Raw genomic sequence first — 72089 nt, 5'->3', positions numbered from 1 at the left:
CAAATGGAAAACACAAGGTAGGGAGAGGACACCCAGTCAGGACAAAGCTGGGATGACTGTCTAACCCAGACAGTCTGGCTCCAAAGTCCACACTCAAAACCACTTTGTTAGAGTTTATGAAATAAAATCTATTTAAATTATCAAATAATGGGAAAAAAGGAGTAAGCTTTAAGCACCAAGGGCATGGCCACCAGTGTTCGATGATGAACTTAAGAGCTAAAACATAAAGTCAGTTAGTGTACGCAATATATCTCTTGGTCATCTATTGAGTTCAGGGAATATCTGTGTATATACTTGATGAAAATTTATAGAGAAGCACATTTTTAAAAAGGCAAAATGGCCATAGGCACACCAGTCAAAGCCTGTCACTTGAAATAGGCAGGATGTTATTTGCATGCTAGTTTTGGAAGGGTCTCTTCTGGGCACACTACTGCAGAAAGCAAAAGTACCATTGCTGACTTCTGCCTTTTCCAGCCTTCACTCATAGATATAATTTCTTCAACTCTTAAAGGAACATCACTTTTGTGTTAACTTTCTAAAGAAAAACAAACCTGAAATTGCTAATAGTTGAGGAAATTACTAAACAAAAATATAAGAATACACCTCTAAAGAATAATAAAAATACATTTTGATAAATGTGTTCAAAACCAACATCACTGGAACAAATACCCAATATTCAATTATATTACTTTTTCTCTTATTAAAATGATGTCAAATCTCATTATCTTGCTGATCCAGGAGAAGTAGTCCAGGAGCAATAATGGTACAAATAAACAAATTACCATTGTGCCTAAGATCAAATTTCAAGGGAAAAATGGGAGCCAATTAAGAAGATGCACTATCACATTAAAAAGTCACATGGCTTATTTGACCATATGGAGTCTGCAAAAGTCTACTCTGGAAATACAGCAGATCCCAGAACTCTAAAGCCAGCAAAGTGTCTCTGTGACATGAAATTCACAACCCACAGAATTAGAGCAAAGAGCGATACCAGGCTCTCAATAAATATTTATTGAATGAATGTAAATAAAGACAAATTTCAGCCCGCCCTGGTGGTGCATGCCTGTAATCCCAGCGGTTCTGGGGGCTGAAGCAAGAGGATCATAGGTTCAAAGCCAGCCTCTGTAACTTAGCAAGGCCCTAAAGCAACTTAGCAAGACCCTGTCTCAAAAAATTTTTTAAAAAAAGGGGGGGGAGTTGTGGCTCAATGGTTAAGCACACTGGTCCCCCCAAAATTTTTTTTCACAGAGAGGCGCACGATAGACTGTCAAAATGGCAAAACAACAGTTAACACTGCCTTGAAGTTTTGAGAACTTATTTTCAGTAGAATAATAACCCAAATGTTGTGGAGACTGGACAAAATGACAGCGTACCATCCACTTAGGGCAAGACGCTCTGTCAGATATGTCCTGATCTATGCTTTGTAAGCAAGAAAAATATTTCTAAGCCCAGCTTTGCCTAAGCAAGAGATCTGGACTCAAGCCTTAAAGGTTGGCATAATATTTACAGTACAACTCTCCACATGGCAAAATTCCCCCAATTTGGTACATTTCAAATGTACTACTGTTTTTAATTCAGTAGGAGTTGCCCAGCATGACCCATCTCTTCATAACAAATCCTGTTTAAGGACACTCGGTGGGGGTGGGGAGAGGCATAGCTACTTTGCTCCACTAAAAGCAACATAAATACAAATGCAATAAAACAAAACCTACATAAATCAGATCTGTCATATCTAATCAGTAAATTAAAGCATAATAAAATTATAATCAGCTTGAGAGTTTGAGAGTAATTTAGGTTCTTTTCAGTACCATGCTAGCCATGGCTCAGTAGAAAAGGGTTTTCCAACATCTATATCATAAATCTTTCTTCTTGGAAGTCAGTACTTGGTCATAAACCCTGGCAGGTCTTGAAGTTGGAACTTATGTACCAATTTAGTGGTGACCAATTTTGTACTGAATTCTTAATAAAAAGTAATATAGTATATCCCCCTATTTGTTTTAATACTGCTTTAAACACATTTCCTTTTCTCATGTGGCATACTAAAAGAGGTCATGTATCAGAGCTCACCTGAAATTCCTGCCCAATGTCTTATCCACAAGAGTAGTTTCTCATAAAAACACAATAAGAATTTATTCCTAACACTTCTACAGTACTCATATGTTTAAAAAGAGAGAAAAAAAAAGTGTGAAATCCAAGCAGAGGCCCTGATGAAATTTCATAGACTCTTACCAACTACTTCTTTTTTTCTTTTTCTTTACCTTTAAGTGTTTCTTAACTGCTTAGAGGACAGACGGTACTTCAAAGAGAAGTCTAATGATACATCTGTTACATAACCTGTGCTTGATTGGCCTGATTATGTGGTTTTGATAAGAAAAACAGTCAAAAGCAGAACAAACACTCTCTGTTCTCCATTCTCCTATTAGCCAGAACACATCTGAATCACACACCCAATTACTAGCTCTGTGACTCTGTTTCCCTGTCCACTAACTATCAGGTCTGCTGCTATTCAAATTCCTATTTAATCAAAGTTAATGAGTATAATAATCAAATACCATGTCCACATCAGAATATTACATTGAAATGCTATATTGCATTAAAAATTCCAAAGGCTTTTGCAGTATTTATTCCTTTTCCTCCAAATACTCCCAAGGGGTTAGCTTGGCCATTGGTGAAGATTAGGCAACACCTATTTATTTTGACAACCTTTATATATAATTCCAGGACAAAGATATAGAAACCTTCCAGGTAAAGTTATCAATCTGGACTGTTCTGTGCAAAGTGGATCCCACAGAACAGAAGGGCAAGTTTTTTTATTTTCTGGCTGTGAAAACAAGATTTTGTTCACCCAGACAAGCTTCAGGAGGAGGAACACAAGAGGACAAAGCCTCAGGACACATGGAACCTCAAATGGTCAGTTCCTTATAACCAGCTTACTTGTTTTTTTGTTTTGTTTTGTTTTTTCATTACTTGCCCAATGGGCGGACTGGTGGTAAACCTCATCTCAGTCTGTGGAGACTGAGACCCAAGCAGGGGTCAAGGAGGGGGAAGCAGTGCACACACAGATGTTGCCTCCTTTCTCCACCCACTCAACTGTAACATAGGAAGGACCTCGTCGTCTCCTAAAGTGGATTCTCTCTTGAAAATCTAACTGGTGTCTGGGAAACCAGAATTGTCATTTCCTAAGCGGCCTGAGCACCCAGTTTCCACATGGTTTTCCACAGACAAGAATGGTTTCTCCCTCTGCTTCTCAGTCGACTACAGGTCTGTCATTATGACCCTTCGCCAACGCTAAGCACGAGAAGGTTAGGGTGCAACAACCCATATCCCAATATTCCAGGAGAAAACCTTTCCATAAAATAAGTGCGAGAAATCCCACAGAATCCTGAAAGCTCCTCCCAACCAAGAGGACCACAGATGCTTTTTATAACAGCAAATGTTTCCACACAAAATAAATGTTAGTGTTTGTGCCCGGAGCTTGAGCTTGGTTTGCACTTTTGGAGTCCCTCCAAGTACCTCAACCCAAGATCAGAGGCACAGATGGGAAATGCAGACCCCAGCTTTCGAAGCTCTCCCTTCTCCCCGACTCCCGAAGGACTCGCGTTGGGTATTCCCTCCGCCCATCCCCCGTCCCCAAGGTTGGCCGACCAGGGCAAGAAGGGTCGCTGCAGGCTCACGGTGCTCTTGTGCTGCCGGAGCAACCTCGCGCTCCACAGCTGCCGCCGCCGTGCAAAACTGAGCAGCTCTCTGCACTTGTTGCGGTCCCCGACAGACCGGGAGGCGGCGCCCAGCCCTTCCTCCGCCCTGCATACAGTAGCACCCCAGTTTCACGTCTGCTGACCCCTGCGTCCCCGAGGAGCAAGTGGCCTCTGGAGAGAGTTTGTCCCCTGCAAAGTCAGGTGGGCAAACTTTTCAGCCCAGGGCTACCGGGAGACGTGGAGGATGGAGCCCCAAGGAACATTTACCTGGAGCTGCGGCCCCGTAGCCTCCGGAGCCCAGGCGAGGCGCAGCCCCTCGTGGCCTGCCCCAGGGCGCCCAGGTATGCGCCCCCGGCCCGCCGCTGCCCGAAGCCGGGAAGCCTCTAACCGGAGCTGCCAACACCCGGCGGCGGCCCTGCTGGGGCCCGAGCGGAGGGGGCGGAGCCGAGGCTCCCCCGCCGCCTGGCTTGCCAGCCACTGGTGCCGCCCCCACTCCCCCCGCACCTCCCCGCGGCCACTGGATCCTGCGACTGCCCACCTCCGGGCCTCCACGGCTCGCAGCCGCCGCATCACATGGCGAGGCCCGCCAGCCGCGCTTGACACCGGCTCCAGGAGGAAACCTGAAGCTGCTCGGACTCCTAAGGCTCCACCAGCCCCTCCTGCCGCGGGGCGGTGGCAGGTCGCCTTGGCTTCCCTTCCCCCAGCATGGAGCTCCGGGACGCGCGGAGACTGGCGCGGACCTGCAGCGCCAAGGGAGGGCCCGGTTGCACCCGAGGGGCGGCGCCCGTGCGCCTTGGGGGCCCCCACGCCTAGGCGCCGCAGGAGGAAGGGGCTGGCGGTCCACTCCTGAGAGGAGTTGTGCCAAGCCCGGGGGAGGCCGGGCTGTCCTCAGCCAAAAGCCACCACACCCGTGACATAATGCGACCCAGGTCTATTACAATAGGAAGTATTATTTAAAAAACAGTAAACGCCCTCTTATTTCATGAGGCTGGTGTTCCTCTGGCCGGGAGCTTTTTGCAAGCTGTGATTCCCTTTGCGTTCTTGCATGCAAGTGGCCAAAAGTCGGCAACCTTGCGACTTCAAAAACGAATGAAAACCATATCCTTTTTTTTTAAACAATGAACAATATGGAGGATTGTTTTTATCCTTCAACCCGCTTTTCCACTCACTTAGAACTGATTGTAACCCCAAGCTTACAAGTCTGTCAGCCAGACCTCTATAAAACAGATGATTGTTGCAGCCTTAAAGGTAAAATTGCCGATTTGACTTTTCTGTAATCACCTTGATCTCTGTTCTTCTCTAAAAGACCTGATAGGGAAGCAAGGCACCAAGTCAGAAAGGAGCACCCTTTCCCACCTGTCACCATCACCTCTTAGTCTTGACCACCTTCCAGAGCCCACTTTGATATGGAGCTTGAGGAAGGACAAGTTAGCAAGAAAAGACCATCCCCTGTCTGAAGACCATATCCCTGTTCCAGCCATTCCTTCTGGGTAAAGGAACCTGGACTCTGGCATTGCACTCTTGACCAGGGTGCTCATCCCAGCCAATTCTGTCCCACAGAGCTGTGAACCCAAAAGAAGTTCCTGCCCATTGCCAGGACTTCAAGGTACTAAAGATAAAAATAAAAGCAATAATATTTTTTTCAAACATAAAAAAGTTTTTAACATTAAAATGTCTACTGGAGATTAAATGTCTGCTTGAATTTGGTCTGCACTTTTGAAGTACCTTCAAAAGTGTGGACAAAAATGATTACCAAATAAAAAAAAATGATTACCAAATTGGTGAGCAAGAATGTTAATGTGTTAGAGGCCTTTGTTACTCTTTTTCACATCATTAGTTTTGAAATTTTTTCCCTTTTTTCCTTAATTCTGTAATATATAGAGATGGCGTGGAAAAAGAAATGAGGGGAAATGAGCCAATATTTTAAGAAATCCCTTTCCCAAATAAAAAGAAACCAGAAAAGCTTGTAATTGTGAAACTCTTCCTCATGATTATATATATGTGAGGACATATAATGGTACCAGTTGCAATTTTCTTACTTTCTCTTGAGCACTCAACTTGATCAATATTTAAATAAGTACTTGGCTTTCAACTTCTAGGTTCAAACATTAAGCGAATCGTGCTCCAACAACCTTAAAAGAAGCCGCTGAAGCTCTCCATTGTGTAAATAACCCTTTGCATCTGATTGATTTCGCTGCTGTAGATATAGGTCACACGGGACATGGATAGCACAGAGCTTGGCTGGGACAATGTATGTGTAGAATTCAGACAAAGACCATGTGGTCTCAGACGAGGAATATTCAGCCAGCAAGAAACCACGTGGGCGATTCTGCTGGGAAAATTCCAGCCCAGCTCCCCAGTATTACACCAGTGTCCTGCTAAGCTCCCTCTTGTCTGTCAATCCAATCTCCATTCCCTCTTAGACTTCATTCTAGACACACCTCCACCACACATCCTTTCTTCATTGTTCTGGTTTCTGCCAAACTCTGAACTTGCACAAAGCATCATGGTCTTATTACATAGTAATAGCACCTGACTATACTTACTATCATATGTTGGGCTATTACAGGTTCTTATCCTCTTTTCAACTTGTCATTTCAAGGACAAAGACTGTTTCTTACCTTGAAATCTCTACAGCCCAACACAGGGCATTTCTGGAGTATTTAATGTTAGTTTGTTAATTGAATGATCTCATCAGTTCTGCAGGAAGGAAAATGTATGTCAAATTTGTCTAATTTTTCTTTAACTTTGATTATCTGTTTAGTTCTTTTCTACCCTTTAGTTTATTTTCTTTGCCAACGATTCTTCAAAAGTAAAAAATCTGGCCATAAGCGTTAAGAAATTACCAGTGTTCCTTAAATGAAAGCAAGATTAGAAAATGGGAGATTTAGTGGGGAATAGGGAAAACCTTTAATTAAAAATAGGATGACCTAGGGAAGATCCAACCTTTCTAAATCTTTATTTCCTTATCTATAAAGTGGGTACAAGAATGGTATCTGCTATCATTGTGAAGATTAAATGACTAACAGGGACTGCAGGATAAATATAGGGATTCAGGAAATGGTAGCAATTAATAATTCAGAACATGGAGTATTTGAAGAACATTTCAGATCTCTGAGATAATTAATAGAGTACATCCCACTCCAGGGTAAGAGACCAGTTCTTGATTGTACATGTGGTTGTGCAGCCTAAAGTCAGAGAACACAGAGGAAACAGGCCCATGTGATCAAAACCAGGGGACAGTTCTCATGAAGAAAGGCTCACAATTCTCATTCTGCCTACACATTAGCACCATCTGGGAGCTTTAAAAAAAAAATTAAGCCGGGTGCAGTGGTGCACCTAATATCCTGTAATCCCAGTGGCTCTGGAGACTGAGACAGGAGGAGGTATGATTTCTAAGCCAGCCTCTGCAAAAGCAAGATGCTAAGCAACTCAGCGAGACCCTATCTCTAAGTAAAATACAAAATAGAGCTGGGGATGTGGCTCAGTGGTTGAGTGCCCCTGAATTCAATCTCTGGTACCAAAATTTTTTTAAAAAATTAAAAATTAAATTTAAAAAATCTCAATTCCCAGAACCCCACACCATACCAATTATTTTAGAAACTCTAGGGAACGGGTCCCAGACTTTGGTGTGTTCTTAAAGCACACCATGTCCACTGTTCAGCCAAATCTGGGAAAATCTGGAATAAAGAAATTGAATTTGTTGCCACTGGAGATGAGTGAGGTCCAGCTTTCAATTATATGTGGGTAAGGAGATTAGCCCTTTCATTTTTACTAATGTTGAACAAGAAATTACAGGTAAGTGGTGCTTCAGAGTAATGTGTGCATGAGGCATCTAGGGGTTTGTTAAAAATGCAGATTCAGATTCAGTATCAGATGGAGACTAAAATATTATGTTTCTGACAAGCTTCGGGTGGTGCCTGTGCCTCAAACCAAACTCTAAGCATCAAAATAATAGATTCATAATGGATATTAGGAGGGGGGGAAAGCAGAGAAATATTTACATTTCCTAAAAGAGAAGTCCTAATATCCCTGAATATTTTTAACCAATTTATTGAGTACCAACCATACATAAAATACTTATTTTTCAATAGTTGAATTAAAGAATAGATGATTTTAGCCAGTTAGAAGTACAGAATCTTCCCTAAAAGGTCAGCTTATTCATTAAGCAAAGTAGGGGCAGTACCCAAGGCCCATAATACTTTAGGAACCCATGAAAATGTTCTAATTTCTTTTAAAATCAGAAGAGACAAATGAATTTTTAGGTCAAGAAAATTATTTTAACATAATACTAGTACATTTGTCTTTATGTGCAGTAGTAAAATATAATTTTCATTTTTTTAACTTACTTTGGTTTTCCTAGAGAAAGGAGCTTATGAATGCAAAATTCCCAGAACTCACTTTAGTCATAATGTGGGCATATTCTTAGGGTCCAAACCAGTCCCAGGAAATTTTAGGAAAGCAAGTGAAATCTGTTGTTGCTTGATATTTGCACATCGATATTTACATGAATGGCTAGAGTATTTGGGAGAAATAATTAATATACCTCATGAGAGAGGCAGGCCATATAAGTACATAGAGTTCAACACTTCCCACAGGTGTGATTTGAAGAATGCTGGGAATGTTCCATTGGCGCGCGCACACACACACACACACACACACACACACACAAAACCTATGCTCCTTCAAATGATAGCTAAGGGTCTAAAATTCTACCATTAAAGATTTATTTAAAATTTAAAAAATAATAATTATTCTACCTCCAGAGTCAGTCTTCAGAGAGTCACATGATCAAGAGCTCTTTCTTTGTAACACTGACCTTCTTTTAGGCCCAATTATTTTATCCTCCAGATCCAGAACCACATACTGGAAACATCTAGGAAGAATCTCCCTTAAAAAAGAAAATACAATAATGAAAAAAATTTTTAATAGGAATGAATCTTTTCTTTCTGAGTTTTGATACCAGGGTTTGAATCCAGGGACACTTAATCACTGAGCCACCTCCCCGGCGCATTTAATTTTTTTAGTTTGAGACAGGGTCTCACTAAGTTGCTTAGGCCTTACTAAATTGCTGAGGCTGACCCCAAACTTGCAATCCTCCTGCCTTAACCCGCCATACCACTGGGATTACAGGTGAATGCCACCATGTCCAACAGGAATGAAATCTTATGTCCAATTCTGATCAGTTCCTAAAAAAGGCAATATGGCCATTCATGGATAAAGAATATTGCCTTCATTACTGTTATTCAATGCAATAACCCTAACAAAAATTACTGATTGTTTCACTATCTACCACATAGCGTTGCTATTTAAGTTTAAATTCTTAAAACTAAATAAAATTTAAGATTTTGTTCTTCATTGTACTAGCCCCATAGTGAGTGCTCAACAGGTTCCTATTGGACAGTGAGGATATAGAGGTTTTGTGTGGAGAAGAAAAAGGCGCTCACCCTTCCTCAATATCCTGAAGTACAAAAGTAATTGTGGAAATATTTGGACTATAGATCAGGCATAATTTTTTCTCTCTTGTCAACTGATCTGTAACCACACAATCAGTTGTTCCAGTCTTTTCTAAACATCCCAAAGCAACTTTTCACTGATACTCTTCACTCTTCAAGAGAGCCAGACCTCTCTGACTTGTGAAAAGTCAGCAAATACTATGCCAAATCCACCTAAGGAGCTGCAGAAGTTTTCCCCTAGATTGTTTCTAGAACAGTCTTCACTGAAAGTTATTCTTTATATCTTTTATTTTTTCCTTTGCCAAAACGGTTTTAGGTGACTTCCAGTTGTAGCCAACTTCATAAATTTTAAACCAACTCAAGGCCCTCTTTTCATTTCCAGGGCATAACTATATAAGGCAGTGCAACTGGATAGTCCCCAGATGCATGGAGTGTCTCTAAATCTTCCATTGGTCAGCAGTTTTGTTCCCAAGAGCACATCAGGTTGCTCAGGTGTGGAGCATAGGACAGAACAACACAACATCTAACATTTCTCCAGTCCTCTAACATCTGCTGGACGCTAGTTAAATCCCACCCTCAAGCAGGTTTTCATAGTTACATAAGAAAAAGATCTTTAAAAATAGAGTTGATAATTGAGATACTAATACCATTTTAATTAGAGTGGCATGGCTAGTCAGTCACTGATTATACATGTGGGAAATAATGTGTATGCAACTGTCACATGAGCTGTGATTATATTTAAGACTTCTGGTGGCATGACAGATGGTGAGAATGAAGCTCTAGGGTTCTGACCACGATGTCACCTGGAAGCTGTAAACTGCACTTATAGCTCTGGGCAGCTATTACTCATTACAGAATATCAAGATCCTGATTTTCATTGACAAAGGGCAGGCAGGGGAAGGAAAAAGGCAGAAAAATCTATAAATAAAATGAGTGTGAATCAGTTTTTTCTCCCCCCCTAAAAAATTATATTAAAATATTTTAACTAAGTTTTTAAAAGTTAATTCAGATACATTTACTGGCTCATATCATCCAAGAACTAAATTTGGAATCTTGCCACAAAAGGATCCGACAATTTTGGAATAGCCTAAGTTAAATATCCTGTGATCTCTGAATCCAACTCCAAAGACCTAGATTGTCAATTTCCTTACTGCAATGTAAGGAAACTTGTTTTCAATTCTAAAAAACCAGCCCCGCTCCTTTGAAAAACCTATCTTCAGCACTTTATAGAGGAGGTAGGGCAGGGAAGTTTACAGAGACCCTCATACTTCAATACTTCAACTCAGCTAAAAAAGTCTTAAGAATGTACAGAAGAAAAACATTCCATAATGTACAGAAGAAAACAGAAAGGCTTAGAAGACATAGTTTTTAAGTAAAATATCTTTAACCTTTCTTGTTTTTTAAAAATTAAGTGTCCTACCCAGAATCCTGCCATAAAATGTAGATGATTCTCTTTAATCAAAGAAAATGTCTTTACATTTTTATACTCTGATATCATTCAAAATGCAAATAATTAGTTATTTTTCATTTTTGAAAAATAATCTCAATCATGTGGAACAAATGAACATGGGAAGCATCCAGGACAGACGTGAAGAGCAAACTCAGGGAGTTTCTACAACTTCACCATCTCCCTCTGGACAAAGGCTCAGCAGACTTTTTCTGTAAAGACCCACATTGTAAATACAGTTGACCTTCCTATCTACCGTTCCTCATCCACAGATTTGACCAATTGTGAATCAAAAGTTTATAGGACCTCCATTCATAATAGCTGATCTATGGAACCAACCCAGGTACTTTTCAATAGATGAATAGATAAAGAAAATGTGGTACGTATACAAAATAGAATATTGCATAGCCATTAAAAAGTCTGATTTTAGGAGCTGGGGTTGTGGCTCAGTGGTAGAGTGCTCGCCTAGCAAGTGCAGGGCTCTGGGTTCGATCCTCAGCACCACATAAAAATAAATAAATAAAGTTATTGTGTCCAACCACAACTAAAAAATAAATATTTTTTTAAAAGTCTGATTTTATGACTAGCTGGTAAATGGAAGGATCTCGAGACCATCATGCCAATCTCAAAAAAACCAAAGGTCAAATGTTCTCTCTGACATGTAGAGGCTAACACACAACAAGAAGCAGGGGTGGGGGCATAGAAGTTCAGTGGATTAGACAAAGGGAAATGAAGGGAACAGAGTGGGAATGGGAATAGGAAAGACAGTAGAATGAATAGGATGTAACTTTCCTATGTTCATATATGAATATTTCACCAGTGAAATACCACATCATGTACAACCACAAGACTGGGATCCTAATTATAATAAGTTATACTCCATGTATAACATGTCAAAATGCATTCTACTGTCATGTATATGTAAAAAGAACAGATAAAAAATATTCAGAACAAACACCTGCACCTTACTGAACATATATGGATGTTTGACTTGTCATTATTCCCTAATAATACAATAGATGAATATATAAAGAACTATTTACATAGTGTGTACATTGCATTATTATAAGTATTCCAGAGATGATTTAAAGCATTTGGAAGGATATATATAGGTTACCTGCAAATGCTATGCTATTATTTTTAGTATTTTTTTAAGTGACACATAATAATTATATGCATTTATGGGTTAGAATGTGATAATTTAATATATGTATGCAATACATAATGATCAAACTGGGGTAATTAACATTTTTGTCTTCTTAAACATTTGTCATTTCTTTGAGTTGGGAGCCTTCAAACTCATTTCTTCTAGTTCTTCATAAAATATATAATAAACTATTGTAAACTATAGTCATCCTCCTCTGATGTAGAATAGTAGAACTTATTCCTTAAGGGATGAATGGATACAAGGGAGGTGGTATATGTACACAACACAATGTTATTTAGCCATTTAAAAGAATAAAATTCTATCATTTCTGGCAACACAGATGAGCCTGGAAGACATTATGTTAAGTGAAATAAACTAGGCACAGAAAGACACATGTTCTCACTTCTATATGGAAATTAAAAAGCTGATTTCATATAAGTTGAGAATAGAATGGTGGTTACTAGAGCATCCACAGATTTTGTTATTTTGCAGGGGGGTGGGGGTTTGTCCTTGAACCAATCTTCCTCAGACACCCAGGAACAGCTGTATTTTAGACTTTGTGGGCTATATGGTCTCTGGCATAAACACTCAACTCAGTTATTATAGTACTATACTATATTATTGATATAGTATATATACGTGTGTATGTATATATACTATTGATAAAATATGTCAATAGATGATATGTGCACAAACTTGTCTATGTTCTAAAAAAACAAAAAAACTTTTTTGTTTACAAAAGCAAGCAGTGAGCCAGATTTGACCCCTAAACCACACTCTGCTAGGCCCTACTGTAGGCCATTGGAATAACTTGAGAAGCTATAAAAACCACTGGTGTCGGATTCCCTCAAAAATGAACTAAGAGTCTTTAAAAAAATTCACGATATAAGGATAGTCCAAAAGTAAGCTATGCAATTTAGCTATATAAATTAAAACATAAGCTATAGAAAAAGAAAACATAATGCAGGGAAGAAAAGAGAGTACTGCAGAAATTCTCATTAATAAACCCCAAAGGTATAAAAGAAAGTATGCATCTATAGAACAAGAAGAAGGCACTATCAAAAGTGAACAACCAGAGGATGAGAAAGTTTCTTTGAAAATTAAAAATATGGGGCTGGGGATGTGGCTCAAGCAGTAGCACGCTCGCCTGGCATGCGTGCCACCCGGGTTCAATCCTCAGCACCACATACAAACAAGGATGTTGTGTCCGCTGAAAACTAAAAAATAAATATTAAAAAAAATTCTCTCTCTCTCTCTCTCTCTAAAATAATTAATTAATTAATTAAAAAAGAAAATTAAAAATATGACAGAAGGTTGAAGATAAAGTTTGAAAAATATTACAGAAAGTTTTGTAACAGGCAAATGCGCAAGACTGGGGGTATGGCTCAGTGGCAGAGCACTTGCCCAGCATGCACATGACCCTGGGTTCAATTCCCAGCACTGCAAAAAGAAAAAGAAGGCAAATGCACAGAAAAATGATATCAAAATTAAATTTTTCAAGAGTAATCTCACCCATTCAACTTCCCACTTATAAAGAGCTCTAGGAGAAGACAGAAAAGAGAGCGAAATAAATGATTAAAGACATAATTTTTTTAAACTCAGGATTCAGGAAAACAAGTCTACTTCAAAGATTTATCCTCAAGATATGTGCAAGGACATGAAGACACATACACAACAATGTGTTCAATGCAACATTTTTGAAACAGCAAAAATTTGCAATGACCTAATTGTTTAAATGGTTATTTTGTTAGATAAATTATAAAACACCTAGATTATGAAGTTTTAAAAATAATTATGTGGCTCTGGATGAACTAATATAGAAAGATCTTCAGAACAGACTCTTAAGTGAGAAAAAGCAAGTTGCAGAACCATGTGTTTACTGGGAATGTATTTTTCTTTAAAAAAAAATAGTTCAAAATAAAGGACTGGGAGTGTAGCTCAGGAGCAGAGCACACTGTTTTTTAAAAATTTTTTTTAGTTGTCAAAACCATTATTTTATTTATTTATATGTTGTGCTGAGAATTGAACCCAGTGCCTCACACATGCTAGGCGAGCACTCTACCCCTGAGCCACAATCCCAGCCCCAGAGCACACTCTTAGTGTGCACAGGCCCTAAGTTCTATCCCCAGCACAACAAAATAATAATAATAATTTTTAAATTATTTACAAATTTATACGTTTTTGCAAATGCTTTGAAGCAGGCCTAGAAATCTACTCAAGGAGATGTCAATCGTGATTATCTCAAGAGAGAAGGAAACTAGGAGTTAGTGAACTGCCCTTTAACTTTGCATTTACATATATCTATATTATTGATTTTTGAATAATCTGTGTTTCTTCTGGACATTTGAAAAATCAATGGCAGTAAGAAAATTATTTACAATATTATACAGAAAAAAGAAAGGTTTTTCCTTTATTATACTTTTTGGGGGGAAAGCAGCAGGTTATCAGGAGTCAGAATGAAAAGAAAAGAAAATTCCTGACTAGAGAAAGACTATAACCCAGATAAGGAATTCGAGAAGTTAAGGCATTGCCCTATCTTTCAGGAGCTTGCAGCAGACTTGGAAAGGCAGGCCCACACAGATGGCCAATCATGACTGGTACTCAGTGGTACAGTCTCTCATCAAATTGTGCATTATATTAAGGCCTGGGAGTTCAGAGAGGGAGATCATTGAAAGCTGGAGGAGCCAAGAATGCTTCCTGGAACAAGTGGGAGTTGAAAGATGGCAGAAAGGAGAACATTATAAGTCAGACAATCAGCAAGAGTGAAGGTCTTGATTCGACTAAGCATGCAGAATTCATGCAGAGGTGAGGGGAGCAGCCCACCTAGATTACAGGGATCATGGTAGTTAGGATTAGCTTTAGCTGTATACAACAACGACAATGAAAACTCAAATAACAATGGCTTCATCAAGAAGGGCCTACTTTTCTAACATACCAAAGGAGTGCAGAGGTAGGTAGTGCTGAGCTATTTCAATGGTTTCATCATCATAAGGGTCTCAGGTTCCTTCTATTCTCCTGCTTCATAATTGTTAGTACTGGTTTCTAACTTCAAGTTAGCCACATAATCTCAAGATGGGTTCCATAGCACCAACCATCATTCCTATTTTCAACCCAGCAGAAAGGAGGAAAAACCAAGGGAAAATAGACATACTTTACCCAGTTAGCCTCCTTTAAAGAGTTTCCCTAGAAGCCTCACCCAGCAACTTTTCTACTTCCATCTCACTGGCTACCCCTATCCATTACAGGAGGCAGGAAGCATGTTGTTAGGCTGGAGTATTGCAACTCCTATTAGTATAAGGTTCTAAGAATAAAGGACTGTTCACATCTTTGCCAAATAATTTGTTTAGATTAAGAAAGTTTTGAAAACAAAAGAGTCAAAAGATTTTAAGTTTTAAATAATTTAGCAAATTACTTATAATCCATAAAGAAATAAGTAGAGCAATGAATATTTAAAAGCATCAAGAAATAAAAAGTAGGGGCTGGGGATATAGCTCAGTTGGTAGAGTGCTTACCTTGCATGCACAGGCCCTGGGTCCAATCCCCAGCACCATAAAAAAAATAAAAGAAATAAAAAGTAAACGAGAAAAGCACTAATAGCTGCTTACTTCTAAAAATAGCTGATTATTTGGCCCAGCTCTATTCACCCATTTATGACCTCCTACAACTTTATAGAGAGATCTATTAACACTCCGTTATCTGGTCTGCATATGGTGAGAGAATCAGCCTTCTCCCTTCTCATGCATATACCCATAGTACTTAGAAGACATCATCATAATAAGAATGATCACATTGTGCCTTAGTGTTTATCATTTTGCTGGTTAAGGGGCAATGTGTTTGGGACAGGGATATAGCTCATGTGGTAGAGTGCTTGAGAGAGAGAGAGAGAAAGAGAGAGAGAATATGCACTTGAGTAGAAAGAGCAGCATAGACTTTGTCTTTAGATAGAACTGACACTATGTGCTAATGATGTTCCTTTGACAAGTGACTTTAACTCACTAAGAAACACTTTCCTCACCCTTAAAATGAAGACAATCAAAGGAATTTTAGATGCATTTTTGAGACTGTGGCAAGGATTGGAGCTTAGTACTTCAGTAGGAATTTACAAGTGGCAGACTTCATTACTATTCTGTCATGCCTGCAGGGTAGTAAGATCATTAAGGGCAGAGGCATGTCATCCTTATCTTTGCATGAACCCCCAGTGTCTAACACAAATACCAAATGCCATTCCAGGAAATTGAAGGTAAGCTGCAGGTCTTCAAGAGAGTTCTAGAAGACAGCAGCAAGCAAGACTCTGTGCCAGGGAATGGATGACTGGCTGTTGTGGTTTGAATATGAAGTGACCCCCAAAGACTTGTGTGTTAAAGGCTTGGTCCCTAGTACAGCAATGTGCAGAGATGGGGCTTTCAGGAAATGATTGAATCATGAAATTTCTAGCCTTATCAGTGGATTATCCATTCCATGAATTAATAATTTTAATGGACTATTGGTAGGTGATCGAAAACATAGGAATTGGGATCTAGTTGGAAGAAGTGGGTCACTGGGGACTCTTTCTTGTGCCCAACCTCTTTTACCCAGCCTCTGCTTCCAGGTTGCCTTGAGCTGAGCAGCTTTCCTTTGCTACATCCATCCACCATGATGTTCTGACTTATCTCAGTCCAGAGCAATGGAGCAGGCTGACCACCAGCTGAACCTCTGAAATGGAGCCAAACTTTCCTCCTCCAAGTTGGTTTGGTCATCAGGACAAAAAGCTAACACACTGGCCTATTGTCTTACCCCAGAACCAGATAGGAAACCACTCCTGGGGATGGTAAGTGACATTGGAGAATTCTCTTCGAGCACAGTTGAAATTCTGAGATCCTAGACACCTAATAACTTCCCTTTGCTTCTTTTCTTTTTCCATATATTTTATAATTTAATATGTATGTTTTGTGCTAGCAAAGCTTGCTTTAAGCCCACTGTGGCCAGAGTGCTTGTGTTAGAAAGTTTCCTGGCACATATGCAGATGAGATGGTCCCCTCTGTACCAAGTATGGAGATGCATTTAGGCCTGCTGGTCTCATCATGTGTCCCCTGACCCTGGGAGTCCACTTGCATGTAGCTGTGCAGCTCAACCTCTTCCATGGGTGGTTATGATGTAAGCACAAAGGCTTCGCAAAAGCTCCTCAGACCATCTCCTGCTTTCCCAAGGTCAAATCTCTAAGCACTGGGCATTCCTTCCTAACCCTTCAGCAGCATAGCTCTTCTGCTGCCTACCTTTTATCTTTGTCCTCTCCCTCTCTCTTGACATTTGCACACTGGCACATCAAATTACAGAATGAAAAGGGACATGATTTCTTCCGTGTATTTAGGAAAACAATATGGCAAACTATTGTACCCAGAATGCATCCGTGCTACATGAGTTCCTCGGTTCAATTGCTATCCCATGGATAGGCAGAAGTAGTTTCTTCAGGCCAGAAGCCCAGGAAGACATAAGACACAGAAGGCTTTTCTTATTACACACGCTTGGACCTCACCCTTGGAGGTACTGATTCAGCAATTCCAGGGTGTAACATGGAAAATGTTTCCCAAGTAGTGCCTCCCGGTTCTGTACTCAAGAAACACCAGCGCAACCTGTGTTCCCTTCTGAAGAGCTACTCTTGGCAATGGATTCTGGAGAGCCACTTTCTCACTGACCACTGGCCTCGGTCATACAGTCCTGCAAGGAATCACACTATGAATGACAGCCTCAGAATCTCAACAATGGCAGCTAATGTCTTTAACATGTATCAGACACTTTTCTAGGTTTTAACTCATTTAATCCTCACCCAAATTCTATGTGATACTAGCACTATCTTTATTTTTTTATCAAGGAAGCAACTAATGGATGGCAAAGCCCAGGTTTAGAAGCAGCGCGTACACTTAACAACACCCTATGCAGCTTCTTGCAGTGAGTTTCAGAAGTTCTCAGCAGCCCCATGTCTCTTTCCCATTGAACTAACCCAAGCTGACCTCTATAACCCTGATCCACCTGGCTTTACCACCACCCCAGCTCTCCTATCTCCTTGCTCTGTTCAGTCACAGAATTACGGTAACAATATCACAGATCTCAATGCTTTCCTGTTGATCCCCTAAGCATTAGCTCAGGCTCTCCTTCCAGAAAACTTTCTCCAACACCCCCACTGCCCATGCCTATCTGGATTAGACTTTATTTGCACTTCCCTCCTTACTCTGTACATTTCTTGATCACCAAATTTACCATGAGGCATTCCAATCCCTACCTCCTTCTCCCTCAACTGGGCATTTGCTACAGATAGGAGTATACTTCCGGCATCTTGGATTCCCTAAGGCCTACTACAAGATCTTGCAGAAGAAACAAAGTAGGAGTTTGTTTGTTTCTTTTTGCAACTGTTTGTTGAATAAACAGTGTTGGCCTCAATGATACCTCTACTCCTCAACTTGTAAGAAGGCTTATTAATCATCTCTGGAGTCTGGAACAAGAAGGGACATTGTCCAATAGTCCCCTATTTAAGGTTTCCTCTAAAGAGTACAGACTCTCACTCTTTGGATACTTTGCTGTTTTCCCTTCCAACCCCCTGATATGTTATTTTTCTCAAGCCCAGGAGCCAAGGACACAGCAGCCTTCCTTACTATGGAAAATGTATACTTCCATTCAGACTCCAACTTTTCTAACAGAAAAACCTACTTTGTCATTCTTAAATTCTCTCTTTTCCATTCTACTCAGACTTAACTAGTAGGAGACCTTCCTAAACAATGAAAGGGGGTTCCTGAGCACTCTAGATGAAAGCTCCAAAAAAACAGACATACGACATACCAAAATACTTCATAGTTGTCTCCAACATGCAGGCTGCAGACAAAAATGTTCTTGTCTTTATATTTTATTTTATTTATTTTTTGGTACTGTCAGTTGAAGCCAAGTCGTCACATATGCTAGGCAAGTGCTCTTCCACTGAACAACATCCCCTTCCGTTTTGGTTTTATTTTGAAACAAGATCTCCCTAAGTTTCTCAAGTTGGCAACATGCAATCCTCTTGTTCAAGCTCCTAAGTTGCTGAGGATTGCAGACATACACCAAAACACTCAGTGATCATTTAAAATTTGAGGTTTTCAGAATTAGTTGTGCTTCCTGATGCACAAGAAGTTACAGAAAAAGGAGGTGAGCAGGAACTGCCAATGGAATCGAAACAGAGGGCCAAGAGAATAAGCAAACCAAGTAGGAAGAAACATAGAATGGTGTTTGTTCTTCTAGAAGACTTTATGGATAACAAATACTCTCTTATAGTTTCTATTACCAATATTACAAATAATTTCTATTAATCCCCTTGAACACTGCTGCTGTACTCCAAGATTACTAAATATAAGGGCTTGCAATGTAGCACAGAGGTAGAGCACTTGTTTATTATGCATGAGACTCTGGGTTTGATCCCTAGCACCAAGAAACAAAAACCAAAAGGATTATTAAACATATTATAAACAAATCACACTCATCATCACTTTCATCACCAATCACACTTATATATAACTGAGTATCTGTTGTACCTGTCATTTTGGCTCTGTAAAGTATGCCACTAAAATGACAGGTGACAAATATTGGATAAAGCCTTCAACTTGTTCCTAAGTATTGCATTCCTCTAGAACAAACACAACATAAACTGCAATGAGACATTGATGAAAAGAAAGAATGGAAATGGTATGCCCTAAACCCCTTAGCCCACTGCAGTTTGACTTTCACTTTCAAAGCCGACTGTATGACAAATTGCATAAACCATAATGAGTAAACACCACACCAAAGATTAAAGCCCCAAGTGCAGCAGTATCATTAATCATACCAAACACATATTTGATTTTCTGTGGGCATTGAAATGTAATTGTTTCTCTGTAAGTTAAACAAGACTGATCCAGATCTGTGTTCTTGGCAAGAGAAGAGGGAAACTTGGTATCTTTCACTCGTTGTATGTCCATATTTTTCTCCAACTAATATGATCCACTTGAATGAAAGTTTATTCTGTCTTCCTTTGTAAATTTTGCCAAGCACAGCATTTTAGGTTTGAGTAAGGGAAAAAGGATGATCTGTCTGTCTGCTGAATTCAATTAAATCATTATCAGTAGGGAGATAATTTTTGAAGAACCTTAAAAAGTTCAGATTTTCAGCCCCAAATAATGTATATTTGCTCATATTCACTCAATTGTTTTAACTTTTCAGGGGTTCTTGGCCACCCCAGAACCAATCACCTGCATTTCTTGGTAGCCACACCATACCTAAATTGAGTCACTGCTTAATACTCATTACTAATGAATGATTTATCTTCTTAACTAAATTAGCATCATACCCCTAATATTAAAAGATGATAATGTTTTCATAAAAATATTTTCTTAGTTGTTGATAGACCATTATTTTTTTTAAATTTATTTATAAGCAGTGCTGAAAATCAAACCCAGTACCTAACACATGCCAGGCAAGTATGCTACCACTGAGCCACAGTCCCAGCCCTAAGGATGATAATGTTTTAAAATAGAAACTAGGAATAAATCACTGATTCTAGAAAAGAGCTTTGCAGATCCTTCCCTGATCCCATTGTCCACAGAACTTCCTGCAAGACACTTCACTCACCAGGTGTTACCTTGAGCCAAGTGTCTTCTGAGGCCTGTCACTTCACTTCCTACCTGGAGCCATGGGCTCATACCTACGTTTTAATCATAGTATAAACTTCAATGGACTCTTTGCTATGTCTTTCCCCCTCTGTCTATCCCCTTTTTGATAAGCTTCCTGTGTAGAAGTTTCCCACTTTGGAGTTCTGCTTCCCTGGTAGAAGAAAAGCCTGGAGACGCACTGTTCCACTCTCTTGCTTATGGACCTGCCACAGGACCTAGGTCTTCCAACCAGATGCACTCCATTAAGGACTCAATTCCAAAGAAAATGGGTGGGGTGTGTGTGTGGAAATAGTGCCTTTTAGGATCAATCTCAGTAAGAGCTACAAGGACACTATATGAGAACACCCGAAGTTTTAGAAGTCACACTGGCAGAGGGTCCTAGTGCCCAGAATCCAGGTCACAAGAAGCTCTTTACCTGCTTCTGGCAGCAGTGGGGATCCCCCAGATAGTTAGGGATAAATCTGAGCATTACTCCAAGCCTAATTCTGGAATATTTCTGTAGCCTCTGTGAGTCATTTTAGTATCTTTAAAAATACCCTCTTCTCCACATCAATTCACTCAATATTCATTAAGTAATAATATTAATAATAATATAATATTAATAAAATAATATATTATTACATGCCAGGCCCTGTGGCAATACAGGAATAACAGGTTTTGGCAATACAGGAATAGCAACAAAAATTCCTATCCCCATGAGCTTACATTCCAATGAAGAAGGGTAGATACTAAGCAAATAAGTGAAATAAGTATGCAGTATGTCAGGCACAGGGAAAAGAAAAGGGAAGTGCAAAGGAGAGTTGGAGTTGCGATTTTAAATATGTGGGTCAGAGGAGACCTCATGCAAAGGAGAAGGTGACCTTTGAGCAGACCTGTACCAGCTTGCCTCTGGGCACACCCTTTGTTGGGGGGAGAAACAGCAAGGGTAAAGGTCCTGAGGTGGAATTGTGTTCTAGAAAGGCTTTCTGAGAGTCATCTCCCTAAAGTCATATGCTACACTGAGAGAACTAGCATGTGGAAAGAACCATTGCCTCCTCCCATTGTATCCTGAAGGAACCAAAGATACTTCCTGGAAATATAAAGCTTAATTAGGACACATTAGAGACCTACAAACAAACCTACCCATCTTCCCAAGCACACACAGCATATACACATCGATTAACCAAAAATATAACTTAAAAAAATAAATGAAACGTTGTTACTCTTAAAACTACCAAAACTTTTGGTATCATTGTCTTATAAATATTTGCTTAGAGGCAACCATGAAAACCAACACTTGAGGAAGACCTTTTCTTCAGAAAACAAAGGCCTGGGCTTTTAACTGGGCTATTAATCTTCATGTGGAACTTTTACTTTTAAGTGTACCCATGACTCAGATTCTGAATGCAATACAAGAAAAATTGACAAAGATTCGAGTACATGAAAATTAAACTTTGCATGACGAAGACACCATAAACAAAATCTAAAGAACACAGACCAATTGGAAGACAATTTTCACAACAAGGGGAAAAGGCTGATATCCTCACATATGAAGAACATCTAAAAATTGAGGGTCAAAACAAAAAAAAACTGATAGAAAAATGGAGAAAACACAGGAACTAACAATTCACAGAAAATGTAAAAATGTCTAAACTCACTCATAACTAGACATTTTAAAATTAAAGCATTACTAAGTTATCATTTCTCATCTATCAGATAAGCAAAAGTTAAAAAGCTTGACAAGTCATTGTGTTGGCAAGGACTTAGGGAAATGGGCACTCTCATATATTGTTTGTAGGAATGCAAATGTTACAATACTTCTGGAAGAATATTTGGAAATTTCTGAAAAAGTTAAGTACACACTCAACTTTAAAAATTAATTAATTTATATACTTATTTTTTTAAGACAGGGAGTTGAATCCAGGGCCTCACACATGATAGGCAAGTGCTCTACCAATGAGGTACCTCCTCAGCCCTTTTCATTTTATTTTGAGACAGGGTCTCTCTGAGTTGCCCAGGCTGTCCTTGAACTTGCAATGCTGCTGCCTCAGTCGCCTGAATAGCTGGGATTACAAGCATGGACCACTGAACCTGGCTTCCAAATTTTAGTAGCTTTTAGTGTAAAAGGCTTAATTTTTGCTCTTATTGTATGTCCAGCAAGGGTCTGCTATGTCCATGTTCCATGCCATCTTTCTTCCTTCTGAGAGGAGGTGGACAAAGCAACTCATCTGGCATGTTCCTGATCCTCCTGGCAAAGATGAGGATTTGGTGAACCATGAACTGAATTTTCAGCTTCTTCTGAGTTGTGTGATGTCACTTCTGCCCTTATTTTACTGGCCAAGGCAAATGACAAGACTGCTCCTGGCCTCAACAGATGGGGATGTGTAATCCTGCCAGAGGGAGGAGCACCTTTGAGTCCTGAGGGTAAATCAGATCCAGTGAGATGAAGAACTGTTCCCCAAGAGGGAAAGCAAACACTTAGGAAAATAGTAGAAGAAGAAAGAGAAGGGGGAGAAGAGGAGGAGGAGGAGGAGGAAGATCACCTTTTGGGATAACCTTCTCACTGACTTTCCTGTTCAGTAGTCTGTTTCAATTTCTTTTCCCTGTGAGATCTATTGGTTCACTTATATCCGCCTCCTCCCCCTAAAAAGATTCATCTAATGTGGTTTCTAAAATATATTTGTATAAAAGTTTGTCAAGGATTCTTATAAATTAATTTTTTAAATTCCCTTTTTATCTATAATTACGTCTTGTTACTTGTTTCTAATTGTGTTTAATTTTTCCTAGTCACACAGTACAGTATGTGTATTTGCAAAACCTGACATTTTTGTGGAGACAGTATAACAGGGGGTCACTTGATGCTTTGACTATATCCCTTGTGGCTTTGAAACTTACATTTTTTTTCTTTTTTCCCAAACTTCTTCTCTCTGATGTTATCCTCCCTGGTCTTTTACTTAACCTTCTACTTCCAGATTTTTTCCCCCTGATCTTCTCCTTCCAAATCTCTCCTCCCTATCTCATTTGTTCTAAATCACCTCTTTAAAAGCCTCCTGTTCCTGAGGATGGGCAGAATCACAGCCTTTGGGAGAGGAATCTCCCATATTTCTCCTTTGCTAGCAAAGTAAGAAACCATCTTTTTCCTTTTTCTCAAAACCGTGTCCTCATTATTGGATTGGCATCAGGGAAAAGGACCAAGCTTTCAACAGCAATAGTAATAGCACCTACCCTTGGAGTTGTTGTGATTACATAAGTTGATATATACATATATGAGAAAACAGTGCCTTGGTAAGCTCAGTATTAGTGTTAGACATTATTATTATTGTTATTATAATTTTTCAATTTTATCACTCTTATACTTACTGCTAAAGAATTATACATGATCTTAAAATTGACCATAGAGTTTTCTAATGAAGATGCACTGCATTAATGATTACCAATTTATCCTATTTAAATTAGATTGTGCTCATAAATTAATAAAACCATTGGGTTATGTTTAAGTTTACAGGTAATGATTTTGCAGTAGAAAACCATGTGTATAAACTTATAATCTTCTTTTAGAAATTATAAAGTAATAGGAAAATTCATACATGCTGTTGTCAATAAGTTACACTGCAAATTGCCTATTTTGTTCTTCCCAATTCTTTGTTATAACCTAGATCTATTCCTACTGAACACTGGGTTAAGAAGGCAAGACACAAATCTTCCCTCCTTAATGGGCAACAGTAAAAGAAAAAAATCTGGCCACTTCTTTCCATTTATTTCTTATGAAAGAATTGTTTTTGACTCATGCATTAAAAGTTTTTTGGGATCACTTGGTCAAGAATATATCTCTTATATGGGTCCACTGCCTTGCAGAAAGTAATGCTTATAGAAAATTTTCAATCCTCATTAAATTAACACAGTTTATATTTTTAACCCTTTGGTCAATAATCATATAGTTAATAATTTGAAAAAAGGAAAGTCTACATTAATAATATACTTAAAGACATAAATGATGCTTTTAAAAATGTCTACTATGATAACAATAATGATCCAGGGAGAACTGACATCTTACTTTCATGCATGACTGGTTAATCTCTTATTTGTACTTACTGAAAGTCATGCCATTTACTTTCAAAATTCTTCTAAGTGATCAGTCTCAAATCAGTTACACCTCCATTATAATATTTTATTTTATTTAGTTATTTAGAAATCATCTTTTTTTGACACTAAAAAAGAAAGCTTAATTTGCCTAAGAGAACCAAATGATGTTAATAATTAGGTAATCTAAGAAAAAACCTCCAGCTGGGGCAGGGCCATTTGGTTTTCTGCAGTCACAATTTCATACATCATTGCATTTATTCTCAAAACAATCCTGCACTGAAGGTAATATTTGCACCATTTGATAGATATGGAATCTGGGACTTTCTCAGGATTATATAGCTCAGGTTCTCTCCATTTTTTATGTTGTTTGACAGCTTATCTTAAATTAGATAAGAGTTTTGGTTAATTTTGTATCTAGAGATGTTCCTTGAGCCCACTTTGTCAACATAGTAATAATCAAAAGAGAGAGAGAGAGAGAGAGAGAGAGAGAGAGAGAGAGAGAGAGAGAGAGAGAGAGAGAAAGAAAGAAAGAAAGAAAGAAAGAAAGAAAGAAAGAAAGAAAGAAAGAAAGAAAGAAAGAAAGAAAGAAAGAAAGAAAGAAATTCCTGAAAGAACTCTCATTACTCTTTGGGAACATCAATTTAAATCATCAAAGAGGCTGAGGAAAGACAGTCTTCTTACAGTTTTCAAAATAATACTGCCACCTTGTGGTGGCAGAGGTAGGCTGTCCTAATGCCTGTAGCTCAGTCATGTTGACACATAACATTCATTTCAGATCTCAGTCAATTTTCTTCCAAGGGGAGGACTTGCATTAGAGTTCTCCAGAGAACAGAAACAATGGGATATATATTGTATAAGATTAAGGAAACCAAGAAGTCCTGTGATCTGCCATCTGCAACATGGAGAACCAAGGAAACCAGTAGTTTTCAATCTGAGTCCAAAGCTATATGAGAATTGGGGTGGGGTAGAAGCTGTTGGTCTAAGTCCAGAATCTGAAGGTACAATAACCAAAAGATCTGATGTTCAAGGACAGGAGAAAATGGATATTCCAGCTCAAGAAATGAGACTGACTTCAATCCTCCTTTGCACTGTTTTCTATCCAGACCCTCAACAGATTAGATGATGCCACCCATATTGGTGAGGACAGATTTTCCTTACTAGGTCTACTGATTCAAATGCAAATATCATCAGGGAATACTTTCATAGACACATTCACATAATGTTCTACCAGCTATATGGGCATCCTATAGCTCAGTCATGTTGACACATAACATTAATCATCACAGGACTAATACCAATTTCTTATGTATCTATATAGTCAAGGTTCAGTGCAGCAAACAAATCATTCTAGAAAACTAAAGCAGATAAGGATTTTAATATAGGGAACTATATCCTTATGAAATCATCCAGGAGAGAAGGGATGGGCTGTGGGAAAGGAGCCCTACAAATGGAGCCTCTATTCAAGAGCACAGCTCCAGATAGAAAAACTTCAATTTCACGTGACAGAAATTCTCAAAGGACAATAGGGCTGCTTCCAGAAACATTTCCTATTTGAATTGCATCTCACAGCAAAATGAAAATATATACATGTTATCTTGTACACAGTACTTAAGCTACTTTTTCATGTTAACTGCAAAGCCGGATCCAGTAAGAATTCATTGATTTAGCATGTATTTACTAAGCACCAGCTAAGTATCATGCATACAAAGCTGTGTTGTGTTTTGTTAGGAATACAAAGGTGAATAAGGATGCACTCTATGTTTTTAGAACATAAAATGCTGTTCATGTGCTGGTTGAGAATATGTACTTTTAAAGGTAATTAACCTGAATTCAAATCTAAATCTGCCACTAGTCAATTGTTTGACTTTGAACAAGTCACCTATGATAGGAATAATAATACTACCTGCCTCCTGCACTTGTCAACTATTTCGTGGAATATTAAGCACCATAGATGTGTAAGGAGAAGGTCGTCAGGGCAGATAGCATTACCTTAAGTGAAGATGAGCTCCAGGATGAGGAGTTACCAGATAAGGACTTCAGGTGTGAGTGTTGGGGGGCGGGGCAGGGGACAGACTTGCTCTCCAGTATCAAGTTGATTTACCCTGAGATGCACTCCTCAAATTCACAAAGGCTTAAGTAAAACCCTTAGGGTAGAATTGCTTGCAGTTACAAGGGACTGAAAAACCACATAAAAGCCCATCAATAGGGGACTGTTACACTGATGATGGCACATCTAGGCAGTGATATAGGAAGCCAGCATCATATATATATATATATATATATATATATATATATATATATATATATATGAAGTAGAAGTAGAAATTCACATACTGAGACAAGGTAATCTCTAACACATCCTCAGTGGAGAAACTGAAAAACTGAAATAACACAACAGGAAGTAAAGTGTGTTCTCGTTTGTTTAGAAGTGAGATTGTGCCTAACCAGTACTTAAAGATGTGCAGACTATTTGGTAAAGAATATTGTATCAGTCAGCTCCCTTACCTCTGCCCCATGCTCTTTCTAGGATGCCTTTAGGGCTGCAGAGCTGGAAAACTAAGAATCCACATTTCCCAGAGGCCATCAGTACTCCAGATATAAAACTGGGCTCCCCCAGTTAGATGTACATACACATGATTTAAAAGTCAAAAGTGAGGGGAAGGAAGGTCTGCTTCCTGCTTGTTATTGTTGACAAGCAAGTCAGCAGGTGGGAATTGAGAGGTGATTGTGGTAAAGTGACCCAGCAACCCAGGGTCTATTCCTTGGCTTCTTGATGGCAGCAGAAGAGGATTTTTCTCTCTGGAGTTGTGCTCTTGAGTAGAGGCTCCATTTGTAGGGCTCCTTTCCCACAGCCCATCCCTTCTCTCCTAATGATTTCATATTGACATAGTTCCCTGTATTAAAATCCTTATCTGCTTTAGTTTTCTAGAATGATTTGTTTGCTGCACTGAACCTTGACTATATAGATACAAAAGAAATTGGTATTAGTCCTGTGATGATTAATGTTATGTGTCAACATGACTGAGCTATAGGATGCCCATATAGCTGGTAGAACATTATTGTGAATGTGTCTATGAAAGTATTCCCTGATGATATTTGCATTTGAATCAGTAGACCTAGTAAGGAAAATCTGTCCTCACCAATATGGGTGGCATCATCTAATCTGTTGAGGGTCTGGATAGAAAACAGTACAAAGGAAGATTGAAGTCAGTCTCATTTCTTGAGCTGGAATATCCATTTTTTCCTGTCCTTGAACATCAGATCTTTTGGTTATTGTACCTTCAGATTCTGGACTTAGACCAACAGCTTCTACCTCACCCCAATTCTCATATAGCTTTGGACTCAGATTGAAAACTACTGGTTTCCTTGGTTCTCCATGTTGCAGATGGCAGATCACAGGACTTCTTGGTTTCCTTAATCTTATACAATATATATCCCATTGTTTCTGTTCTCTGGAGAACTCTAATGCAAGTCCTCCCCTTGGAAGAAAATTGACTGAGATCTGAAATGAATGGAGATTTTCTTTTCATCATATACCCTTTTGCACTGTCAGAAATTTTGTATATGCAGATTTTTTGAGGCAGTTCTACATGTACTGATATGAAACTAAAGCTACAGCATGGAATGAAATTTTTTTAAATGTGAACTACATTATACATAGTATGTTTCAACTGCATTGGGAAAAATTCTGTATAGATTTATAGGTGTATATGTAGATATATAAATAAATGCTTATAAAAATAAATGCCTCCAGAAAGAGTAGCTGGGTGGCTGGGGGAAGGGAGAGAGAGACTCATTTCGGTTCACTGTATACTTTAGAATTTTATGCCCTGAACATGTCTATTCAAAACTATCTTATTAATTAAAATTAAAGATCTATCAAGTTTTAAAATAATATTTTCTTTGGCCAAGCCATAGGCTTCTTCCTGGCAATTACTTGGAGGTAAGACCAAGATTAAAATGTAGGCTAGTGCTTAGGCAATAAAAACAAGAGCTAGGAAGAATTTGATATGCTGGGGTTCTGAAATTGAGACAAAACCTGAATAAATCCTCTGGTTTCACTTGCTTTTACTTTCTTTTTCTTTTTGACTTTAAAAGTGACTAATTTCGGAAGTCACACAGCTAAATAACATGTTGCCTTGTTTACTTTTCAAGGACTTGCAAGCCATTTTTGTTGAAACTACCAACAGTTGACTTGGGCTAGTGTAGGTGGATGGGTTACTTTTTAAGTAATGTCAGAGGGCTGAAAACTCTCTCCTTAGATTATGCTGACGCTGCCATTTTCTGAATAGGTGTCCTCTGAAGAGCCAAAAAATTGACTATGTATGCCCAGAACACTGATTACCTCATCTACAATCAACTTTCCCCAGACCTTAAACCACCCTGCTTCTTCATTCCACAAATATTCCTAAACCCTCCCCTCAGGAAGGCAAATTTGAGACCTGCTCTCCCATCTCCTCAAGTTTGGCTGCTTTAGGAAAACTTTTCATCATTTCAGTCATTGATATACTACATGATAGGCAAAACAGGCCTGATTCCCTACCAGTTTTGTTTCCCTCCATCCCTGGAAGCCACTGGGTGTGGTCTTTACATCACTCTAATTGCACTGGTCCCTAATCCACCTCCCCAAAATGTTAAGATCCCTCTTAGGTCAGAAAGCTTCAAGTTTTTTGTTTCAACGTCCCGTCTGTCCTCTCTCCCTGCCAAGGCAAAGGGCATTATCAAATCAGGTTTACATTCAGGGCTGGTTTTTCACTCAACATTGTAGTTTTAAATGTTAAAAATCACTTCTTCATCTTCCAAACTCTCCTTTACCTGTTCATGTCAAAGTTCACAATTAGTCACAGGTGCTTAAGTTCCAAATGAACTGACTAAAAATATAGATGTGAAAAAATAAAAATTAGTTAACAAATTTCCTCTTTTGACTAGTGAAGGGGCTTGGTGGTTCTCAAAGCCATAGTTATTCCTCCAAAGCAGAGGAGTTGCAGCCATTCAGGGCAGAGCAGTGTCTACAAGGTTGAGGAAAATGGAAACAAATCAGCAATGGCTTGAGTTTGCCTAGCGCTCCCCCTGCTGTTTGTTGAGGGAATCTCCATGTGGATGTGCAGCTGCCTAGAGGTTAGAGATGAATTTCTTGTTGAGAGGGTGAGACCTTCTAGGGCATGGTGATGGCTATGTGCAACATAAGAAGCCTCAAAAGAACAGAGTGACTGCCTCATCCACAAACATTATCACAGCCCCAGGACTCAGGGCACACCATTTATGGTCTAGAAAGGTTTGTTAAATGAAACATAAGAATGCTAATATGTGCATGTGAATTATTATGCTCTCTGATCATTACCTAAGGCTCTGCAAGTAGGGACGGATCCTCCAGCCTAGTCAAGATTGCTGCAGAGCACAGCAGAAGCTTTCCCCAAATTTGTGGGTTCATAAGAATCTGGGGAAAATACCTGTAGGCTGGTGCAAAACAGCAAGGCTGGAAGGATCAAGATTTGTGAGCAGAATAAGAGCAAAAATCAATGAAAGAAAACCTAGGGTCAGATCTGGGGCACTCAGGGTCAGGGGCCATGGCCAGTGTGATGGCAAATTTCAGTACTCAATGTGACTAGAATACGGGACACTGGGTAGCTGGTAAAGCATTGTTTCTATATATGTCTGAGAGGGTGTTTCTAGGTATTTTCAATCAGTGAACTGAGGAAGACTTGTCCCCAGTGTTGCTCCCACCATCCAATCTGTTGAGGGCCTGGAAAGAACAAGAGGGCAGAAAAAAAGATGAATTGCCTCACTTTTCTGGAGCTGAGACAGTTCTCTTGCCTGTGAGCCTCAGAATTCCAGGTTTTCCAGCCCTCAGACTCCAGAACTTGCACCAGTTCCCCCTCCCATCCCATCACCCAACCCACATCTCAGGCCTTTGGCCTCAGACTGTTACACTGTTAGTTTTCCTAATGGCTTAATTAGCTTTTCATTACTGTGACAAAAAAAAAAAAAAAATAGCTTTTCTTACTGACCCAAAAGAACAACATACAGGAGGAAAAGTTTATTTCAGCTCAGTTTCAGAGGATCAGTCCACAATCAGCCAACTCCCATAGCTCTGGGTTGGAGGTGAGATAAAATGAGGCAAAATATCATGATGAAAGGGCATGGTGAAGAAAAACAGCTCAGGACATGGCAACAAGGAAGCAGAGAGAGCTACTCTCACAAGGGACAAAATATAAACTCCAGAGGCACATCCCCAGTGACTTACTACCTCCAGCCACACCCTCTCTGCCTACAGTTACCACCCAGTCAATCAGTGAATTAATCCACTGATTAGGTTAAGGCTCTCATAATTTTACTCATTTTACATCTGAAACCTCCCCATTGTCTCACATATGAACTCTTGGGGGACACAGCATATCTAAACCCGAACACTGGTTCTGGGTTCTTTGGACTTAAGACTGAGCCCTTTTACCAGCTTTCATGGTTCTTCAGTTTCAGACAACTTACTGTGAGACTTCTCAGCCTCCAGAATTGCATGAATCAATTCTAATAAATTTCCTCTTACAGAAAGATACAAATGATACATATCACATAACATATATTATATATATCCTATTAGTTTTGTTTTTTCTGGAGAACTCTAAAATACATCCAGGAAGGATCAAACCCAGGGGTTAGGCAGGTTGGCAGATCAAGTGGCTACCAACTAAGTGCTTCAGACCAAGTCAAAGAAGTGGACATGGGCCCTCAACAGGAAGAGATCTCTCAGGAGCCAAAGGTCTAAGGATCTCTAAGACAGTCTTCTGTGGTGATCAAACTGTTCTATATCTGTGCTGTCCAATATGGTTACCCCTAGACATTTGTAGCTGTAGAGCACTTAAAATGTGACAAGTATGACTGAGGACCGGAATCTTTAAGCTTCAATAAATTTTAATTTTAAATAGCCAGCTATGGCTAGTGGCTACTATATTAGACAGAACAAGTGAGGGTTAGAAAAAATTGGGCCTAGGTAGGGAAAGACCCTAGAAAAACTGAGTGGAGATGGCTCAAGATGTTAAGTCTGTGCCAAGCTATAAGTAACCTGAAAATACATCTCTGATATGCCCCAGCAGGAGTCACTGTGCCCACACTCTCACACAGGTCAGAATAAAGAACTGTCAGGGATTTGAACCATATGAATGGACACTGAGAAGGCAATTAAACAGAATTAAATACAGTTAAGGAAGAAACATCCATAGAAAAAAGAAGTGGAGAATGGCTCTGAAACAGAACAAAGTCTTTGAAGAGTCAGGTGCAACTGTTACAGTTAACAATGGCCAAGGGAACAGGCATGTAGCCATCTACCTACCAGTGAGTATTTTTCAATGTCTAAGAAATAAGGCTATTTATAATTACTTGTTAAAGTAAGGCATTTCAAAATTTTCCTTAAGCTTTTTTAAGTATAACTTAGAAATATTCCATTTGGAAAACTTCATTTTAATGATTACTTTCAAGTGACCCTTTTCCTATTGCTTGGAATTATTCATTTAAGTTGCACAAAGTAAATTTCTCCTAACTGCTCCACTTACAAATTCCTTTATACAATTAAAAAATATTTAGATTTAAGAATCTGATTCTCTTTTAAACAGGACTTCCAATGCTTGACCCAACAAGCAAAACCTTCTCAAGTGTTTAACTCTTACAAACATATTAAGTTAAACATATAATGACCTTCTAAGTTCTTCAAAACATTTCAGTATTTTTGCAGACTTAGTAACATTTAAAAATATCTTCCAACTAAAAATCACAAAAATCTGTTAGGCATTTTAAATTAAAATCTTAAGGCCAATGTTACATATTATACCATGACAATTAGGCTAAAATACTTCAAGTAGCATATTTATCCCCATGAATATAAAAACAATTGAACTTAAAAATATTGATGACTATGGGAATTGTTTCCTAATCTTTTTTTTTTTTAATTTGCAATCACTATACTTAAGAACTGTAACACTCAGTGAAGTTTCATTAAAAGGACAGTAGTTCAGGCCCCAGCAGGCAGGACAGTGCTGAAATGACGCAGAACTCAAGCTTGGGGACTTCATAGAGAATTTAATGACTTTTGTTAATTCAATGTTAAATGAAAATTAATTCCAACCTTGATGGCTGTGGCGAGAACCACATGAAATAACTACAAAAAACTCCGATGTTTCACAACTGATAGCAGCCACAGTTCGTTAGAATTTCAACTCTAGTACGTTAATTATCAGCATGCTTACAAAGTTTTTTAATGTAAAAAAAGCTTTTAAAAAGAAATTTTATTTAAATAAGTTAATCCTTTTCAACCTAAAAACACAGCTTCTGATCTTGATTAATCTCATAATTACTCAAGGAAGCAAACTCCTGGTTTCTTACAAGCCATTGTGCTGCCTGATTGCTTATACAATTCACAAAAGGGAAACTATACCTTACTTTTGTGCTTATGGCCGTACTAGAACACATTAGCCCACTTTTTTCCATTTTATGAAAACCTGAATTTACAAAATTATGAGAGATTCCCATAATAAAATCTTTCTCTAAAGATTCTTCTAGCTCAAGACATCATTACTATACACATTACTAACTGAGGTTGGTAGAAATTGGGGGAAGGTGGGAGAGGTAGCAATTGTGAACTGTGTGCTAGGAGTTACTAGACATTATCCATCAGGAGTTGGTACTTACCAAAAAGCCAATAAGAAAATAAGAATCTCTTTAATAAAAATGTAATTTACATTAAGCTTTCAAAAACTATTTTTCAAAGTAAGCTGCTCTGGTTTGAGGTTCCGAACCACAAGGTAATTATTAAGAACAGAAAAAATAAATTCTTAGATCAGAGAAGAGTTTTGAGAGGGACAGGTAGCTATAAAATGAGATACAAACATGTACATATTAGGCTGAAAGGCTATTTTATTACAAAAGAAGTGACAAATGTTATCTTTCTCCTGACCTAAACTTGGTGGAAAGCCCACATATTAAAGGAAAGGGGGGAAATGCAGTCCAATAAGGTCTATCTGTAGACCTTACTATTCTAGTAAGAATAGTTGAGACTAAATAAAAAGAAAAACCTAGGCTGGAGAGCATAATTTTTAGGCATCAAATCTGCCTTATCATCCTCTGAACACTTGTCCAATATGAACTATTCAGGGCTGACCAGCAATCTGCCACACTTGGAACAGACACAGTTCCCAGACCAGCTCAGACAGAGCACGTGATCTAAAACAGTGATGATAACAAGGGAGAGGTGGCAGAGAGCCACCAAGTGGGGGCAAGGGCCCCAAAACCCCAAGGGCACTGATTAGAGTGGAATTATAATGTTGTTGCCATGTGTTTTTGTTGTTTCAAGGCTAGAAGAAAAAAGGAAGAAAAAAGAAAAAAAAAAAAAAAAAAGCTCTGTTCATTTGGCAGGATTCCCAGTTGGAACTTCTCCAGAAAGGATTCATATTTGAACTCTTATGTGAATGCCTACCCAAAGGCTGACACAGAACATTGCTTATTAAAGTCGGTATCAACTCATCCAAGGTAGACCAACACTTCAACCAAGATAAATGAGATCTTCTAGCTGAAGATGCCATAAAATCATTTCTTACATGGAAAACCATGTATTAGAAAAGGTACTTATTTTCCAATCATAATTATTCCAGTCTCTTCTATAAAGTTGCTTCTGTGTAGTCTTTTTAATATATCAAGACATTTCCTTTCCAATACTTATTAGAGTCAAATCTATCCAAAGTTAGAAGTTCTTCTTTGTCCTATTAAGACAACACTACGATGCTGTCTTCTTCTTGTCTGGAAATTCAACAGATGTATGTTCCAACAAAGAAGAGCTTTCTTGCCTTGTCATGGTAGCAAAAAGCATGTCCATCATTCCCAAGGTTTCTAGGAGCTCTCTTTGGTAATCAATCTCTTTTTCTACAAGTCCTTGAAGTAATATAAACTTTTTATCAACTACAGGTGACTGACCAATCACAGGCAGATATATATCTAAAAAGAGAAGGAAACACATAAACTAGAAACACCTTTCTATATATAATAAGTAAAAATCAAGTGTTAGAAAAGTATTAAAATATTAAATACAAAAACACTGAAAAAAATCTGTACTTATTTTATAATCAATTCATGATATACAGAAAGCATAATAATTCATCTAAATAAATGCATTTCGTAAAAACATAATTACAGAAACGACAAAGCAGTAGTCTCATTTTCATTTTCCCATTAAAAAATAGTCATGGTCATTTCAGATGTTTATGGAAACATTTCTTTTTAATTTTAATAACCCTAATCCTGTCAATTCTAAGTCATGCCGCTGTGAACTTTACTCCATTTTGAACTTCAATGATATATTATTGATATTTTGTCTTCTTCATGAAAATCCTTATTGGACAACTGATAAAAAGCAAAACAAGTAAAATTGCTTGATTTCTAAATTTTTATTTGATCATGATGCCTCTACTTTTTCTTGGAGGTGGGAGGGGTAGGTAGTGCTGGGATCAAACACAGAACCGTGCACATGTTAGGCAAGCATGCTACCACTGAGCTATACCCGCAACCCAACACCTCTACTTATACAACCATGTTAGGATTTTTAAGTTTTAACAACACTTACCAATAATTATTTCAGCAGCATTGATCAAAACAGGGGCAAATCTTGGTTGAGACAAATTCCTACAAAGCAAAACTTCTATTTAATGAAACCTCCAAACTTTTAAAAACTCCCTAAAGCATATTTAATTGTTCTACCAGTTTCTCACAAAGATCAAACTAAAAATAAATGTCTCTCATTAGGTGTTAAAGAAGGATTTTGATGAAACATACAAATGTTTCATAAACATAAAACATACCTTATCAAAAAATTAAGAACACGACTAATTTCCTTTTCATCCCGACCTGCAAGGGCATTTGCAAGGACTCCTCTTCGATTTAGCTCTTTTATGATGGAAACTGTAACCTCAGGTGTCTTTATTACACAACTAGGCTAGAAAATATGAGGAGAAAAAATGGGGTAAAAAAAAAAAAATCACCTTGCTAAATCACCAAGTTTCTTCTACTTCCACAATTCCAAGTCATGGTAATACACAAACCAAATACTAAAATGATTAAAAAAAAAAAAAAAATGCCCCTTACTCACCTCAAGGACTCTGTCAAGTGCCTTAGAGATCCTAAAATTTTTCAGGTCCCTGTCATACAATTCTAGGTGTTTCTTTGTTGGCCTACTGATCAAAATATCATCCTGTATGGAGGAAGAAAATCAGCATATACCAAGTTCCATTCAAAACAAACTTTTTCACAATGAAATGATTTTTTTTAATCAGGGTGCCTTTACACTATGTCAGATAATGTTCATATGTCCATAATGATTTGTCAATCAATGTGTTCTTACTCTTTTATGATTTTCTACTTACAACTTTCTCAATCCTCTTTACATGGCAGGCAGAAAAATAAAACGAGAATCAGAGATATTAAGATCTAGTTCTAACATCTCTGGATACCAGTAATGGAATACTAAATCAATCAAAGCTTTGTGTATTTCAATCTTCTCAGATGCCAAATAGAGACATTATAGGCAGGAGTCATTTAGAAAAGCAAATCAGACAGTGTGTTAAAGACAGTGTTTTGAACACGGTAATGCACTGTATCATTATTATGTTATGGCTCAGAATATTAAATAAACTAGCCTTTGTTCCCCATTATTACTCAATAATTATTCAATAATGTTCCCAATATAGCAATCTGGAGCCAATTCTAATAAAACCAAAAGCAAAATAAAGTTAAATACCACGCAAACTACACTTTCCAGTAATAGGCAGGGATGAAATTGGCTACTTTAAGAAATGTCACCTTTTAAAAGATATGAGAAATATATAATTACCCGTTGTTTCATGTAATTTTTTCCTTTAATAAAGGTTCGATATGCAGGCCTTCTTCTTCTTGGAAGAGGATCTTTCTTTGCTTCAGACTTCCGATGTTTAACACTCAATATTCCATTGGTCATTCCTACAACTATTGTCTCATCTTCATGCTAATAGCAATTAGAAATACATTAGTCTATTTCAGTGTAATAATTTTATAGCACCTTTACTTCAAAAGAACATTTATACCATGTTTGCTACTTATGCACACTATCATCAACAGCATCATTCAGACATAGAAACTATAACTAACAATGATCTATGCAAAATGTTAAAAGCAAAATCATTTTTTCCACTAGGATACCATTACGTTGATGGAACTTATTATACTTGTAAAATATCACTGGCAAAGTATATATAATAAGACACAGTTAATGGCATCTTAGAAAAGATTCAAAATAATTTTTCTGCATTCTCTGATTAGAAAAAGGATTACACGGTGGCATGACTTTTCACAGAACTGCTTTCCAAAATAGTTTTTAATTAGCTTTTCTGCTCCCAATTCAGATTTTTATATAATGTATTCAAACATATTCAAGCCCAAATGTGGCTCCTTAGAAACCTGATAATGGACATTCCAGAAAAAAAAGTCAACAAAGAAAGGAACTATTCATTTTGCTGCTCCTTTCTCACTTCATGGTGTGTGTGTGTGTGTGTGTGTGTGTGTGTGTGTTTGTGTGTGTGTGTGTGTGTGTACACATAGAGCCAAAATTGCCTTTCTAAAGTACCGTAATACCCTTGAGTTAAATGTGTTGAAGAGAGATTTATCAACTTTCTAGGTTCAATCCCTGATGTTAATAATGCCCACAGCACTGTACTTACTACAGGAGTATTGGAACCTAAATCTAAATTGATGCCAAGTTATTAGGACAACTCATATTCTGGAACTTGTCTTAACTCAAAGAGCTAATGTGGTTTATTCTAATCCAAAGATAAACCCTAAAATTCCATCTTATCTTCATTTAACAGACAAGGTTAGTGACAGCTTTTAAAAAAAGCTAAAAGTACTTACTGCAAGTGCAAGACTTAAAATTGAAGCTGCATAATCAAAACTGTGGACTACTTTGTAGGAAGTCGTGCTATATACTTTCACCTTCCTAATAAAAAAGAAAGAATTGTCAAAAATCATCTTAAGTATAAAATGCATTTTTCCATTTCAATTCATCTATTGGAAAACTCAATATATGAACATTAAAATTTATATAACAGTTTAGAAAAACAATTCTTCACTGAATCCCTTTAAAAAATGAGCTACATTTCAGCACTGGCCATACATGAATAAAGACTTTGATTAGCCACTTAAAATAGAAACCAAAGGGTAGACCATGAACCACTGTCATTTAAAGATAAAACCTGCAAGTTAAAAAAAAAAAAAAAAAAAGGAATCCATGAATGTCCACTGCAAGTCAAAAGAACAGAACAGTTTTACAACCTCTGTGTTACAGATATTTTGGGTCAGAGAATCATGTTGTGAGGGCTGCTTGTGTGAAGCACAGCTTTAGAACATTAATAAATGGAATAGTAAATATCTATTTAAAATAGTAATATTTGGATATCAATGATAGAAATGTTCACATGAAGCTTTAAATTTTAAACATCTAGAACAATATACACATTCATAATAAAAAACTTCAAAATATATAACTGTATAATGATTTTAAAAGAAACTATAGAATAAATTATTTTAAAAGATTAATGTATTTACTTACCACAAATATTGCTAAAATACTTTATTTTCTCAAGCAATAAATACTTGTAAATTAATAAAGATAAACAAGAAAATTAAAATGCCAACCTATCCAGTGAGCCTGAGAGTAACCTCTGTCCAGAGCTGCTCAGACATACACATGTGACAGTTTTGTGATGATTTTTCAAAGACACGAGCAACTGTCCTTTTAACATGTCCCAAACTTTAACATAGCGACCTCCTATAAAAAGAAATAGTCATGAGTTTGATATTCTACCCATATCAACAACATTTTAAGGAGCTGAAAAACATCCTTCACTAGACATTCCTTAGGGTAGAGGTGGAGTGAGAGGTTCCAGAGCCACACTGCCTGGTTTAAATCCTGGCTCCCCAACCCACGAAGTATGTGACTAAATAATAACACTTCCACCTTACAGAACGATCCAGATGCTTAAGAACATTTTAAATTCAGTATCTTTTTTCAACAAAATGTCAAGAAAAAAAATCTAGTAGAGAAAATAGAAAAAGGGATGGGGGAGTGAAGCTTTTGTATCATTTGGGGAAACAGGGCTGCAATTCAATCCACAATCCCTACCTTCCTACTTCAATGTAGCAGTTTATGAGAGGAATCACAGTTTGAAACTAATGATCTAGTCCAATCTCTTATTTTCCAAGTCTAGAGACATTAAGTGACTGCCCAAGGTCACACAACTAGCTAGTGACAATGGCACAGTGCAGATAAGCATACAGGTTTCATTCTCCTGTTCAACTTGGCCTTATTTCTATTTCTCAAAATAACAATAGATACATCTGACAATGGTGTCAACTTATTGCTTTTAAAAAAAACAAAAACAAAAACAGGTACTAGGAAAAAAGAATATAAAACAGGATAAGCCAAAAAGAATGGGTGCACACACTACCATGTGTATGCTATGAAGTATCCATACTACCTGTACATTCTTCTAATGTGAACACTTTTTCAATTTTATTTATTTATTTATTTATTTATTGGTACCAGGAATTGAACCCAGGGGCAATTTACCACTGAGCCACATCCCCATCCCTTTTTATATTTTATTTAGACATAGAGTTGCTAAGTTGCTTAGGGCCTCTCTAAGTTGCTAAAGCTGGTTTTGAACCCACAATTCTCCTGCCTCAGCCTCCCAAGCCACTGGGATTATAGGTGTGTGGCAATGCTGCTGACAGATTTCTGCTTTGTTAAGAAATGAATAAAAATCAAATTACTTCTTCTATTATCATCATAAAAATGGACTAATCAAAAAAATCTTCTGCCCCAATTTGAAGAAAATGCCTGACTCCACATTAGCTCCTCCTCCAGCACTATCAACTACTACTGGGTAAGAACATTTTATCAATAGAGATACATAAAAAGTAACAAGCCTGATTCTAGATCTAAAAGATCCTGTTTTCAAAAGCTGCTATAAATCTCTTATGCAGGAATAACAAAAGGAGCACCCAATAGATTTCTGGGGTCAAATGACACAGAGTTAAATGCATAATAAGAGTTTTCAATTCTGGAATTTTGGAACTGCCACATATCATTTTGCCTCAGACAATTAGTTGAAACTTTCATTTATCTCCTTGGTTGTAAAGCAGTGAGAAAACTAACAATCCTATAGGACTTTGGGAAGGCATTAGAAATAATTTGTATACAACAGCATAGTGCTTGGCTCAAGCTACGCTTTCAATAAATAGCTATTTGCCTGTCCCACTTATCAACTGTTTAAGCAAAAACTTAGATATGTAATCCAAGTACAAACTAAAAAATTATAAATAACAATTGATAAAGAAAAGTTTGATTCAAGAACAATACTGATGAGAGCTAAAAGAGATACCTGAAGACACCAGAAGACCTCCAGAGGGGAAAAGCAGGACACTCTCCACTGGCTGCCCATGATCCACAGAGAGAACACTCTTATTTGTTCGCGTATCAAACATCTTCACAGTATGATCATATGACCCTAAAATATCAATTTTTTGTATTATGTGTGTTTTACCATCTAAAAAAATAAAAGCTATACAAGTATATGTGTGCCCAGACATAAATTTTCAAAGGAGATAAACTTTAGATGGAATTTTTTTTAAAAAGCCTACATATATTAACCCGACACAATATTTCTAAATCCTCTGCTACGACTTATTGTTTCTGAAGAAGCAGTATATATTTCTACATAGTATTTAACCTGCTCTAATCTTAAATTATTCATATCTTCAGACTACCGTCACTGTGGAATCATCTGGGTATCTTTATACAGAATCCCTTAAAAACTGAACTGCATGTAAAAACACTACAGTGTCTTGGCTGCTAGAAGTTCTCTGAATAACAGGAGACTAAACCCATGACAGTTTTGATAGCCTATGTTTTCAAGACAGCCTGATATTTCTAAACACATTTAGAGGACAACAGAACAACCACTAAAAGGAAAAAAAGAAAAAACAATTATATAATTAATTTTAAAAATCCTTTTTAATGTTTTTTTCCCCAATGCTGGGAATTGAACCCAGGGCCTCACACATGCTAGGCAAGCACTCTACCACTGAGCTATACCCCCCCAGTCCTATTTAAAAAAAAAAAAATTAAACCTCTCTATCCCAAAAGAATCCCACAGCAATAAAATGCAAAGAGTTCACCAACCTGTTACAAAGAGATCTGGGTTCAGTTTGCTAGCACATCCACATCGTACATAATCAGAATGTTCTTTGAATGTCAGAATTTCTTTTGAGTTTGGAATATCCCATAATTTAACTGTATAATCATCAGCCCCAGAGACCACATGGTACTTGTCAGCTGTAAAATCTACTGTATGAACTGCTCTGAAAGAACAAGAGCCAGTATATTAAAAAGCAAGAAAAAATTATATTTATTATATCTTCAAACATAAAACATTCCTTTTTTCAGAGAAAATTTATAGAAAGAAATCATGAGAGAAAAAAAATCTTTTAAAACAGGTATTTGCCACAAGCCAATTTAAAAATGGTAATACCACTACACGATAAAGTTAATAAGAATATTAAACAATAGTCTTAAAATTGCATTTTGTAGAATGTTAATAATTCTACTTAGCTGCTTAATGAAAATGAGTGTTTTAAATGCTGAAGCTATTGTTTTGCTTCAACAAATAAAACAAAAACATATAAAAACCACTGTCTCTTACTTTGTATGGCCTTCAAACTGTCTGAGGGGAGCCCTGCCGCTTATATCAAAAAGCTGAACTCCACCATCTTCACTGCCGGCCACAAGCAATCTACCATCTTGTCGAAAAGTAGCACAATATGCTGTGTCTTTAAAACGGGAAAAGGTTTTTATAGGTTCTTGGGAGTATCGGCCATAAATGTGAATCTATAAGATAAAAAACAATATTTTTACCAGGGGCTCAAGATCAATAGTAAACTTAAAAAAAAAAAAAAAAAAATTATTGTACTTACTCTTGAGGAAGCTGTGACTGCATAGTTATATGGAGGCTGGGGAGAAAAGTCTACTTTTGACACTGCACCAAATTCCTTAATCTGAACAGGGGTCTTCATGAAAAAGAATGCAGAGTATTAACAGAGTTACACCTGGAAAACCTATTTAAGCATTATGTAATTTCTTACAGATAATTTGTTAATTCTTAATAACATTTATTAGGTTTATCAGGTTTTATGAATACAAAAGAATCAAAAAAGGGCAATATCCCATCACCCAGACTATTCTTGTTGCTGCTAACTTAAATAAACATGGCTAGAAAGCCACACCCCAACATCTCTTCAGTTGCTATATGCTGTAATTTCCAACAGAAAAGAAAAAGTAAAGTCTTACCAGCATACATTTAGTTTTTTAAAAATTAACACAAACATGACCATACTATGCAGGCAGTTATATACCTTGCTTTTTGTCACTAAATAACCCATCTTAGCAAACTTTCATATAGAAAACAACAGATTGACTATTCATTATAAGGATATACCAAAATTTATTATAGCAGCTGACTAGTAATAGACACAAGTTTTTCAGGAATTCTTACATATAATACTTTGATAAGTTTACATCTAATATGCATATGTATGTATGTATACATATAAATGTTAAGATACATATACATAATATATGTATATGCATATATATACACACACACATACATATATACTTAAACAAACCTTGGGGAGTATATTGATTATGTTTCAAGTTATCAAAGTACAAAGCCAAAGGGCATCTGCATTTTAAAAATCATAACAGATACTGTCAAATTGCCTTCCAAATGTGTACTAATTCCCAAGTAGCCCTCATGACCATTTAATATATTTACTGTATATTTGTATTTTTTTTCCACAAACTGCCCACTCCCAAACTTCTTTCAGTTTCCTATTTAGTTTTTCCATTAAAAAAAAAAAGATCACTTGTAAACCTTATTAGAAGATATAGAACTAATTTCACAGCACTTAGATTTAAAAAAGAAAATACTTCACATATAAGGTTTAAATTCTAAAATTTATTTCATTTGGTATTGATTAGTCATATATTCTGAGTTAGGCCCTTGTACGTATCAAGTAATATAGACTTTTTATAGAATTCCAAGATATAAATAGGTGTCATGTTATCTACCAAAACTATAAGCCACTCATAGATTGTTTTTAGTTAATGGTCTGTCAGTATACCTAAAGTATAACATATGCAGGAAAAAAAATGGGTATAAATGCATAAATAAATAAACATAATTCCCCTCCTCCCTCATTATCTCCCATACTTACCTTATAGTTGTTCCAGTACAGAGTATCTTGGGTAATTTTTTCACCAAGTATAGGATATGTTTGAATAGCTACAGGTTTATAACCAGCCATGATTTCATATAATTGCACTCTTGTCCAAGGTCAATAATTTACAGTTGATGTTAGAAATAATTATAGTGACTCTGCTTAACTCTGAAAAAGAAAATATTTTAAAACATACATTATTCATAAACATATGGGTATGATTTTTACTCTGCTTTCTTTCAGAAGGCTGTGTGGAAGTTTATAGATTAAAGACCAATAAACCACTTAATTGTAACCCAGAAGAGATAATCTAAAGGAAACAGGAAGAATACAGGTCAGGTTACCACACTGTACCATCTATTCAGCTGTACGTAAGGGCTGTATACAAATGTTCTCACACCTACCTGACCAGTTTGCAATAGTTAGGAATAAATCTGGTGCAGCCTTCTGGTAGTCAAACCAGAAAGAAGCACACTGGCTTCAGGTTTGACCATAGGAAATATGTATTATAACTACAAATACAAAACTTTCTTGAAACTTAAGAAGATGTTTAATCTTGAAGAATAAAGTCCCCAGACTTGACTTTCTGAAAGTCTAAAAATGCCAAGAAGGAAACCAAAGCTAATGATTCTAGTGGAGCAGCTTAATTTTGTAAGGCTTACAATGTAATGAAAAGGTAATATTCTGATATAGAAGCTTATAATGTAATTTTAAAAGGTTTAAACAGTAGGAAAAAAACAAAAAAGGCAATTCTAAGTTAAAGTGACAAAATAAGATAAAAATGAACTAAAACCTTTAACATAATCAAGCTAAAACATCTTTCCAGAACTATTCAGTGGCAAAAAAAGAGACTCAATTCTATCATATCAGATGAATGATTTCAGTGATGCTATTCTTCATCTGTTTTGAAAAGCCCCAAAATATGACACTGGTAACACCAAAACAAATAGATATGACATATTTTAAAGGCTATTTTGATAAAACATGGCAATTCATGCCTAAAGGAGAAAACCTTTACTGTTCATTCAAGCACCTATAAAGTGCAGGACACTGTTTCAGGCACTGGGAATACAGAGGTGAATATTCTTCATTTGGCTGGTGATTGGCTGCAGCTAGGAATCTAGAGTCAGATTTGACTTGTCATCCTCCTAACACCCTAACAGTAAACAAAATCTACTGATTTTAATCTTCCAAATCTTTCTTAAACTTCCTTAAGTCCACTTAACCGCTAGTTCCATTACCCTAATTCAGGTTTTCTCATCTGTGTAAATAATGCAACACTGTTCCAAGGTCTCTTTGACCTCCCTCAACCCCATCCATATTTCAAATTTTCAAATATTTGTAAGCAGCTGGCCTTGCTTACAAAACCCAATGCTATCCAGAAAATAAAGTACAAGCTCCTTAACAGGAGGAACAAGGAACAAGAATGTAAGGTCCTCTCTGATTTGGCCCTAGCTTACCTTCCAGCCTCATCTTTTGTTATTACCAATCATTAACTGTTCACTTAACACATCATGCTCATTCTTGCCTCAATGTCTTTGTCACTTGTGCTCTCTGCTAGGAATGTCCTCTACCTACTGCTATTTAATATTTAAGGCTCAACATAAGAATCAGATCATTCTCCAGGAAACCTATTCTGCCCTCTGAGGAGAGGTCCTGTCTTCTAGTATCCTATTTAGCTCTGAATATTTCTGTCTATGCACATAATTCTATTGCATTGGAATGATCTCTTTTCCCTGTTAAGTTGAATTGAAATTTTGAGTCTGAAAGATTTTTTTTTAAAGTGCTCAAAGAATGTTTTTGGAAGAAGAGAAAGGAAGCACTGGGTAAATTTCTATGGGGAAACACAAAATTAAAATTACAAGTATTGTCTTAAAATATGAACACTGCTACAGTGAACCAGTTCACAAACTTTCTGTAAAGGGCCAAATGGTAAATATTTTAGGCTTGGAGGGGCCAACAAGGGAAATTGAAGGAAGGATATTATATAGTTATTTATATAGCAAGAAAAAAAAGTCCCCAAGTTTTACTAACAATCCTCCCAAAATAAACATCACAATTTTTTTTTTTGTTTAGAATAAGAACAATAGGATTTTAGGGGGGCAAGGGATAACATTTCGTTTAATTCCAGTTCAAAGTCAGTGCTTCCAACATCAAGGACTGCATATGCTCATCTATAAAAAGTATTCTTGAATCTCTGAATACACAAATCTGCTCCCTGACTCCCTTCTTTACCTCTCATTACAGTAATAGGAGTACCACTTCTTATCCCTTTCAACAAATAGTTTAAAGTTTTAATGGAAAGAAGTGAAGTGCTCGGGGCTGGGGATGTGGCTCAAGCGGTAGCCCGCTCGCCTGGCGTGCGCGCAACCCAGTTGGATCCTCAGCACCACATACAAACAAAGATGTTGTGCCAGCCGAAAAACTAAAAAAAAATAAATAAAAATTCTCTCTCTCTCTCTCTCTCTCTCTCTCTCTAAGAAAAAAAGAAGAAGAAGAAGAAGAAGAAGTGAAGTGCTGTAGCAGTGGTTTGACAGATTACAAAATGAGGAGTAGTGGAGAGCAGGGATGTGGGTGGCGGGGAGACACAGTGCAAAAAGCCTGAGGCAAAAAATTGTGTGAAAATGAAGAGAAGGAGAATGATTCGGCCTAAGTCAAGACCTAAATGAATAACAAGTACTACTGCAATACAATGCTATCAAATAAAATGCTATGAGTAACGACCAGGGTACTGAGAGCTCCTTAGAAAAGTTTTAATTCTACATGGAAAGAGTGTATCATTGCACCTGGGCATTAAAGTATAACATTAGCCCGTCTTCGCCACTTACGACAGGCACAAGCAGAAGGCGGTGCAGAAGAGGAAATACGCGGTCATCAGAAACCGAGGGAACCTTCTAAGCAAAGAAAGATGGAATTCTGCCTATTGCCTTGAAAGGGTGAGGATTATTCCGGAAGCTGATAAATGAACAAGAAAGAAGGTGACTGCAGCGCAGCAAAATCTGGGTCTAAATTCCATTGCCGGGATCTTGAAAAGCCGGTTAGGAAGTTTAACCATCTCCAGAGCATGCCAAAAACCACAGGGAGGCCTGATGACAGTTCGGGTTACCGTCACAGGAGCCGCCTTCACCTACCTCCACTGAGACCCAAAGATCCTCCGAGGTTCCCGACTTCCAAGGATAAGTTTTCTGACTTCTCCAGCGCCCAGCACCGGACCGTTCTGAATCCACCTAAGCAAAGTCACGCGGCCATTCACTGCCCAGTCGGCACACACCAAGAAGAGAACGTCGCATCAAGATGACGTAACGGCGCATGCTCAGAAGACTTACGCAGCCCGGATGACGCGAGGCCGGGGTGGGTGGGCAAGGCAACCAGACCGGAGGCGTAGCCGGAGTCTAGACTGTGGCCTTCGCCTGGTGACCCAGAGCTGTCAACCGAAGCGATCCTGTCTCTGTGGTACTCGGACAGGACGGACCGCGGGGGCGGCCATAACCAACCAAACAAAAAACACCTGGAAGTCGTCTCGGCTGCAGAGCTTTTTTTTGCCAGAAGACGAAAGAAAAAAATCGGAAGTGACGTCGTGGCCAAAACAACCCGGGCCTGCACCGAGTCCGTGGCCTCCTCGAAGGTGGTCGCTAGTCGCCTCGTGCCCTCCCTGTGAGCCTCCAACCTCTCCAGGCCCAGCGTGAGCGAGTTTCCGCCTGGGACATTTCGAGCACAGCTGGCCAGCGGCGACGGAGCGGACTTCCCACTCTACAGGTCTCCCCTCCACGGGGCTCCTCCTGTTCCGGGACGCTGGGACACCTGTCGCCTGTGAGGCTTCATTTATTTCATAGTACCTTCCTCTCCTTTTAGGACAATTTCGGGATTGGGAAGAATCGGGGGCTTCTACTATTAGCTTCCACTAGGACTAGCACAGTTGCCCCCTTGCCCCCTTATATTCTTTCCCTGCATTCCTGGGCTATGACAGATCGACTTCAAAGCTCTCCTTTTCTCACCACTCTCTCCACTTCTCTGTCGTCTATTTCTCCCTCCTCCCACTCAAAAATTTGACTTGCCAGTCAATTTTGCAGCTTCTCTAGAGTGGTGCCAAGATAAGCATTGTTTCCATCCTCCTCCCCTAAGCACATTTGCTAAAAAAAACTGGTAATTTCGTCTGTAAACCCTGATTTATAACATACAAGCTCTTTAGAGCTGAGAAGACTATTAGAGATGCTTATTTCAACACCTTTATTTTGTAGATGATTGATTTTCAGAAAATTTATATGGTTCATGTATCCAGGGTTGCACAGCTAATTAGTTGATGTTGGGAATGGAAAGCAAGATCTCATCAGCAAATATTAGACACCGAAAAGAATGTTTTAAAATGTTGAAGTTCATTGGGCTGGGACTGGGGCTCAGAGGGAGAGCACTTGCCTAGCATGTGTGAGGCACTGAGTTCCATCCTCAGCACCACATAAAGTAAAATAAAGACATTGTGTCCACCTATAACTAAAAAATAAATATTTTATAAAAAAAATATTGAAGTTCAAATCAGAAAACGTGTATGGAGCACCTGGTAGAACCAAGTACTGTTTCATGTGAAAAGATTAGTAAAGAGTTGTCCCCATCCTTGAGTTTTCAACTTAGTGGGGGCTTAAAAGGGAATTTTCAAGAGAATGGCAAGTGCTGAAGATATATACAGAGTGCTAAGAGCCTAGGGAAATTGCATTTAGCCTCCCTTTGGTTTGAAGAAGGAAGGAAATCATTCTTCTCTCAGGAAACAGTTCACTTATGCACTCATCTTTTAAGTACCCACAGACTTCTTGCATTGTGAGAATGCAAGAAGAATCCATGTCCATTTGAGTCACCAAACTAATTGTTCTGGTTTCCTTCTTTCCTTTTGCTAAAATGTACTAACTTTATTCCTGGATTTTTTTTTCCTGACTGTATTATTCTTCAACTCCCCCTCTCATGAAACTTTTGGATTTAGTGCTGCTTTTTATTTAATGGTCAGGATGAAAGGAGTCAATAAAACTGGATAGGTTTCCCTTAATTCATGAGCTGCCTTTTTCTCCCCTCTGGTGTGGACATGATTACTTGCCTTGCCTATTGGAAGGATTGTTATAAAGATCAACCTTTGAAAATATCTTTAAAACTGTAAGCAGTTGGTTATCTGGAAATCTGTGATTTGCTAAACCTGCTTCACTCTGATCCTAATGCATTTTTCTCTTTTAATTCCAATTTTAAAACTCATTGAACCCTCTCAAAATTTCTAAGAGGCAGTAAATCCTAACATGGAAAAAAAATTGTATGTTTTCTTGTCTTTCGTGATTACATATCCGGGACAGCTATTTATTTTTGGAAGCCAATCCATAATCTACACACTTTACTTGTCATTTTTAAAAACCTGTATTAAGTTGCTAATGCTTAATCTAAACAAAAACTTAGAAATACCCCTTTAAGTTTATTAAAACTAAAGCTGTGTAGGGTCTTTCACTAAGAAACAAAGGTGTTATAGACAACAATGCTAAGAAACTTGGCTATAACACAAGTTACATTTTTCATTAAATTCAAACCGAGAACCACTTATATAAACATGTTTTTAAAAATATGAACCTTAAGTAAGAGGTTAAAGTTTTAACATGAAAGTTTATTTTCATTGGTAGCCTTATCTTTTATCCACTTGGCAATATTCAGATATAGGAAGGAAGAGAAACAGTGACTAAAATTCGTTGGAATGGAGGATAGAAGTGATAATGTTTCTGTATTTCATTTGCTCTTTATCAGGATCATGTAAAGTTAATGGTGGTATCCCTATTTTATAAATGAATTTGAGGTTCAGAAAGTTCAATAACTTGTACAGTGACAAAGCTTATAAGTGAAGTGCTGAAGCTTGAATACATACCCAGATTTCTGTATCTTTGCACATTGTACTCTATTAGGTTTAGCTGCTTCTAAGAGCACTGTTTGTACGCTTCATTGAAAATGATTATTTTGTGCTCTTTTACTAAATTGATATAGTACTTCTAATTTTCTAATTTCTTTCCTTTCAGGTTTTTCAGTATCAAAATTCTAGAATACACTGGATACTGCTCTGAACCCAAGAAGAAATCATGAAGAAATGCTTTAATTATTGAACTATAGTTGAAATCATGGCTACATCAGCAAATCTGGATATTGGTGCCAAATTGATAGTAGAAGAGTGTCCCAGCAGTTATAGTCTCTCTGGCATGCCAGACATTAAAATAGAACACCCACTGGATCCAAATTCAGAAGAAGGATCAGCTCAGGGTGTTGCCATGGGAATGAAATTCATATTGCCTAATCGATTTGATATGAACGTGTGTTCTCGATTTGTGAAGTCCTTAAATGAAGAAGATAGTAAAAACATTCAAGATCAGGTTAACTCTGACCTGGAGGTGGCATCTGTCCTATTTAAAGGTTGAAAGTTATGGTATAAATATCTGCATTTGTTTTTGTTTATTTGAGTTTTGTGTATTTCCACCATAGGAAATACAAAAATACAAATATTTAGGAAGTTTGGAAATCATATTTTAATAGAATTTTCTGACCTCACAGAAACCAAATTTAAATAATTTCATGCTATGTAATGTCTATGTTAAAGGCAGTACATGTTGATTTTTAAAAATTTTTTTACCTAATCTTCATTTACAAATTCTCTAGTGAAGCTTTTTATTATACCTTTTTAAATCATAGAAAAAAATTCCTTGTTTCTTTTCTAAATGAATCAGTTAAATATTCCTTGTTCCCTGAATATTTAATTTGCACTAGCTTCCAATGCTTTAATTCAATAAAGTCTGTCAACATGCTTTAGATTTACCTTTATAATGATCTATTGAATAATAAAACTAATCTCTTAAAATAAGAGATTAATACTTATTTTTCTGGAATTTTCACTATGGTAATATTGACTTTATGACAAAAATTTTAATATCACGTGAGAGATAGTTGTGAGAAGTTCATATGCCTCATGCATTTTTTAATTGTATTGTTTTAATGTACATTTATTTCACTTAGCTGAATGCAATATCCATACATCTCCTTCTCCTGGAATTCAAGTAAGGCATGTCTACACTCCCTCTACAACAAAGCATTTCTCACCCATAAAACAGTCAACTACTTTAACCAACAAACACAGAGGAAACGAGGTCTCTACCACACCTCTTTTAGCAAATTGTAAGTACTTGTAGCTAATGTACTAAAATATTCTAGTATAGGAATTTTAAGAATTTGGCTTTCATATGCATTTATTTTCATTAAATGCATATTCTCTTGTTGAAAGGTTAAGCAATATCCTAATATTTTTAGTAATTTAAAACTTTTTCATATACTATTACATATTTAAATAATGTTATGTTTCTGTGTTGAGAACAAATACAGATTGAAATATTAAAATCTTTAATTTTTACTACAGAAATAATGAGTTATTTTAAACATTTTGCAAATTAATTTTGCATATTAATTGCCAATATTTTTGTGCTCTTGGAGTACAATGCTTGTTTTACTTATAAAACATAGCTCAACAAATGATTTTGCAAAAAAGCCAAGTGATTTATAATATAAAGTATAAATGTTATATTTGAATACAAGAATATGAATGTGAAACCTACGTTTTTTAAAACTTTGAATTCACAATTTTTAAAATTGTAGAATCATTGTAGAGGAAAATAAGGTTTTTCTATTCAGACCAGAAAGTATTCTATACAGTATGGATGTGTGAATGAAAGAAAATCAGCAATTTAATGCTAGTAACTATATTTGAGACTGTGACATAAATATATATATTCTAAAGCCTATTGAAATCTTTATTTTTACTTTGGAAATACTAAATCCCTCCTGATTTCTGAATCACATGCTGTGGCAGTTAAGACATAAAACCTTCCTCTGGAACTCTCCTTCTACCTATTGACTGTTTCTGGTTTATTTAAATAAAGTTGTATGTAACTCCCTGTTACTTTCCTTTGAATATTAAAGCTATCTGATCATATCACTGAAGTCAATGATCAAGCAATACTAATTTTTTAGGAGAAGTCTCAAAATACAATGTCTTTTTGTTACTGCTCTAAAATGAAGAGATTCCCTTAAAATATTTCAACTGGAGTATTTTTGAAATCCTGAAAAGAAATGAATAATAGTGATCATCTGGATCACATCCTTCATGTTACAAATAAAAATATGTAATTGGTTTTGTAAGAATATGTTCTCAAGGCCAGTTTTGCTTTTATGACCTCACTCTTCCTAATGTTAAGGAAATATTGAAATATTATGGAATCTTGGAATCTTGAAATAAAAATATTTAGGACTTCCAAAAGGCTGGGCATTGTGGCTCATGTCTTTGGGAGGCCGAGGCAGAGGGTCATTTGAGCCCAGGAGATTAAGCCTAGCCTGGGCAACATATTGATATTCTGTCTCAAACAAACCAACTAACCAGTATATGTATTTGAGTGTGTGTGTGTGTGTGTAAGTGCCTAAACCATTTCTTTGGAATAAATTTTGTCTGGACATTTTGCAGATGTCAAATTACCTTAAATGAATGTATGAGTCAATTCTCAGATGTAAAATGGGCACTTATAATATTAGGATATACTATATGTTTGATTTTTTAAATGATAAAATGATAAGCTTTTTTTAGAAAAGAAATTTACCAAACAAACATGAACCATGGAATGATGAGCATATACCACACAGACGCACATGAAATATTTTATGGTATTGTTTCAGCTTTGTCTGTTCACCAATTGGCAGCTCAGGGAGAGATGCTCTACCTGGCTACTCGTATTGAACAAGGTAATGGCTTAGTTTTAAATATTTTATATAAAACAAATTCAATAGGATTTACTAGATTTGTTGTTTTGCTTTATTTAACACAGAAACATATAAAGACAAAACAAATAGTTGGATAATCTCATCAGGCAGTTAACCCAATGGATAGTAAAAAAAAAAAAAAAAAAAAGTTTAAGTAATAGAAAGTACAAAAGTTATAACTTCCTTTGGCACCCTACACTTTTCCTAAAACATACATTTCTTATATTTTCAGAAAAACTTTCTAGAAAACATTTCAATTTATATTTTGGGTTATGTGTGAGAATATGTATTTGCTTTTCATTATTTACACAGCAGGAAAATATTCATACTGCATTATGCCTTACTTTTCACTTAATGTTTTGGAGAGCTTTCCATTTAAGCCATAAAAATCTATTTTATTCCTTTTAATAGCTGCATAATTTTGCATATTACATATGCATATTCTTAACTATTCATCCTGGTGGAGTTAATTCAAAATTTTTACTATTAAATGACAATATTATTATTTTAAAATCTATCCATTGAGTAAATTAGCACAAGTAGATTTGCTGGGTCAAAGGGTATATGTTCCCTTTTTTTTCTTATAATAATAGACATCCAACCCAGGGCCTTGTGCATGCTAAGCAAGTGCTTTACCATCGAACTACACACCAGCCCTAAATTCATATATATACATACATACATAGATACGCATAAAAATAAAATCAGGTGTTTGTCCTCATACCATAGTTAGATTTTCTATTTGCCTATACCCTCACTGACACAGAATTTTATCATACTTTGATTTTCACAAATCCATGAGTGAAAACTGGTATCTCACAGTACTTTATATTTTTAGAATTTTGATTGCTGAATTTCTTTTTGTGCAAACTGCCTGCAATATATTGATTTATATGAACTCTCTAAATTAAGGAAATTAGCTTTTTACTATTTATGTTGCATATAGTTTCTTCCCATTATGTCATTTTTCCTTTGCCGCCTTTTATTACTTCCAAAGGCTTAATTTTTTTTTGGCACTACCAAGGATTGAACCCAATAGCATTCTGCCTCTGAGCTACATCCTCAGCCCATTTTCAAAAAAAAATTTTTGTTTTCAGACAGGATCTTGCTAAATTGCCAAGGATGGCCTTGAATTTGCAATTCTTCTGCCTTAGCCACCCAAGTCACTGGGATTAAAGGCATAAGCCACCATGCCCAGTAAGGTTTAATATTTTCAAGTAGTAAATGATTTATTTCCTTTGTGCCTGCTGAGTTTTATATCCTGCTTCAAAAAGATTTCCCATTCAAGAACTATAAATGAACTGATTCCTTAGTCTTACTTATCTAGAACTTACTCATCTTTGACTCACATAAAATGTTTTGGTGTAATGAGGTAAAGATTACATTAATTTTCACTTTTCAAAAAGTTAAGCAGTTGTTCCAACATTGTTTATTGAATACAGGGAGCACGATCAGAGTTTTGTTTTTCTTGATCATGTCATTCTTATAATTTAATCATTGTATTTACATTTGTTTATAAATATTTGGAGGTTTCCTTGTCAGTCTACTACATAATTTAGGGGGAAAGCTAGAATTTATAACTACTATACTAAGTCTAGGGAATAAAATGGGTTTCACAGTGGGATTGTGTGATACTGCATTTCAGACCATTCAATTTTCATATTATGTTACCAAACCACATTAATGAGAAGTTCATAGGCAGCAACAGCTATGGAATAGAAGATGGCTTTCCAAAGAATTTGGAGTTTTTATAATTGTATATATTTATGTAATGCTAGGGACTACCAAGTAATCTAATTCTTATTATGATCCTCCCAGCTTATACACTGAGGTAAACAAGGTATTATGTGCATTGAAGAAATTAAGTATCTTGCCTAGAGTCACACTGCTAGTAACAGAGCCAGGATTCAAACTCTGGTCTCCTGATTCTGAGACCAGTGTTCTATTGACACCTTGTATCTATCTAGCCTTTTGTCATTCTCTGGTAGTTTATACCTTCAAGAACATGCTCTATAAACCCAGCTACGTACATTGAGGCACATTTTAATACAATCAGACTTCAAGTTGCAACAACACCATTGGACCTCAGCACAAAGTGAATTTTTTGAGCCATATAATCAACTTTTTGGAATGCCAGTGATTTCATAGTGTTATGAATATGTGATGGTTAAATTAGATCACAAAAATTGCTTTTCTTTTAAATAGAAAATGTTATCAATCACACGGATGAAGAAGGATTTACTCCTCTGATGTGGGCTGCAGCACACGGGCAAATAGCTGTGGTAGAGTTTCTACTTCAGAATGTAAGGAAAATGCCTCAGAAAATATATATGTATAGTTACTTAAGTTCCATTAAATCTTTAGTAAAGTTTTTGTATCTCCAACCAGCTACATATAATTATGGAGGATACAAAAAACATTGTAATGCTTTTTATATTTCTGTAGAACTTGGATCTAGTTGGGAAAGCAATGCTAATCATACATGAAAAATTGAGAAATAATTTCATGTCCATCCCCCATTAAGTGCAATAGGAACAAAAGTACTATCGGCCTTAGAGGAGAAGGCTTCATAGAGGAGTTGTGACTTGACTCAGGAGTGAAAGGACAGTTAGGCTTGAGATAGAAGAAGGAAGGCATTCATTCATTCAGAAAATCTCAATAACAAGAGCATCCGTGAATAATAATTTCCATATTGACCCCAGAACATACCTGACTTCAGTGTTGAACTGTAATTGTTATTGACAGGAGTAGCAACATTTTTGTTTAAATTCACTGAAAGTCTTTTATTTCAACTTCCCATACCAGGGTGCCGATCCCCAACTTTTAGGAAAAGGTCGAGAAAGTGCACTGTCATTGGCCTGTAGTAAAGGCTACACAGATATTGTCAAAATGCTGCTTGATTGTGGAGTTGATGTAAATGAATATGACTGGGTGAGTCTATGATACTGAATTTAAAACTACTGTAACACATTCTAGAATTTATTTGGCTGGGGGAGACATAATAGATTTTATGATGCTCCTAAAAATGTTTATTTAAGTAAATACCTGGAAGAACAAGTTAATGCCATAAATTCAATTATTTATTCTGACTTAAGCATTCTTTGAAAGATGTTAAAATTACCTTAAACTACTTTTACATGCCCAATTCTTAGTAAAACTTCCTACAGCAATATTTGACTGTTGTTCATCCTGAAAAGCTCTTTCATTTTGCAGAATGGAGGAACACCTTTGCTTTATGCTGTACATGGGAATCATGTGAAATGTGTAAAGATGCTCTTAGGTAAGCAGATGAAAATGAAAATTATTTAGAAAATGCCCTGCGAGGACTTTATTTTTTCAATCTGGCCTTTCTTGGTGTTAGTCAGGATGACCAATATCTATTGTAAAATACACTAATCCTGCTGCTGTTCACTCCTGAGGTACCTGCTACCACAGAGATGCCCATGAGAGAAGCAGCTCCATGAAAACACCACATCTTTGTTAAAGCATTTGTCCTTGCTGCTTTCATTTGAGGTCACATGTAAATCACATTTGAATTTGGGGTCATGTCTTTTCCTTGTCTGTAGTATCTCTTTGCATAAGTTTTGCATTTGTAGTATCTCTTTGCATAAGTTTTTAGTTGTCTATGAGTTTCATCTTTTTGAACTGTTTTCACTCCAGCCCATGCAAGTGAATTCTGTATCCCTAGTATACTACGAACTTGGGAAGACCATTCTGAAAATATACTCTGAATTGGCTGAAAATCTATCCAGATATTTGCATACCAGCCAGTACTAGGTAAACATATTCACACATTTATTTTACTTATGTATATTTTTCTGTTTTGGTATAGAAAATGGAGCTGACCCAACAATTGAAACCGACTCTGGGTATAATTCTATGGATTTAGCTGTAGCCCTGGGTTATAGAAGTGGTAAGTATTTTAGAACTCTCAGGTTTTGTTTCATTATTTTAAATGGAATAGGCCAGTGTTTCATCACTTGTAGTCATAAAACATTGCATGTTTCCCTAACTCCTGATACATGCTTTTAACTGTGGGCAAAGTAAAAAAAAAAAAAAAAAATTCCTACAAAGTTGAGAAATGAGTTGTTTACAGTGCTTTTCATTGACCCAAATAATTAGTTACTGGAGGATAAGTGCATACCTATTTAAACATTTATTTAATATTTTGCATAATAAACTACTTATTTTGGATTCTACTTCAGTTTAAAAAATATAAAAACCTAGGTACAGAAAGTCCAGTAACTTGGACAACTATTAAATTAGTGATGGACTTAAGTTTTAAGTATTTCAAGTTTTGCATTGCATTATTGCCCTCAGATAATTGGTGTATCCTATTTAGAAAAAGTTTATTTTAGAAAAACATTAAGGATAAGTTGAATTTAATATTTTTAAAATTTTTGTAATCAACATGCTGTGTAATCTTGATTACCTATCTGTTCTAGTTCAACAGGTTATTGAGTCACATTTGTTGAAGCTGCTTCAAAATATCAAGGAGTGACATAGTCCCCAGAAAATGTTGTCTGCCCTTCCATTCACTTTTGGAGTCCTTATAAATGATAGTTTTGTTTACTTATAAATATTTACCTCAGTTGCAATATTTTATGATTTTTAGTAAGTTTTAATAAATATTACTCTGGGTAATTCACTGGTTTATAATAAAATGAACGTTGATGCTTTTTTTATAAATGTGTTTTACTGTATATTTAAAATTATACATTAATGTTTTGTGGCATGTAAATTTTTATGGTACAGATAGTTATCTTTTATCAAGTGCCGTAATTTGACATTTTCAGAAATTATTCTACCCTATTCATCTTCACTCTGTATTAACTCATTGAATTTACATAGAGTTTACTGTAAATCCATAGGGGAAAAAAATGTTACTGTTAAAAAGTGCACAGTGTGATTGTTTACAAACTGATGTCATAAATAAATAAGTGCTTTTTCTGTCACTTTGTATTATTCTAGTTTTTTAAATTATATAAGTATGTTTAGAATTTTTCTCATCTAAATAAGCTTTTTTTTTGTAGTTGTACACAATAACTTTTATTTATTTATTTATTTAATGTGGTGCTGAGGATCGAACCCAGGATCTTGCATGTGCGAGGTGAGCGCTCTACCGCTGAGCCATAACCCCAGCCCCTAAATAAGCTTTTTAGAAGGAAAATTCCTCCATAAAGGAGAAGGCAATACAAGTGAGATGCTCTTTAATTCAACTAAAGGAGCACACTATACACTCATGTTTCACCAAAATCTAGAAGAGCGAGCCAAAGACTAGAAGTTGATTTGAACACTGATTGTGGGACTTGATTTAGTTAATCACTTCATCTGGAAAACAGATTTTATATCAGTTATGATACTTTGGTTGTAAGCCACATTAACTTGATCTGGATAATCTAAGCAAAAGTGGATTAATGGAGAGATACGGAAAGAAAGGAAAAGCTGAAGAAGCAGGTAGTCCCAAGGAATGATACTAAGGATCTTGGCCAGGAAACATGGCCAGTCATTTGGGGTGCTGCTGTTATAATGTTCACATTTAAACTCTTTGTTTAGCATTCTGCTTAGCACTTAAATTCTCAGGAGGCAGAAATTTGTTTATGATGAGATATAAATGTGCCACTATATGGAGATGGCTTAATAATCCTCCATTGCCCCCAGGTCACCTGGAATGCAGGAGGCAAAAGCTACCTAAGAGAAAATCAGGAGAAAGAGAAAACCAATAAATATTCTCTCTCCATGCAATCTAAGTAATATGTGAAAATAGTCCTAATGTTTCACCCATTTAATAAGGCATATACTTTAATCAGATTTTCTAGCACTTTTGATGGATTTACCTAAAGTCATTCATCCTTCTATTTGGTGCCTTTTCTTATCAAGGGGTTGTGTCTGAATTGTTAGTTCTCATTTATATTGTCCAGTAACAGCATCCAATGATACATGGGTGCACAGCACTGAGTATTACTTGCAACTGCTTTTTCCACTGCTGAACAACAACTAAACAACCTGTGCCAAGACCGAATACAGAATAACCACTTTAGCCCTAGTCTGACTCTTGGTTGACAGCCAACGGATCTCAGAACAGATCTTGAAGGATGTTACCCTTTGCAATTCTATCATCTTTTAGCCTCAGGATTCTTTGTAACAGATCCCAGAAAAATCCCTTAAGAAATAATAATACAAGTTAATTAACAGGAGTGGTATTTAAAAGCAATTTATAAAATTCCTCTTTTAAAAATCAAGTATTTTAGATAATATTTGTTGACTGCACATATTCATTCAAAGTTTCTGTACCACATGCTGTGCTTTAAACAAGGATAAAATATTAAGCAAAAATTAACATGGAAAGAAATACTCATCTGCCTAGTAATGGAACTCATTACCATAGAGTCACAATGTGAAATACATTGATAAAGAATAATTTTTGAGAAGTTAAAAAACATTATTTTCATATAAACACCTACTGAAGATTTTTTTTTACTCATCAATTAGTGAAGAAACCAGCATGATGTCAAAACTAATTCAAAGAACATTTGAAAAGCTATATAGTTTATGTCATGTCAGTGTAAGCAAAGCAAATCTGGCTAATGCCCAACAAGGTCATAAGCCTTAGCTTTTGAAGTTCTCTTTTCCACTGAACAGAAATTATTTACATCTCTATAGAAAAGAAATCATTAAGATAACATGTGCCTTCATTAAATCTGAGACCTTTAATTGGTCAAATAGTTGAACAAGTACCTTCTCTTAAATTAATGGCTCTCAAACTTTATCAGATATATATCAGAATCATCTGAAAGGTTTGTTAGAATTCTGATTGCTGGACACTACCCCCCAGAGTTTCCAGGTTAGTTTGTCTGGGGTGGGACCCAAGAATTTTCAATTCTAATAAGTTTCCAAGTGATTCTGATACTGCTTGTCTTGGGACTTCATTTTGATTTTTCTTGGATGGCCTCCCCAGTGTGGCCCTGAAAGAATGTGCCTCTTCTGTTTCTTTATTTTCAAGTTTCAGTAAGATTTTTGGCAGTCTCCTGGCTTGGAATCATAAATAACATCTAAATATTATTTCTGATCACAAAAAAGACTGTTCATTTTAGGTTTGCCCTGATATTTTATATCCATGCAGCAATTTAACAATATAAGCCTCAAGTTTTCTCTGCAAACCTAGAGCCTTACATTATTGAGGAACTACTAAAACGCCAACATTTACATTCTCTTCCACAATTTTCATAATGAATCTCAGACTTTTGAAAGTCCGGATTATTTGCTCCTTTGTAGGCTAGGGGACTACACCCAGGAAACTCTTTTCCCTAGATTCCACCTACAAAATCAATAAATAGGTATAAATGTCTCCCTTCTTGAAGCCTGCAATATCTGCTAAGTCCATGGCTTTTTAGGAAGTGACTCCTCAGTACCAGTAAGTCCTGGGGTACAGAGACAGGCACCAAGACCAGTGTAGGAAATGGCTTTGTAGACAATGGCTCCACATAATAAAAATTAACCCATTCCTTAATATGAACTTCTTATGCCTGGTTAATAGGATCATTCTAAAATTGGGTATGATTTTGGCTGAAAAACATATCTGTACACTTATATCTTGGGAAAATAATGACAAATTCTTATTAAACCTATACAAAAAACTAATTTGTCATAAAACGTAAGGAGACCCACTCTTAAGACATTAGTAAAAACCAGATACTGTTTTTAAACATTTCATTCTAGTTTACTGTGCATAATCTAAAAACTGAAGGTTATGGATAACTTGAAATGATAAAGGATTTTTTCATGTCTCTGAAGAAGAAAACATCAAAAATAATATAACATTCCATACTAATTACTATTTTTAAAAGTCCTCATCAGCTATTTTGGTTCTGTGTAATTAATTCTTATTTCCTGGGATCTTATGTAAAATGGTGGGTTATTATAAAATACAGCTGAACAGAAATGAATCTTTGGAATCTTGGAATTCAGAAATTCTGACTCAATCTACTTTAGTCTTTGAAGGATGTTTAAGTGATAGCAGCCAAGAAGCATGTATCCAGGAGTCTATTCTTGTTAGGGTCAGTAGTTAGGAGTATCTGGTACACCTTTCTACAAGGCTCTGACACTTAGAGGCTCTGGGCCCAGAGCAGAACCTTCAGATATGCATCCAATAAAATAAAAAATGATAATAAGATTGCATGACTCACTGGTGTCAGAAAGGAGAAAATTCTCTATTGTGTTACTCTATATAAGTATTTTGTACACAATTGATTATCTCTCCAAAGGGTAAAAACATATTACAGACAGTAAGGGTATTAAAAAATCTCCAGAGTCTTTCCATAATATGCATAATATCTGAAATATTTATATTAGTAGTATTTTGCTCATCTGAACCTATCAACTTTAGGAAGGTTGAGCATTCGTTTCTAACACGGGACACTTCTTCCAATGATGTTCTTCTTTTTATGATATTGAGATAATTAAGAAATATGGAGAATACCAAACAAATATGATTGATCCAGCCTACCTCTTCATATAAAGTGAAATGACAAATCTTTGTAATCTTCCAAGGGCTCTCTAAGAAGTCTCAAAGATAGCTGTAGATCTACAAGATGTCCTGGAAATATTTTCTTTCAAAATTTAAAATCTGACCCTGGGAGACAATTTTTTTTTAAGTTAGAAGATTTACAGTCTTTATTTAAATAAGCCCTTGAGTGCTGAGAAATAGTACTTGTATACACAGTTGTATTTCTCTGCTACTATCAACTAATATAGTTTCAATCAGCTATATTAGTGCTTATTTTAACTAAACTAATAATTCTACTTTATAGAGAAAACTAGGAGGTAAATTGAGAACTGTCAGAGTAGAGAATTGTATCAGGGTAGTGAAAGAAATTTATGAATAAATATACAACTTTCTATGGTCACATACATCTCTTGAACTTTGATAAAAAACAAACATTCATTCATTAATATGTCCAGAGATAGAGCCAATAGCATATAAAAATTAGAACCAAAAACATATAAACCCAAAAGTATACTAAACAATCAATGCTTCAATGTTTTATCTTATTTGGAAATTATTAGTTATCTAATAATCACTTATTCATAATTTATTATTAATCTAAGGGGTTTTTTGGGGGGTGGTATGGGAATTGAACTCAGAGGTACTCTACAGCTGAGACAGGGTCTATTGCTAAGGCTGGCCTTTGAACTTTCGATCCTCCTGTCTCAGCCTCCAAAGCCGCTGGGATTACAGGCATGTGCCACTGCAACCAGCTATTAATCCAAGTTTTACTCAAGGATCTTAAAAATTATGTTTAAGCTGACAAACTCTAAAACATAATTACTGGTGATATTAGAAGTTTGTCAAAATCATGATTCAATTTAGTTGAATACAAATTTACACCTTTATAATATTAAGCATTAAGTAGCAGTATTTTATCTTATTTAAATAAGTAAACCAGTATAAAAAGTTTAAGAAATTCAAATTAGTCTTTTTCTGTGATAACAAACTAAAGTTTTCATTTAAAAAGTTTTTGCTGGAATCATGCTATATATTGATAAACTTAGGATAATAACATGTAACTAGTATTCTAGAAAAACGAATTATTAAATTAGGCTAATTTATTAAAAAACTCACCATTATGTAAACTTGGATTTGTAAAATGTTTCTGAGATAGTGGTTTCTAGAAAAACAATTGTTTTTTTCTTAAAATTATAGCATACTTGAAGTGCAGGAGGTTCATTCTATTTCCTAGATTTTGATAATATTTGACTCATACAAGCCAATCAGAACAACACTCTTTTAATGATACATTATAATCTAGTTTATAAATACCTTCCAGAGTTAGAAAGTATTTCCTACTTATACAATGAGAGGTAAAGGCCTTTTACAATTACAGGTGCAGACATGCAAATACAGAGTGCTAATTGTTTCAGATTTATAGATTCAGTCACAGGTTCAGACAATTGAAGAGTTATGTTCCTATCCACCAATCACAAAATTCTTCATCTGAGATTGCATGTAGATGAATAGATCAAACCAAACAAAAAAAAAAAAATAAAAAGGCTGATAAATGGGATTCTCTGTTATCTCTCACCCAGCAGAGCACAGGTCTCCATTATTCACCCAACAGAGATCACCAACTAGATTATAAAAATGAATTCCCAATCATTGCTGCCACTAATAGAAAATAATTTATTGAATGTGTGCAATCTAGAAACAAAAACAAATTCAGAAAATCAATAGAAAAAGAGGAAGGCCTAGAGAGCAAGAAAAGTTAAAGTTGTGTTTCCACCCAGGACTCACTTCAGAGGTCAAGGAAAGATGTGCAGGCTAAAGAGGGGACTCATCAAGTGAGTCCCCTCAAACATCTCAGTGCCTGACCTTCAGAACTGATCAAATATAATTTTCAAAAGGTTACAAAATATGACACTCTCATACAAATAAAAGATTTCATTCAACTCATTAATTAATGAAGAAACCAGTAAGAGATGAAAACTGACTCCAAGAGCATCTGAGAAGCTGAGTAATTTTTGACAATAGTAAGATAAGATCGCTGGGTTGTATACAAACCCAGTTAATGTCCAAAAGGGACACAAATTGCCATAATGGATTATTTCCATGGAACAAGAATCATTTCTTTACTAGATAAAATCTTCAAATTAACATGTAACTTCACTAAGTCTGAGACCTTTAATAAACACTGAACCGAATTCCATTTCTTCAAATAATCCTTGGTTGGCCTTTGTTTCATAGAACATTGAAAAGACATGTCACCAGGACTTGTTAGTATTTCAGGGAAAGCTGGACTGTGGCTAAAGTAATCACACTAGTAATTAATCTCCTTTCATCAGTTGAGAGTAAACTAATACAGGCATCCTGAAGTGTTGGTGACAGCACTTTTCATACATCACCCTGCTGATTATAAATATAAAATATAAAAATGATTCACTCCAGAGTCACCACAGGGAAACTGGAGATCTGAATGCAAAAGGTTAAATTTTAATATTCCTGATCTTACAAAATATTGCCAATAGTTTGGATAAGTGAATATGTTGTTGGTGTTTTTTTAAGGAAAATGTAATGGGTTTATGGCTGTGAAGTGTTCTTTAAAATGTCAGTTAACCTCCTGATTTTTAGAAAACATTCTGTAATATTTCATTACCATAACTTTTTATCCTTATGCATATAAAAAGTAAAAAGTTTAAATTATTTTGTGAGAAAATAATTGGCTATATCTACATACATAATCAACAGACAGATCATAGATAATTTCATACAAATTATATCATTGAATATTTATATTTCCAGTGGGTGGCATTGAATGTATTCATGTCTGTTCATAAATTTTCTGTGTGATAAATAAAATGTTTATAAATCTGATGTAAACTGGACAAAAATAAAACAAAAGGCAAGACAAACTCTGGTTATTATAAATTCTTAAATTAAGTGTTCTTTCTCTTTAATATTTAATTTTTTTCTGTGTCAGATTTTCTCATACTTAGATAACTAATGAGAGCCTCAAAAGTTTACCACCATATTCTTTTGTAGTGGATACTACTGACAAAATTCAAAGGAATGTACATTTTGTTGTTGTTTTGGTACCAAAGACTGAACCCAGGGATACTTAGCACGGGACACATCCCCAGCCATTTTATTTATTTATTTGTTTGTTTGTTTATTTATTTATTCATTATGTGGTGCTAAGGGGTGGAACCCAGCGCCTCATGTGTGCTAGGCAAGTGTTCTACCACTGAGCCACAAACCCAGCCCTATTTTTTATTTTGAGACAGGATCTGCTGAGTTTCTCAGGACCTTGCTAAATTGCTGAGGCTGACTTTGAACTTGCAATCCTACTGTCTCAGGCTTCCAAGCTGCTGGGATTACAGATGGCCCAACTTGACATTTTTTTTTAATTGCTTAGAACCTTTTACTATACATGTTTACTGGTTTTATAATAAAAAATGGTAAAGACATGATAAAGGAGTGTAACACAATTGAAACATTTTTAGGCATGCTTTTAGACAGGAACTTCACCCACTGAGGTACAATCCAAAGAGAATTGTGTAAATATTCTTTGGTTAAAGTAAACTTCACAGGGTTGTTCTGCCTTGTGAACAGATTTCCTCTTTACATGGTCAAGCCCTCTTCATTAGAGTGAGAGCTATGTGATACCAGCTGTGTACCCAGCAACATGACCAATCTGCATTGTTGCCACATCAGCAACTAGAAGTAATAAACCTTTATTATTGGTGATTCTATGTCCTATGGAGTTGAAATTAGGATCATAAATTATGATGCTGGGAAAGACTTGCAAACTCATTGCCTGGTGGGGTGGGGGATTCTCCTTTGAGTGAAATGAGTACAACCAGCCCTCCCTTTCCTCAGGGTCAAAATCCATAGATTGAACTAAAAGCTGATGGAAAATATTCAGAAATAAATATTTCATCTGTACTGAACAGGAAAACTTTTTCCTTGTCATTATTCCCTAACCAACACAGTATAGCAAGTATTTACATAGCATTAACATTGTATCAGGTATTATAAGTAATCTAGAAATGCAAAGTACGTGGAAGATGTTCATGGGTTATGTACAAACACCACACCATTTTATATAAAGGACTTGAATATCTGTGGTCTTTGGTATCCACAGCAGGGCCTGAATCCAATGCCTAGGGATGACTGTGTGGGCACAGCATGATATGTTTGCCCCAGTTTATTATTCACACATTCAGAAAAATTGTTCTCCATGATAGATTCTAAATGCCAAATGATAGATTCACATATGTTGTTTTTTATACGCCTAGGAAGCTGTTTAAGTGTTCAATATTTCTGTTATCCTCCTTTTCCCTGTCTACTGAGGTAGTCAGATATTGGGAGAGACGATCACCAGTGTCTCTTTGTGGGGTTCTTTCTGCCCAGGGGATTCTAAGCCACCCTGAAACTTACAATCCCAGATAATTAGCAAATAATAAAGCACAAATACTCAGAAATATATTTACAGGAAATGAAGTCCCTAGATTAGATAGATTTAGTCCACACGGGTTCTGGAACTAGACAAAGGAAAAATGACTCCAGTGGTTTATTTAAGGGGATACATTCAAAGGCAGGGATAAGGTTTAAAGGGCGGAGTTTTGCTTGTGATGTCACAAGGTTGATTGACATCTTGGCAGGTCACACCAATCTCAGGTGCTGTGTGGGTCAAGGCAGAGCAGAAAGGAATTCACATTGTCCCTGGGCAATTGACCAGAGGAAATGTCCACTGGTTATTCCCAGACATCAGATATTTCTATCCATGAGGCTTCCATATGGGTGACCCACATGCAACCCCATGGACAGTCAGAGATATATTACATCTCTGACAATCAATTTATGGAAAGCATCAGAACTGCCTTCCTGATGCTTGGTTGATCTAGTCATCGTCTCTTCTCCAAACGGTTAAATGATAGGAACATGTTAGAAATCTCTTCAAAGTCATTTAATTCTTCAACACACACTTATGGAGCACATATTCTGCCAGAGACTGTGCTAGCCCTGGGGAAATAGTGTAGACAGAGACTTGAGGACCTACTTACATGGTGAATCTGCTTCCCTAGGGGAGATTGGCTTTGCTCAAAATGATCTCCTCCTAGGGACAAGGTAAAAATGTGATGTGATGTGTTAACCAGTATGGGGTTTTTGGTATGCTAACAATTCTGCTGTAAGATCACCAAAAGTCCTCCTTACTAACCCAACATAAACAACCACCTCCCGAGAGGAATCTGGACTGAGGACCTAAGAATGGTGGGAAAAGGTGCCAATGGATCTCAGCCCAGGACACACAGTGAAATCACATCTGGAGGGACTTGGAGATGGGGTCTTACCCTCGCATGGTCTGGTTTAATTGACTTGAGTTGCCACATGGAGCTCACAATGGCCTCCCAGGTAATAATGATGTAAAGTCACTGAGCAGTGTGGAGAGCAGGCTGGGTTCTTCTCTGAGTTACTCTTTGATGTACAGAATGCAGTTTTCAGATTGTACTTATAACTTCACTCCATTTTGTAAAGAAGTAGTTTTCCAAAACCTACTCCATTTTGAATTGAAGTTCAAAAGTGGAAGGACTCCACACCTTGTTTGTACAAGCAAACAACCACCACCTGCCTGGCACAACCATAATGCATAAACCAATCAATAACTTAATCGTACTAATAACAATGACCACCCACTGCCGCAACTCGCATAGCGTCAATAAAGAATCTTGAGTAGGGGCAACAGAAGACATTTTTAAGCAAAACTGGGGTTAGACAGGACACTGCCCTCTGATAGAGGAACAATGATGCAGAAGTAGTTCCACAAGTTTATTATATAGGGTTTCATAATCAGGAAGTTAATTACAGGCATTGGAAATTGTTCAAGGCTTGTGAGTTATCAAGAAGCTTCTTTGTGTTCTAAAAAGTTACAGAGCTAGAAACATTTTTTGCAGCTATCTTACTGTTGCAGTGCTAGGAACATTCTGCTATTATCCTGCTGCACCCAGGAAACCCATTGCCCTGGAGCATCAGATCCAAGAGTCAAGTCTGATAACAATGTTTCCCAGGCTTGGCTTTTGTGGACAACCCATGAATTTTTCAAACTAATCAAAAGCACATGGATGCATGGGTGTATCAAAAGCATATCAGGAACACCAGACACCGAAGCTTATCAACCTCACCAGATGCAAACTCCTCACTTGAAACCCATAAAAGGAGAAACATCCCAAGACTGGACATGGCGGCACGCTGACCCTGACCCCTGGTCACTCACCACAAGCATGCCCAGGAAAATTGCCACACAACAAACCTTGGAATCTCTCTCCTTGGGCTTTTGCAGAGTGAAGTTTTTTTCCTGTGGGTGACAACCATGCAAGTATCACTCCAAGCTGACATCTCAAGCTGACACTGTGAAACTGCCATGCATCTGGACCTTAGCCTAGAATAAGTTCCTGCACTTTGACAGCTCTGCACACTGAGCAATTCTTCAGCTGGTTTTTATCTTATCTGACCACCTACAGCGGCTCTACATTCATATCTCCTCTCTGCCTTTGCTCTCAATTCAGCCTTCTAAACCCCTGTGGCCACCTTAACCCTTTCTTAGACTTTCTGTTATACACACACACACACACACACACACACACACACATACGTAAGTGCAATGTGTGACTTGAATGTTATAGATATTAGAAATTAATACTGGAATTAAAAAAACCTGTGATTGACCAGCTTATGACTATCAGGTGACCCACAAATATTCAGTGAACTGCCAATGATGAAAGTGGTGTAGCCTGTGAATTTATTGTTATTCAATAAATTCTGACATTGCGGAAAGACACAAAGTTGTTTGGTCCATGCTAAAGACACAGCAGGCTCACTCTAGGCATTTAGCTCCTGGCACTGGAACTGGTCAAGCACTAGCACATTTACCTCTCCCATCACCACCCTGTCTTCAATAGAATCTGGTCATTTGTGCTTTGTTTCTGGGCAGTTGGTACCTGCTATGACTCTTTGTAAAGAAAAACAAGTTCCCCCTTAAGACTAAGTGACAAGATAAAGAATTTCAAAGTACTAATCTTGCTTTTGTGAGTGAACCTATACTTTGTCACTTGGTGGGTACTGGTTGTGATTGAACAGTCTTTATTCACCAAAGTATGAAGGGCAGAACCCACTTCTGATACCACATGATTGTTTCCTTACCTTGTTGACCTTTTGGATAAAAGAAGTCCTGAACATCCAGCACAGCAATTTGTACCCACAAACTCCAAAGAGCTGGTCTTCATGTTGCTGTGTCTTAGGATTTCCTGGAACGGTCGTGGGTGTTGACTGAACGAGGCACCAGCCTTCTGGGACTCATGGCAGCTCACAGGATTCCCCCTCAAGATCAGGCAATGCTCCTCCATGACACATGTCTGTTATGAAATCTCCTCTTTCCTCTTACTTGGGTGTCCTGGTGTTTACTCCTCTGACAGGGAGATGATCAACAACAATTAGGTCAATGGTTTGTGCCCTTGTCTCAAAGATTCCCTGCCTTGAGGTCCGTCAACTACTTCAGGAACAGGTTGTCAGTATTTAAGGAAGAACCACCAAGCCAGTGGATCCTAAGTGTTATAAATTTTTCATATATTTCTCTTCCTCACATACCAGAAGCTTGATGCAGGGCAAAATCCATGCCCATTATGTCTTCCTAGAGAGTACATTTTTTTTTTTTTTTTGAGAGAGAGAGAGAGTGAGAGAGTGAGAGAGAGAGAATTTCTTAATATTTATTTTTTAGTTCTCGGCGGACACAACATCTTTGTTTGTATGTGGTGCTGAGGATCGAACCCGGGCCGCACGCATGCCAGGCGAGCGCGCTACCACTTGAGCCACATCCCCAGCCCTAGAGAGTACTTTTTCCAACTCTGACAAACCTCTTCTCAATCTGAACTCTACAAGGCTTAGCTCCAATTCCAGCTCCTTAATTACTAGGTCCCTTCAATACCAGTCTTAGCTGATTGCTCTCAAATTACTGAAAATACTTGTTATCTCACCCAATCTAATTTAATTCCTAATTATATGCTGTTCTATAACTAGCCTCTCGAATTACCCTGGAAAGTTGAGTTTGCCTCTCCAGAGAACAAGCCACTCTCTCTGGGTCTTTCTAGATTCTTCTTTAAAAGAGAATATTGCCTTACCATTGATAGATGTTATAGGGCAAAGTATATTTGGTTAGCTTCCACACAGCTCCTCCGTGAGGAGAAGTTTGATATTGAAACAGATGTTGTCTTCAGGGAAAGTATCTAGCACAAATACCAATCTTGGTGTAGATGTTAGAGTCATGGCTACTGTGGCTGAGGGATCTAGCTATGAGGTGATATAAAGCAGAACTTAATATCAAACAGGAATGAATTTAGGGAAGGAAGATATCTTTGTGGCCTCAAGAAACCCCAGGACTTAAGCATTAAAAAACAAACAAACAAACAAACAAATAACAGAAACTGTCTTTGTTCCTTTTCTGATTACACAAGCAACATATACCTGTTTCATCTGTTAGGATGATTTTCAGCTGTTTAAAAAACCCAGTTAAGATGTCTTAAGTAAATGTATTTGCTCACATAGGGAGTCCAGTTCGGTAGATTTCAGAGTTGTTTGAACAGCTCAAAGATGTGAAGTAAGACTGGGTTCCTTCTCTCTCTTCACTTTATGAGCCACAGTTTGGCTATATCCTTAAGTATGATTCCCCACCGGGGCATAATATAGCTTCCCAAGACAACTGAATCCCTTCTAAGAATGTGAGGAGATAGTCTCAGTCAACTCTCCCTAATTAGCATATTTACTTCAGTGTATTCTCTATCCCAAAATAAATCACTACTTCTGGAGCTGCTAAGGTTGTTCCTTCTCTTACACGTAACAGGAGCCTCTTCTCTTTCCACTTCGAAGAAACTGCCTTCAGATCTGAATCATAAAAATGTGACTTTTCTATTTAAAAAAAAACAATTAAGAAAGCCCTTCCACGCAGAAATCATTTAATCATGTCCCAGAAGTCAGCCAATACAAATATATTGTTTCAGTCAATGGCTCAAAGGCCTCCCAGACTCCAGCTCCTGGGATGCGGTCCCTAGAGGACTGTTGCAGGCAAACTGTGACCAAGCCAGAGCCTACATCAGACTTAGGTCTTCAGGATTCCCAGGGACCAAAGGTCATGCAGAAGAATAGCACAGTCACATCCACTGCCAGTCATGCCAGCAGAGACTCTCCATAAATGTCACTATGCATATACTAACTATGTGTATCATTCAGTGGTTTCATTGTAAGGATTGATTTTAATAAAGTTATCAATATCCTTAAAATCACCATATCTCCAATTAAAATAATATATAAACTCTTCTTAATTTTTGTCCCATCAATCATTAATAGATTTAACCATTCATAAAATAATAAAATCTAGCAATAATCTTTATTCCTATTAAAAATCATTTTTGTGATCTTTGCCTGAACAATTTTTTTACAGTCCACAGTACCAGAATCTGTGGACTCTAGTCTGTATCTCCTGGTATCAGAATCACACCAATTTATAATCCTTTTGACAGAGATCTAGACAGAACCTGGGAAGGAGTATTACAAATCAGGTCCATCAAGAGGAAGAGGAGAGAGGGATTCCCAAGTGCTAACCCCATACACCAGTTTGAGCAAGCCTCTGTCTTGTGCAGATCTGGATTTACTGTCCCCAAGGCACAAGCTTCCTTTCAGAGGCATCTGTTTTAGAACCTACTGAGGACTCTGCAGTTTGGCTGCTTAAAGATCTGGGAGAGATGACATACTAAAGCTCAGGAGGTCCCCACACACCGCCAGGTAAGCACACACGTGGCAGAAAGTTGAGGCTGCTCCTGGATTTCAGGGACTGATTTCCCATTAGTCTGTACACCAAACTGTCCCTCAGCCTGTAGTAAGCAGAATTTTAAAGTCCCTACAAATGGCCAGATAGCAATCCCTTAGGATAACAATTTATCTCCATTTTTTAACCTTAAAAAGAGGCTAACTTCTTTATACTATACAGATTTAGGTCCAACATTTTGATTTTTCTCCAAATTACTTTAAAGTCAAAAATTAACTGAAAAGTTTTGTTTCAACTACCATGGACACTTGTCAAAATACTCTTCAAATATTGTTTCATTGATTCCCATCATACATTTGTTTGACACTCAATAGTTACCAAAATTCTGCCACCCCTGGATTCACTGGGTTCACCCAGGAGTGCCTCAACATTAGTAAAATTTTGTAGGATTGATTTGACAAGTGAGGAAACCATGACCCAAGGAGTCATAAGACTTACAAGTAAAGGACCCAGGTCTCCCAAGCTTGTGTACTTTTCATGCTCAAAATAGAAATAAATAGATTTTATATCAGCATTTTCTAAGCTGAAATACTGAGACACAAAAGAAGTAAGCCTATCTTATAAAATCTGCTTTTAATTTTGTATTTGAAAGAGAAGATGCTCACTGTAAATCATTTTATTGTCTATATTTTCCAGAAGGAAAAAATAAACAAAAGAACAGCAGGATAAAATTTATGTAGTAAGAGCCTGCACTCTCAGCAGATTAAAGGCAGGTGACATACACCACTCATGCAGGATTGAACTGCACTATTGTTCCCTGGTTTTTCCAACAGTAACATTCCAACATTGTGAATTGACTAGGATTTAAAGTCAAATTATACTAAAGGATCAGGATCATTACTTAATGGCCTACTACAAAATTTATGTAAAATAGATAGTTTCGAAGTTTTCTCTCACTCAAATATACCCTATTTCAACAATTCTCAAGAGCACCAACTTTTTCTTCCTCCTCAAACAGGTCACAGTTTGAGGCTGTTATACAACAGTCTTCCAGCAGGTGGCAGTCATGATGTAGTAATGTGAAACTTCCATTAACACCTGTTAGGATCAAGAACTTCAGCAACCTCAAAACAACTTAGATTTTATGAAATACAACTTCAAATGTACAAGTTTCAGATCTGCAGAATTAGCCAGATTTGGATTGGTGTCTGTACATTCTTACTCAGACACTTCTGTTATTATTCCCTAAACAATACAGTGTTAAGTATTTATATAGCATTTACATTGTTGTAGGTACCATAAATAACGTAGCGATAATTTGTGGGAGGATGCACGTAGGTTATATGCAACTACTATGCCATTTTACACCGGGACTTATTATTTGAGGATTTGAGTATCTTCAGGGGTCCTGAAATCTATTCCCCTTCAGATACCAAGGGGCCCCTGTACCTAATGACTTGCTTGAAGCAAGATACAGTCAAGAAAGAGTGGATTTTGAATGGAGATTATATGGTAATACTAGGTCCCTAGCTATTTTTTATCTGACATTTAGAAGCCTCAACTGACTATTAAGATGAAATGCCATCGTTCATGTTTTTCCAAACCTTGCTGAAAACAAAGGAATTGAGGGAAAGATGGATTGAATAAAGAAATCACCAACCAATGTAGCAAACCTAGTGTTTGTTTTTATCACTTATAGTCTAAGCATTTTAGTTATTAGCTTGTGGGGGAAATCTCTACCAAGGTGGGGAGTTGGGGTTACAAATTGTCACCATTATCATCAGCATTCCAAATTGTCCTCTGTAGTCCCGTATTACCTGCCTAGTGATGCCTTTACAGATTACCTCATACTTGGTGGGCTAAAACACACACAATTAATTTCTGACAATTCTTTAGGTTAGACATCAGACAGGAGTCTTACTGGACAAGCCAGGAGGTCAGCAGGGTAGTGCTCCTTTCTGAGGGATCCAGGGTAAAATGTACTTCCTCCCTCTTTCCAGCTTCTGGAGGCTGGCACAGCCCTTGCTCCTGGTCCCCTCTGCCTCCTTCAAACCCAACAACCCTGCCTCACTCCAGCCTTATTTGTGTCATCACAGTTCCTTCCAATCTTTCTCCCACATCCCTCTTGGCCTTTAAAGGGCCTCTGTGATTACCTCGGACCCACCCACACAATTCA

At 37.0% G+C, this 72089-nt stretch overlaps 3 protein-coding genes across 8 annotated transcripts in view; 1 reads left to right on the top strand and 2 right to left on the bottom strand.

The window, feature by feature from the left end:
- ARHGEF28 (Rho guanine nucleotide exchange factor 28) overlaps positions 1 to 4565 on the bottom strand; it is a 306138-nt gene extending 301573 nt beyond the window's left edge. For 2 of the 4 annotated variants that reach the window (XM_081287605.1, XM_081287606.1), the window contains exon 1: positions 3963 to 4095. The gene's annotated coding sequence lies outside the window, so the exon portion shown is untranslated. Of the gene's footprint in view, positions 1 to 3962; positions 4146 to 4233 lie in introns of those variants that run through there. The other 2 variants (XM_081287604.1, XM_081287607.1) reach the window with 2 other exon arrangements.
- A 27933-nt stretch (positions 4566 to 32498) lies between these two features.
- Positions 32499 to 46082, bottom strand: UTP15 (UTP15 small subunit processome component). Its single transcript, XM_081273487.1, has 13 exons — positions 45932 to 46082; positions 42798 to 42968; positions 41496 to 41588; positions 41225 to 41409; positions 40705 to 40883; positions 39905 to 40030; positions 38157 to 38289; positions 37374 to 37458; positions 36322 to 36471; positions 35581 to 35682; positions 35294 to 35427; positions 35059 to 35117; positions 32499 to 34433 (listed from the first exon to the last, which is right to left on the bottom strand). Exons 2-13 carry the CDS (start codon positions 42885 to 42887, stop codon positions 34216 to 34218), a joined length of 1554 nt encoding a protein of 517 aa, XP_081129613.1. The 5' UTR covers positions 42888 to 42968; positions 45932 to 46082; the 3' UTR covers positions 32499 to 34215.
- A 61-nt stretch (positions 46083 to 46143) lies between these two features.
- ANKRA2 (ankyrin repeat family A member 2) lies at positions 46144 to 63000 on the top strand. Of its 3 annotated transcripts, XM_081273602.1 has the most exons (9): positions 46145 to 46610; positions 48833 to 49220; positions 49818 to 49976; positions 51522 to 51587; positions 53811 to 53908; positions 54411 to 54536; positions 54819 to 54885; positions 55438 to 55518; positions 56051 to 63000. In XM_081273602.1, exons 2-9 carry the CDS (start codon positions 48932 to 48934, stop codon positions 56104 to 56106), a joined length of 942 nt encoding a protein of 313 aa, XP_081129728.1. In that variant the 5' UTR covers positions 46145 to 46610; positions 48833 to 48931; the 3' UTR covers positions 56107 to 63000. The 3 variants fall into 3 exon arrangements, with proteins under 3 accessions (XP_081129729.1, XP_081129728.1, XP_081129730.1); XM_081273603.1 differs by lacking the exon at positions 54411 to 54536 and having other exon boundaries at positions 46144 to 46610; XM_081273604.1 differs by lacking the exon at positions 46145 to 46610 and having other exon boundaries at positions 49009 to 49233.
- The last annotated feature ends 9089 nt before the right edge of the window (positions 63001 to 72089 follow it).

The sequence above is a fragment of the Spermophilus citellus genome (assembly GCF_964194105.1).
Source record: "Spermophilus citellus genome assembly, chromosome: 1".
Classification (NCBI taxonomy): Eukaryota; Metazoa; Chordata; class Mammalia; order Rodentia; family Sciuridae; genus Spermophilus; species Spermophilus citellus.
Note: the sequence above shows the minus strand (reverse complement) of the source record. Positions and strands in the feature narration are given on the sequence as shown.

Coding starts and splice junctions, on each gene's coding strand:
- UTP15 (XM_081273487.1), bottom strand. CDS start 42,887: ATGGCTGGTTATAAACCTGTAGCTATTCAAACATATCCTATACTTGGT. Junction 35,683..36,321: donor AAAATTACATGAAACAACGG/GTAATTATATAT, acceptor TCCTCCATACAG/GATGATATTTTGATCAGTAG. Junction 34,434..35,058: donor TGCTGCTGAAATAATTATTG/GTAAGTGTTGTT, acceptor TTCTCTTTTTAG/ATATATATCTGCCTGTGATT.
- ANKRA2 (XM_081273602.1), top strand. CDS start 48,932: ATGGCTACATCAGCAAATCTGGATATTGGTGCCAAATTGATAGTAGAA. Junction 49,221..49,817: donor GGCATCTGTCCTATTTAAAG/GTTGAAAGTTAT, acceptor TATTTCACTTAG/CTGAATGCAATATCCATACA. Junction 51,588..53,810: donor GGCTACTCGTATTGAACAAG/GTAATGGCTTAG, acceptor TCTTTTAAATAG/AAAATGTTATCAATCACACG.